The sequence below is a fragment of the Humulus lupulus genome, chromosome 9 (genome assembly GCF_963169125.1).
Source record: "Humulus lupulus chromosome 9, drHumLupu1.1, whole genome shotgun sequence".
Taxonomy (NCBI): Eukaryota; Viridiplantae; Streptophyta; class Magnoliopsida; order Rosales; family Cannabaceae; genus Humulus; species Humulus lupulus.
Window position 1 is genome coordinate 60,121,108 of NC_084801.1, and position 72,089 is coordinate 60,193,196.

The following is a 72,089-nucleotide window of genomic DNA, read 5'->3' on the forward strand; positions in this document are numbered from 1 at the left end:
CCTCTGCTCGTGGCACATGACGTCCTCTGGGGCCACAGTGGGGGTTTTAGGATTCTTCATGGACTCTTCATATTCCACCCATTACGCAGGCGCCAAATACGTGGAGCATCATGGACGGTGACGGTACGTCTTCCAAGAACCGCATTAAATGGCCTAGCCTATACTCGACCGTCGTTTCGCCTTTCGAGTACAGAGCCTCGGATCCCACATCAGGGCAATCCAATGGCCCTCCTCATATGGCCTTTCACGTATATAAAAGGGCAGGCCACCTTACACATGCGCCACCCGTTTATTTGAAAATTTTCCAAGTTCCCCATCTTCTTCTCTCTTCTCATCCTAAAAAAACCCTCTTTTTCTCCCGGTTACCGTTTCCAGCATTCTAGAAGTTCAGGTGCAAGGGCTCCTTTGAGGCTTGGGTACCAACTATCCCGATGAGGCTCCAACCCAGATGATCCCTTCTTCCCCTCCACAGCAAAACACTCCGTAAGTTTTCTGACTGTGCATGCTTTGAATTTCTTCTTCACTGTAGCCTAGGTAAATAGTTCCTGCAGCTACATGCAACATTCTGTTGGTTTTTTGTGGGTATTAAGGGTGTAGGTTTTTATTTTGGGGCATCGATTGTAGAAGAAAACCATTTAGGAGCATGGCTCATAGGGTACGCTTTCTGAGGAAATCTTCTGGGTAGGATTTTTTGGTATGCTTGTTTAAAATATCTAGCCTTTTGGGTGCAAAATCGGGTAGCTTAGGGGACATGCCTCACAGGCGGTTTTCCACTTCTTTCCTACTGAAACTTTCCTTCCAAGGAAAAATTTTATCCTGACCCTCCTAACACACGAATTCCGAGTAATCGGGGATCCGTTGGGAGCATAGGCGCGTGTTCGTAGAACCGCGTGGTCTCACTCTCCATCGGCTGAGATTACCTCAGCCCTTGCAAAGGAAACACTTCTCTTCAGATTCTTTCTTATGCTTAGGTCGCCCCTTTTAAAATTTGTTCTTTGTTCGCTAGGCGACCAAATGGGACCTAAGAAGAATGCCCCTAAGAAGACCGCAAGCAGCTCGTCCTCTCAACAATCCAAAGGAAAGGAGGTGGTGCCAGACTCCCCAATCCCCATCTTCGGGCCGGCCGTGGAGCGGGAGCTCAAGGTGGCGCCCAACGCTTTCTTCGAGGTCGAGAGGATCGTCTCGAAGATCACCGACCAGGGGAAAGTGAATAAAATATTCGTTTCCCACAATATCGAGCTGGGGAGGGGCGCCCTGATCGCCCGATCTCCCCTAGAAGGTGAGCGAAGCTGTGCGCCGCTTGATGAAGAATACGCGGCTTGGAGTGATGAGCACTTCAAGGCTGGGGCCTTCCTCCCGCTGGACCAATACTTCGCCGACTTCCTCAACTACGTGAAGTTGGCTCCTTTCCAGCTCCCCCCCAACTCCTACCGTTTGTTGGCGAGGTTGAGATATCTGTTCCCGAAACAGGAATGGGAGGTCCCCACCCCAACGGACATCTTATATTTTTTCTGCCTCAAGGCCAGCCCGGAGCACGGGAGCGAGGCGACGGGTTCTACTACCTGACCCGTTTTCCAAACACGGCTACGGTCATCGAGCTGCCCAGCCACCCCAACGACTTCAAAGACCAGTTCTTTATGTCCAAGGGGTTTCGCAATTGCGAACTTCATTACTTCAATCGTCCTCGTAAGTCTCTTTTACTCTTAGCTCATGAGTTGACTATTGAATAGCTCCCTCTATTTTTTCCTGACTTAGAAACAATCATGCAGCCATTTTCGTGAGGACGGCCAAGTCTGTGACCCTCGGGGGTCAATACGAGACACTGGCGGTTCTGCCCCCCAGTGAAAAGGACTATCGCCAGATCGTGACAGACGAGACGATGCTGGCATGCAAGCTGATCTCTCCGGGCCAGACTTTGGCCTTGAGGAGACTGGGGCCCTCCTCCAGCTCCCGAGATGGCACCCATCCCCGAGGAGGGGCCGCGGGGGAAGGAGAGGATGAGGACGAGGAGGATGAGGTGCCCCTCGTGAGGACGAGGAGGAAGCGGGCGCTGGAGGTCGCCCAAGAAACGGAAGAGGAGAGGGTTCGGTCCGGAGCAGCCGTAGGTCCCTCTGGGCAAGGTAATCCTTACATGTACAGGGACTTAGATAGGGCCACCGCCGATCCTTGGTTAGCTAGGTTTAATCCCAACCAGCCCGTTCAACGTCACCGAAGTGACCCAGACCGCGATACAACCCTACTCTAGTGCGTCAACCAGCTCGTGCTGGATTACAAAAGTAGCCGCCCTAGGGGAACTGTAGTTGTAGACAACACCATAGCTTTAAGGTCGGTCTTTTTTTAGGAGTATGGAACTAACCTTCAGTCGTGGCCCTATCTTCGGGAGGGTATAGTAGCTCCGGGACTTAGGAAATATGTAGAAGAGTCTAGTCCTGAGCCAGATTCGGAACCAGAACCTCTTCCGGCCTGTGAAGTCATTATCCTAAACTCACTTGCTGCAGCTTCGGCAATGGTGGTCGTGACCATAGATTCCTCTTCTAGCTCGGAGGGTAAGATCCCTTTCAATATAAATATTTGTTTTCCCTTTAACTTTTTCTGTCTTGCATAAATATTTCTATTTGTATACTAATACTTTGCCTTTGCTTTCTCAGAAGAGATGTCTCAGCCCAGGAGTACCAACATGCGACCTATGTTCCCTGGAGGGAACCCTTCTTCTGGGACCGCTGGGCCCTCGGTGAAAAAGCTCTGGCTGGCAAAGAAGGCCATCGGGAGCACCTCTAAGTCCCCTACAAAGGGGAAAAACCAGGCTCCGCCAGCTCCGGAGAAACTGCCTCCGCCCCTCCCGCAACGAAGATGCCTCCTCCCCCTCCGTGAGTTTCTGACTCAGCTCGGGATACGAAGGTGCCCCCCGGGACCTTGGCGGCCACAACCCCCGAGGAGCACGTCTCGATGAACCCTCAGGCTCTGGAGAAGATCCTCGATGTCTTTCGGGGAACGGTCTACGAGACGGCAAGCTACACCGTGGACCATTACTACAATACCGCCGAGAGGGACCTGAGGGCGATCAAGACGAGGAGACCGGAGAATGTGATGGAGTCTTCACTGGGGATGGCTCTCACGGTAAGTTGACCTCACCTTTTGTATTCCTTGCTCATTAGACGTCACATGTTTACTTGTTGTTGTTTTTTATCTAAGGCAGTTGCCTTACCATCTTTCGGCCTTGCAGGGTGCACTGGCTCTCCACCGGAGCATATCCCGATCCAGGGTGCGACTCGAGGAGATGAGGGGAAAGCACCAGATTGCTCTGGATGCCCTAGAGACTGCCAAGAAGGAGGTGTATGATGCCATGAAAGAGGCACAAAATGCCAAGGGGGCCCTGGAGACCGTGCAGGCCGAGCTGGACGCATCCCGCCCAAAGCTGCAGGAGGCCGAGGCTACCAAGGCCACCCTGATCACCACGAGAACTGAGCTCAAGGAGGCCAAAGATGCTCGGGCCGCGCTGGATGCCGCGAAAGCTGAGGTCGAGGAGGCCAAGGCCGCCCTGGCGACGGAGAGGGCAACCTCCAGCTCCTCCATGGAGGCTATGCTGTACCATTGCTGGGATTACAACCCAGATGGTGACTTCTCCTTCATGGGGGCGGATGTTTGGGAGAGCTTTGTGGAGAAGTTCAAGCTCGCCTTCAGCACGAGGCGCCATCCGAGACTGGAGAGAACTCCGCAGCCGCCGAGCAGGAGGGCGAGGTGGTGACCTCATCGGAGCAGCCTGGCGAGGCCTAAGACTTCTTTTCTTTTTATCCTTTGTATACACACATTTTTTTTTTTGTAACTTTGTATGAGGTTTTCTAACCTCAACACAATTGGTTTCACCAACTTTTTTGCTTTCAGTTGATTTGCATCACTTTACCTTTATGCATTTTGGCAAGTCTTGGTTTTTGTTGGTGCTGCGAATGACATTCTATGTTTCTCTAGGGAAAACATAACCAATTTTGAGTCAACTTCTAAGATAAGTCCTGGTTGCACCCCGGACATTGCCTTGAAAACTTAGTTCACGTTAATTCTTGATATAATATCCCGTGCTCTTTAAGAAAAACAACGATCAATCAAATTGAATTAACCTCTAAGTTTTATGACCTGGTTATCTCCAGGACGTTAGTTTGAAAACTTAGTTGGCATTAATTTTTATCAATATCTTGTGCTTTTTAAGAAAAACAACGATAAATTAATTTGAATTAACTTCTAAGTTTTAGGACCTGGTTATATACAGGACGTTAGTTTGAAAACATAGTTGGCGTTAATTTTTATCAATATCTCGTGCTTTTTAAGAAAAACAATGATCAATCAATTTGAATTAACTTCTAAGTTTTAGGACCTGGTTATATCCAGGACGTTAGTTTGAAAACTTAGTTGGCGTTAATTTTTATCAATATCTCGTGCTTTTTAAGAAAAACAGCGATCAATCAATTTGAATTAACTTCTAAGTTTTAGGACGACCTGGTTATATCCAGGATACGACTTAGTTCGTGTTAATTCTTATTAATGTCTCGTGCTTTTTAAGAAAAACAACGATCGATCAATTTGAATTAACTTCTAAGTCTTTTAGGGCGATCTGGTTGTATCAAGGCACCATATGCCCCCCAAGTAATTAGGAAAGGGTCTTTCGTGGTTACTTGAGATTACATCTGGAAATATAAACAATAATGAAAAAAGATTTGATTCTCATTGCTTAACAAAAAATGGCCTTTAAGCCTTACAAGGGTGTTACTGATAATATTTCTTCAAATGGATGGCGTTCCAAGTTCGTGGGACTGCTTCTCCATTGAGCCGGGCTAATTTGTAAGTTCCTTCCTTTATGACCTCGGTGATTTGATATGGCCCTTCCCAGTTTGGTCCCAATACTCCATCTTTGGGATCCTTAGCGGCTAAGAAGACTCTCCTGAGGACCAAGTCACCGATGTTAAAGGCGCGTTTTTTGACCTTTGAGTTGAAATAACGAGTGATTTTGCTGGTAATGCGCGAGCTGGAGCTGCAAATCTTCTCGTCTTTCATCAATTAGGTCGAGGGACGTGCAAAGTAGTTCGTGGTTGCGGTCCTGGTCATACGCCTGGACTCTATGTGAAGATACCTTAATCTCGACAGGGAGGACTGCCTCACTCCCAAAAGTAAGGGAGAAAGGAGTGTGACCCGTAGGAGTCCGATGCGAGGTCCGGTATGCCCACAGTACCTAGGGGAGCTGTTCTGGCCAGACCCCCTTGGCTTCGTCTAGCCTCTTCTTAAGGCTTGCCTTTAGCGTCTTATTGACAGCCTCGACCTAGCCATTTGCCTGGGGATAGGCCACGGAGGAGAAGCTTTTCACAATGCCACACCTTTAACAAAATTCGGTGAAGAGGTCGCTGTCGAACTGAGTCCCATTGTCGGATACGATTATCTTTGGTAGTCCGAACCGGCAGATAATGCTCTTGACCATGAAGTCGAGGACTTTCTTGGAAGTGATTGTTGCCAAAGGTTCTGCCTCAGCCCACTTTGTGAAGTAGTCGATAGCCGCCACAGCGTAGTGGACCCCGCCCTTTCCAGTAGGGAGGGCGCCAACCAAGTCGATTCCCCAGACTGCAAAGGGCTATGGGGACGAGATCATCTTCAGCTCGACTGGGGGAGCTCGGGCAACTGTTGCGAATTGCTGGCACTTGTCACATTTCTTGACGTACGAGATTGAGTCCTTTGATAGAGTGGGCCAGTAATACCCTTGCCTTAAGGCTTTTAGGGCCAAGCTTTGCCCCTCAGTGTGATCCCCGCAAAAACCCTCGTGCACTTTCTGCAAGATGGCCTTTGCCTCACCTGGCAGAACACATCGTAGGAGGGGTAGGGAATGCCCACGTCGGTACAACACCCCATCTACTATCGTATACCTTGGAGCCTGGTACAGTACCCGACGTGCATCATTACGCCCCTCAGGTAACTTTCCTTCGATGAGATACTCGAGGATGGGGGTCATCCAGGTCGGTCTGGCATCGATCATCTCAACCTCCACCCTGACCTCTTCTATACTTGGTTTCTCCAGGAACTCTACCGGTACTAACCCCAAAGCCTCTGTCTCTTCGGAGGTAGCGAGCTTGGCGAGGGCGTCTGCGTTAGCGTTCTGCTCGATTGAGCCTCGTTCAAATACGGACAGTTTGACTTTTACCTTGGCCAGGTAAGCAGCCATCTTGGCCCCCCGTGCTTGATATTCACCCAGCACCTGGTTTACCACGTGCTGGGAATCGATGAAGCATTGAACGGAGCTGGCCTTCAGCTCCTGGATTATCCTTAGCCCAGTCATCAAAGCTTCGTATTCGGCCTCGTTGTTGGAGGCCTTGAATCCGAATCTCAGTGCCGAGTGGAATCTATGCCCTTCTGGGGATATCAAAATGATTCCAGCCCCAAAGCCGCTCTCATTAGATGAGCCATCCACGAAGATCTTCCATGACGCCTGGGTCGAGGTGACCTGCGGTGACTCTTCCATAGGATCCTCCCTGAATCCTGTGCACTCTGCCACAAAATCGGCCAGGGCCTGACATTTTATTGCAGTTCGTGGGGTGTACAAAATCTCGAACTAACTGAGCTCAATAGCCCACTTTAACAGGCGTCCCGATGCTTCAGGTTTTTGCAAAACCTGCCTTAAAGGTTTATCGGTCATGACGTGTATTGAGTGGGACTGGAAATATGGCCTGAGCTTTCGGGAGGCCGTGATAAGACAGAACGCCAATTTTTCCATCAATGGGTACTAGGATTCGGCTCCGAGAAATCTCTTGCTGATGTAGTAGACTGGTTTTTGAACCCAGTCTTCTTCTCGGACCAATACGGCACTAGCTGCATTTTCTGTGACGGCTAGGTAAAGGAAAAGAGGCTCCCCTGCCTTTGGTTTGGACAATACGGGCAGCTCGGCCAGATGTGACTTCAAGTCGAGGAAAGCACTCTCACATTCCTCTGTCCATTCGAACTTCTTATTCCCTCGGAGCAGGTTGTAGAATGGCAGGCACTTGTCGGTGGATTTTAAAATAAACCAATTAAGGGCTGCCACCCTTCCTGTCAGGCCTTGAACGTCCTTACGCGACCTAGGTGAGGGAAGCTCGAGCAATGACCTGATCTTATCGGGGTTTGCCTCGATTCCTCGGGTATTGATGATGAAACCCGGGAATTTTCCAGACGCGACCCCAAAAGTGCACTTCTGTGGGTTAAGCCTCATGCCGTACTCCCTTAGTATCTTGAAGCATTCCTCCAGGTCGGAAACATGGTTATCGACAGTCTTTGACTTGACCAGCATGTCATCAACATACACTTCCATGTTCTTCCCGATTTGGTTGGCAAACATTCTATTCTCCAATCTCTGGTATGTAGCACCAGCGTTCTTCAGTCCGAACGGCATGACCTTGTAACAATAGACGTTAGTTGGGGTCATGAAGCTGGTGTGTTCCTGGTCCGCCGGACTCATGGCGATCTGATTATAGCCTGAGTACGCATCCATAAAGGACCTGAGCTCGTACCCCGCCATGGCGTCCACCTATTGGTCGATCCTTGGCAAGGGAAAACAATCTTTGGGGCATGCTTTATTTAGATCGGAGAAGTCGATGCAGGTCCGCCACTTCCCGTTGGGCTTCAGGACCAGCACAGGATTGGCGACCCAAACTGGAAACTTGGCTTCACGGATAAAGCTGCATTTCTTGAGCTGGGCTACTTCTTCTTCTAGGGCTTCAGCTCGAGTTGTTCCCAGGCACCTCTGTTTCTAGGACTTTCCAGGAACGCTCTTATCCAAATGAAGGGTGTGCATGATGACATTTGGACTGATTCCCACCATGTCCTTGTGTGACCATGCGAACGCACCCAGGTTCTCCTGCAGAAATTTGATCAGCTCTGCCTTCCTCTTGCCACAAAGGTTTTTCCCGAGCTTAACCATCCATGAGGGATTCTGTGGATCGATTTTTATTTCCTCGAGCACTTCAATAGCTTGGAGCTCAGACTTATCCTCGCCTATTCAGGGGTCAATATCCTCACTTAAGACGATACTTTCCCCTTCGGCGTTCTGAGATTTTTCAATCTCAGGATTAGGCAAAGGTTCCTGGGATTCCTCTTCTCCACCTTGGATGGCCATTGTTAACTGCTCGGGTTTCAATTTTCCCTTCATGGAAATGTTGTAGCATTCCCTGGCAGCAAGTTGATCACCACGGACCATGCATATCCCTGTGGAAGAAGGGAATTTCAGCGCGAGGTGGCGGACGGAGGTGATGGCTTCGAAAGCTATAAGTGTAGGTCGACCCAAAATGGCATTGTATGCGGCGGGGCAGTCGATGACCACGAACTCAAGGAGTTTTGAGACTGTCCGAGGTCCCTCTCCTAAGGTGTTCACCAGCTCGATTGTCCCTATAGCCGCTAATCCTTCTCCCGATAAACCATAAAGCATCATGGAGGTCGCCTTCAGCTTGACGACAGTCAAACCCATCTTCTCCAGCGTGGCCCGGAATAGAAGGTTTACCGAGTTCCCATTATCGATCAGCACTCTCCTAACCCTCTGATTAGCGAGCTGCACTGCTACGACCAGAGGGTCGTAATGAGGGAACTGAACGTGGCTGGCATCTTCTTCAGTAAAAATGATTGGTTGTCTTTCCAATCACTGCTGCTTTAGCAGATGCTGCTCGGGGATGAACTCTACTCCATTATGAGCCTTGAGTTCATTGACGTACCTCTTTTGGGAACCTCTGCTCGTGCCAACCAAATGAGGACCTCCAGAGATTGTGGAGATCTCTCCTCCTATCACTGGAGGAGGGACGTCTTGATCTACCCGAGACCCGGGCTGACTGACCGGGACTTTCGGAGCAGGTCGACTTGCTGGAACCCTATTCCGCGCATACTGAGCCAAGGGGCCGGCTCTGATGAGAGTTTTGATCTCATCTTTCAGGTGTCTATAATCATCGGTATTGTGGCCAACGTCGTTGTGGAAACGGCAAAACTTGGAGGGGTCTCGCTTCCGCTTCTGGTGCTTTAACAGCTCCGGCTTCTTCCATGGGAGGCGAGCAGAGTTTGCTAGGAAGATGTTCTCCCTAGAGTGGGTGAGATCTGTATAAGTCGCGTAGACCGGCTTAAATTTTTCTACGGACTTATTCTTCTTGGGGACGTGTTAGTTGCCCTCGCCGTTCCCATTTCTCTAGCCTCCACCAAACTGGTTATTCTGTGTAACGTTCTGGGTCGCTGTCACGACCTCCGTTCCCACTCCAGCGGGCTGCTCAGGGACCTGGCTGGTTCCTGCAGCTGAGGTTTGGGCCTCCTCCAAGTTGATCCACCCCTAGGCCCTATTTAGGAATTCGTTTACTGAGCTGACTCCCTTCCTTTGTATCTTATTCCAGAGTCCCCCTCCGACGAGGATTCCAGTCCTCAAAGCCATGAGCTTGGAGCTGTCATCTGCGTCTCTGGCCCAAGCAGCGACGTTTGCGAACCTGCTTAGGTAAGCCTTCAGAGGTTCGTCGGGCTGTTGCCTCACGTTAGCCAGGGAGTCGGCCTTGACACGGGCAGCCTGGGAGGTTCGGAATGCTCTCTTGAAGTCAGCAGAGAAAGTTATCCAGGAGCTGATTAACTGTTTCTTGCTTTGTTTGAACCACTACCTGGCTGGCCCAGTCAGTGTGGAGGGAAATATTAGACATCTCAGCTCGGGGCCAATGTTGTGGGCCATCATCAGGGTATTGAACATACCCAGGTGATCTGACGGATCTCCGTCTCCGTTGAATTTGAACAGGTGCAGCATACGGAAACAGGGTGGGTACACCGTTGCTGCTATGCTGGGGCTGAAAAGTTCAAGCTCGTCCCCCGAATCATACTCGTCCTTTTCTTTCTCTGACAGGAGCTTCCTCATTAATTCCTCCATCTGAGCCAGGCGCTCAAGGGTTTTGTCCTGATCTCCTTGGTTATTCCGGGGCTGTTCAACAGCTCTGGATCCATTGTATGCGTTTGGTGGGTTATTGCCCTCCTATCTTGAGATAGGTTATTTGGGACATTCCCGCCGTCACGTACCTCGGACAGGTCTCCCCTTGAGCGAGCACGGCTGCCACTTCTTACCGGGTCCCCCCTATGAGAGTTAAGGCAATCTCGGAGGTCGCCCCTCAGGGTGGCTTGAGGACTTTGCGCCGAGCTTAGGCGTTGGCGCAGGTCTTCGCCAGATAGGTCACTTCGGTGAATTCCGGTCCAGTAGCTCCCGTTAGAGAAGCTCGGAGCCCGCCTTTGGTGCTTAGGATCCGGGACTTCTCTGGGTGTCCTGCCATGATAGGAAGGTCCTACGGAAGGTGGGTTTCTCCTGCTGCTCCCATAAGCTGGAATGTCTCAGACAGGCCGAGGAGGAGATGGATATCTTATCGGTGAAGGAGGATGCCTGACCGGGGATGCAATCCTAGTTCCATCAGGGCGGATCAGGTTAGGTAGGGGCCTTTCGGCCCTGCCAACTTGCGGGTCTTGTGCCTGGCGATTCGAGCGGGGCGCAGGATGGCTGGCCGAGACGGGCTGTCGTTGTGAGCTCTCCCTGGTTCTCTTTCTAGAATTCCCTCAAGCCCTCCTGGGTGCGCTCGAGGCTGGGAGTTGAAGTTCGGACCAAGCGGCTATACTGTTGCTCGGCCCTGGGTAGTTCTTCGAAGGTTGCCTCTCGGCGGTGCGATAAGGGAGTAGAGTTGGATGCCGGGGGTCTGGTCGAGCGGCTAGGCCTGGACCGATTACCCCGGCGGGACTTATGAGTCTCGCCTTGCCTCTTTCTGACGTTAGCGTCGGTTGTAAGAGGGGGTAGTCGGGCCAACACCTCCTTAATTTGCTGATTAGCTTTCGCCAGCTGACTCCTCAGCTGAGCATTCTCCATCTCTACTGCCGTGTAAAATTCCGGGTTTGGATTAGGTGGCCGGGGCGTCGAGCTTCCAGTGTCATCCTGGCCTATTGGTTGCTTGCCCGGCCGCTGCTAAACTTCAAGGTTTTGCTCACCAGAGATGGCGGCATGGTGGGCCTCCTACTCATCATGTTGGTCCGCCTCGTTACCGTGTCTTCATCGAGTGATCACCATGGTTGGATATTTGCGATAGCACCAATCTAACAAGCTCTAAATGAAAGCACCAAACTGTTGACGCAGTTCTTCGGCAATAGGTAATTAAGAAAATAAGAGAAAGGGATTAGTGTTAAGTGATGAACCGAAACAGATGAATGATCTTAAAATGAACTGATGATACGACTACGTTTTTAGGTGGTTCGAAGGTTAAAATCCTTCTACTCCACCAGCCAATATTATTCCTATATTTCTGGTATTCTTTACAGGGTATTTCGTTATACAATAGAATCCAACCCTTTGCAACTCTCAGGGTCTCCATAGTTATAGGAGAGGGCACCTGGGAGTTGGTAAGGAGGGTCATCTCGTGACATTCTTACCCATCATGTCACTTCTGTGACATTCATGATTAATTCCTAAAACCTGACAAATGAAGTGTGGTCTAATCAATAGGTAAGGGGGATAATGGGCCGCACGGCCCAACCCAGTCGTGGGTGCCTGAACACGCACGTTCATGTTGCGTGTCCGATAATTCAGGGATATATCAGACACGTGATGTCTGATATATGCACGTTTACATTGCGTGGTTGACTTCATAAGGGGTCACAGCTTCCAACTCCAGCTTGTGCCTCGGGCTGGATGCCTTCTTGACCCGCAGTCTTCATATCTCTGACTGGGCCCTTAAATAATCTTGACAAACTTTTTGCTACCTCGAGCTAAAGGGGTTGGACCTGACAACAGCAGCTCCGGCCACGTGGTATCCACGTGGTTGATATAATTATGCCATATCTCAGCTCGCTAATAGCCCGTGGAAAATTTGGGCGTACACTTTTAATATATTAAAATATTATAATTAAGATATCAGATATTTAAGATATTTTCTTTTCAATTCTTGATATTTTATTAAATGTTTATTTGAAAATATAAATATCTGTTTATTCTATAGTTTTTAATATTCAAATTATTTGAAATTTGAAATTTGTTAGTTACATATTTTCATGGATATTTGAATTTGATTAACTGTTTTGAGATATTTTATGATTGTTATAACTATTAATATTTTTTTTAAATGGTTAAAATATTAGTTAATAGTTGTAACAACACAAGATATTGTTTTAAAAACAATTAAGATATTGATTTTAAAATTTTAAATTGGTTAAATATTGAAAAATATAATTTTTTTTCAACCAATTAATAAATATTTTTTTAATAAATGAGATTTAAATTAACTTTGGTTAATTTTTGATAAATCCTATTTAAATTAAATTAATATATTTTTTTTTCAAATTAACCTAAAACAAGTTGATTGTTGATAGAAATTTAAATTAACTATTGTTAATTGTTGATAAATTTCATTTAAATTGACTTATTTTTTGTAAAAATTTAATTAATTTCAATTTTTTTGATAAATTCTAGATAATTAATTGTGGTATTTTTGCAAATGAAATAAATTGTGATATTTTTGCATAAATTTATAGAATTGCTCATATAGTAACATGATTAGGCCCATCCAATTATAACATGTCTGTTTGTACTATATGTAGTATTTTTGCAATTGGGCTTAGATGCATATAGTGGCCCATATGTTCGTTAGATATATGGATTTTTCCAAATAAAATATTCATAAAATGATAGGTTATATTTGTGCCTATTAGAAAATGTAAAGTTTAAATTCCTCTCTTATGGGTGATTCTACTTGTATTTTTTAAATGATGTATTTTTTATTCTGGATTTTAGTAGAAATTTAATTTCAGTTTCCATGTTGCAATTAGAACGATTTGTTTTGACTTTCACAAGTTCTAATATATCTATTTCTTTCAATGGATCACAACTGTGTATTGCATGTTTGGAAAACAGGCTTTATATTTTGCGACCTAACGAACCCCTTGCTCTTAACAATGATTTATTCAAAGTATCTAAACCTAGGACCAATAAACGTCAAAAGACCGATAAAGATAATATGACTTATTTATGGCACTTGAGACTAGGTCACATTGGCTATGATAGGATTCAAAGACTTACAAAGGACGGGCCTTTGAGGGAACTCACCTTAGGTGAATTACCTGTCTGTGAATCTTGTCTAGAAGGCAACCTGACCAAGCGTCCATTCTCTACAAAGGGTGATAGGGCCAAAGAACCACTTGGACTTGTTCATTTAGATGTCTGTGGACCTTTGAATGTACAAGTCGGGGGTGGTTTTGAGTATTTCGTCACTTTCATTGACGATTACTCTAGATACTCATGTCTTTAACTAATGCATAGGAAATCAGAAACATTTTCAAAGTTTCAGGAATTCCTAGCAATGGCTCAAAACCAATTAGGTAAAACGTTAAAGATCATGCGATCTGATAGGGGTGGAGAATATTTGGATATGCAGTTCCAAGATCATTTTACTGAACTTGGGATTTTATCACAACTTACTGCCTTAGGTACTCCGTAACAAAATGGGGTAGCAGAACGCCGTAACAGAACTTTATTGGAAATGGTTAGATGCATGCTTAGTTACTCAACTCTACCAACTTCGTCCTGGGGACATGAAATTGAAACCGCGAATGACATTCTCAATGTCTTGCCGTCTAAATCAATCCCCAAAACACCATTAGAATGTTGGAATGGTCGTGAACCTAGTTTACGCCATTATAGAATCTGAGGTGTCCCGCTCACGTCCTAAGCAAAAGTAAGGAAAGCTAGAACCACAAATTGAAGTTTGCATGTTTGTTGGCTATCCTAAAGGTACTCAAGGTGGACTTTTCTATAGTCAAGAAAGTGTTTACTTCTACGAATGCTACTTTCCTGGAAAATGACTATGTCCAAAACTTCAAACCTAGCAAGAAAGACGTTTTAGAGGAGATGGTTAAAGACTTGACTCCAACCAATGTTCCATCGTCATCAATGCGAGTTGAAGATGAAATTCCCAATCTTCATGTCCAATCGACGCAAGTCGATTTAAATGAAGAAAGTACCATTGCTCCTGAGCAAACAGTCACGGATCCTCGTCATAGTGGGAGGGTTTCTAGGAACCCAGTTCACTATGGTTTGGATGGTGAAACCAATATTGTTGTTGTTGACACTAGTGATGATAATCCATTGTCTTTAAAACAGGCAATGGCTAGCCCTGAAAAGGAATATGGCTCAAAGCCATGAAATAGGAAATGGAGTCCATGTACTCAAATTCTATCTGGGATCTTGTGGAAGCACCTAGTGACTTTAGGGCCATTGGGTGAAAGTGGATCTACAAGAAGAAACGAGGTGTTGATGGAAATATCAAGACTTATAAAGCTCGATTAGTGGAAAAGGGTTATACCCAAAGAGAAGGCATGGACTATGAGGAAAATTTTAGTCCGGTAGCCATGCTCATGTCCATTTGCATCCTCCTATCCATAGCAGTCGCTCTCGACTATGAGATTTGGCAAATGGACGTCAAGACAACTTTTCTTAATGGAAAGCTTGAGAAAGTCCTTTATATGGATCGACCAAAAGGGTTTAAAGTAGCAGGACAAGAAGGAAAAGTTTGCAAGCTGAATAGGTCCATTTATGGACTTAAGCAAGCTTCTCGTTCCTGGAATCTTAGGTTTGATGAAATAATCAAAACCTATGGCTTTGAAAAAAATATTGATGAGCCCTGTGTTTACCAACTGAAGGCAAATCAAATAGTGGTATTCATGGTTCTTTATGTAGATGATATCTTACTCATTGGAAACAATGTTAAGGAATTATCATATGTGAAGAATTGGCTGAGCACTCAATTCCAAATGAAGGATTTTGGCGAAGCAAGTTATGTTCTAGGTATCCAGATCATTAGCGATAGAAAGAAAAAACTCTTAGCTCTATCTCAAGCAGCTTACATAGATAAAGTGCTTGAACGTTTCTCAATAACAAATTTCAATAAAGGACGTTTACCGTCCCGCCATGAAATTCATCTTTCAAAGAAGCAGTCTCCCCTAACTACTAACGAGAAAGATGCAATGAGAAAAGTTCCTTACACATCTGCAGTTGGAAGTCTGATGTATGCCATGTTGTGTACTAGACCAGATATCTGCTATGCAGTGGGAGTAGTGAGCAGGTATCAGTCAAACCCATGACCGGAACATTGGATAACAGTTAAGCATATCCTGAAATATTTAAGGCCAACTAGGGATTATATGTTAGTCTACAAGGGTGGTGTTCTGAACTCTGTAGGCTACACTGATTCAGATTTTCAGACTGATGTCGATGACAGGAAGTCTACTTCTGGAATGGTGTTTACTCTTCGGGGTGGAGCTATGATATGGAGAAGTGTAAAGCAGTCTGCAATCTCAGATTCCACCATGGAGGCTAAGTACATAGCCGCGTCAGAAGCAGCTAAGGAAATAGTCTGGCTAAATAATTTCTATTCGGATCTTGGTGTTATTCCAGAAATGGATAAACTGCTTGTGCTATTTTGTGACAATACAGGAGCGATAGCCAACTCGAAAGAACCTCGTAGTCACAAGAGGAGAAATCATATAGAAAGGAAGTATCACATTATTCGAGAATATGTGGCCAGGGGAGATGTGAAGGTTGTGAAGATTGCAACTGAAGACAATCTTGTGGATCCATTTACAAAAACACTACCAGAAGCTACATTTCATAAGCATATAAAGGAAATGAGATTAGTAGAATTAAGGCATTAGTTTTAATTAGTGCAAGTGAGAGTTTGATGGGGTTTTATGCCCTAATTAAAACCGAAATTCTTTGTAATCTCATTTTATTATCAATAAAATAATAGAAATCATTTTTTGCTTGGTCAATCACTTTGCTCACATGTTTTATTTTCATGATTATTTGTTTAATATAAACTTCTATTAAATCCCGAACATATAGCTCATCGTATTTATAGTGACGTAATCACAGTGGAATATAAATATGAGTATATGTTCCAAATAAGTTATTCCTATGATTAGTCAGTGCACATGATTTACACTGACTTGCCAATCTACGATATGATCTACTTACACATTGTGGTGTTATGTTCTTTCCAGGATATTAGCAAAGTAGATAAGATCGGATGTATTTGTTACATCAGACTGGACCGATATTGACAGTTGATACGATAAGTAAACATATCTTTATTATATATTCTAGTCATATCATATAGTTGACCATAGGTCAATTCAATCTCAATTCTCAGTGGTTGTTATTCTAACTGATTGTATTATTTGAGTTCTGGGACTTGTTCGTTACCAGCTTACCCTACAAACTAGCCCATATTTACATCTTGGGAACTCGGTAGTATAATTGAGTGGGAGTGATAATCATAGATATGAACATCTATAGCTTCTGATGAAGAAGTGAAATGATGGTTTCCTTTTAGTTTGGTGCAAGGTGCTAAATGATAGATATCTCATTTCAGTAATTAATATTAGTTTACTGAAATATCATTTACAAGGAACTAAGTGTTTTAAGGATAAAATACAATGAGGGGTAAAATGGTATTTTAGTCCCATCTCATTGTAGAAAGTCTATAGAGGATTGAGTGACAATTATGGTTGTAACAATGGATAATTAATAGCATATCTATATTTGTTATAGAGCGTTCTATGAATTCAAGAGTGCAACTCTGAGTCTTTAGTGGAGTCACGAGGAATTAATAAGTTAGTAAATTTATTTGTTAGATTTATGTTATCTTATTGGAGCTTGATTTCACAGGCCCATGGTCCCCACTGTACCTTGGATAAAATCATCTAGATAGTCTCAATTAATTGATTTAATTATCAATTAGAATTATCAAAGTTGACCAGGTCAATTTTGGATAATTTCATAGAGTTATATAATTTTGAGAAGAAAATAGTAATTAGGGCAGATTTATTAATTAAGATAAATTAGTTTCTAAATTAATAAATAAGCTTAAATGAAGGTTCAAATTATAAATAATTAATTTTATAAAGGATTTAAATAATTATTTAATTAATTAAATCAATAGAAAATAATACAGGCCTTGATTTTAAGTCCAATGAACTTGTAATCAAATGGAAAATTTCATGGGCCTAGTGCTTCTAATTGGCTATTATTTTATTGATTTTTTAATTAAATTAAATGGCCTAATTGATTCTATAAAAGGAGTGCTTAGAGAGAAGTCAAAACACAAGTTCAGAAGTCAGATTTTCTGATAGGTTTTAGATTCACTCTAAACACAAGTCATTTTCTAAGCCTCTTTGTTATTTTCTCTTATTCTCTCTGTATCTATCTCATGTGTTGAGAATTGCCCACTCTAGTCTAGATGATTCTAAGGATACTTTGGAAGACTGTGAAGATTATAGAAGATCGGTTCAGTTTCTTGATAATACTCTGCGACAGAAAGGATACAATGGTTAGAGAAACTGAAGGAATGACTCATTCATTACGCTATGTATACTGTAAGTATTCTTATCATTGTTTCTCTTTGAATTCAATTTTAGAAACATGTTCTAGGTTATCTCATATTAATTTTTTTAATATTAGATCTACATGAAAATAAATAAAGATCATGTATAAGTTTTCCCAATAGTATGATGATGCACAAGCTGTTAATAATGGACTGATTTTGGAAAAGAAAAGGCAAGTGAAATCGATCGCTGTAGTAAAGTCTCATTTCTTAACAAATGTTTGATCTTCTGAAGTCGGAGTGAAACAAAAAAGAAAGAGGACAATATTGGATAATATTTGTCCATTTTCCAATGAACTTGGTGATAATCACACTAAAGAATAACTATCTGAGTTTGACTCTTGGATTAAACATGATTTGAAGAAAATGAATAAGTATGTATAACCATTAATTGTTTTTAAGTTTTTTTATGCGTAATATGTTTGTTTAATTTGTTAACTTTTTTATTTTGTATTTTCATGTATTGTTTAGGTTCAAGAAATATGATGATAATTCCATGGACCCACCAATTAACTTCACTTTTGTCCTTATTTCTGAGAAGACATGGTTTCATAGCCTTTATTTCTCTAGGCAATTCGTTGATTCATCAGTGAGATTCTTCCTTTTATTTTATCTATTTTTTCATGTTGGACTTTTTTTTTTTTTTTAAATGTAATAAGCCTAGTTATCTATTTATGTTATATATTATGATGTTATTGGGTAACCGGTACCCTTACTATTTGCTTTGTTGTAGTTCATTGGGTAAATGGTTACCCAAGCTTTTGTAACTGTTTTGTGTTGAGGATGGTAACTAGTTACCCTTGTGTAAAAAAGTTTTCTTGTCTGTTATAGTTGATTGGTTTCTATATATATCATCTTATAAGCATGTATTTTTTTTATTATGCAGCATATTGATGTGGTGATGTATTACTTGAGGAGAAAGGTTAAATTGTCTAATGATTTGAAGATGAGAGTATCACACTTGTTTTGGGCAAAACATAGTGTTTATGTATGAAGATTTTAAGAGAAAAGGTAGTGGTGCATTTAAAGTAGATGAGAGTTGCGTTTCATTGAAGATAATGAAGGGGGAATCCATGTTTTGTGCAACTCATTGGAATTTTCTTGATGATGTTGTCATGCCTATTAATGTGAAGGCTCTTACGCACTAGATTGTGTTTCGCTTTAATATACAGCAGAGATCACTTACGGTGTATGATTCAATGTCTGGTGCAAAGCATGAAAATCAGACTTTCCCTGTCGTTGAGGTATTTGCTGGTTTGATTCCTCTTCTATTGGAGAAGATTGGTTTCTATGATCATCAAGATATTCATATCGATGTTAGTTCGTATGATGTGGCAGAGAATGAGGCTTTGAAGTTGAGCATTGCTAGAGGCATTCCTCAACAAATTGATTGGTTAGTTTGTTTTTTTTTTCTCTGTGTTCTTTTTGTTTATTTGTTCTTAGATGTTTTTTTTTACCTATTTCCATTATGCAGCGATTGTGGGGGTGTTTTCTACTTATTTTTCCGAGCAAATAATACTTGGAAAGGAGAATGAGATGCCTAAACATATTGATGTTCGTCTCCTTTGCGAAGACATTGCTGTCAACTTGTACTATCATGGAAAGAACAAAGAACTTGAGGGATACTTAACTAGCGATGAGTTCAAAGAAAGATTTTTGGAGAGGAGACAGAAGAGAATGAAAATTGCTTCATAGGATTTTAGTGATATTATGTTTCTTTGGCTTTTTTATTTTGCTATAAAAGTAATTAAATGATGGATCAATTTATAGTTTTACAATTAGTTATTTAAAATTTCTGCTTATGTAAAACGTTGGGATTCTTAAGGTCATTATATATATATATATCAGTATAGCCTTTTGTTAATTCATTTGTTCTTTTATTTTAATTTTTTTGTTCATTATTTCTTTAATTCAACTATTAATATATATTGTATATAACACTTTAAAGAAGGTAGTTAGTATTCCATTTTTTTTTCTTTGTTTTATGGAATTATTTGAGATTAACCAGTTCACAGATTGGATGTTTAGCTAATTTTCCAGGTGTAAGTGGTGGGAAGAATGATTTAGAAGATAACCAGGTACCCACGTTGTTTTATTGCTAACATACCGAGGGTAACTAGTTACATAAGTGTTTTTTTTTATTTTTTCCCCATTGGTTTGTTGTTTTTTTTATTTCAATTATTAAGATATATTTTATATAACACTTTAAAGTAGGTAGCTAGATTTCTATTTGTTTTCTTATTTTTTTACAATGTTTTATGGAATTATTTGAGGGTAACTAGTTCCCAGTTGGTTCGTTTAACTAATTTTCCTAGTGTTATTCGGGCAAGAATGATTTTGAGGGTAACTAGGTACTTAGGCTGTTTCTTTCGTAATATACCGAGGGTAACTGGTTACTTAAGTGTTTTTTAGATTTTTCCACTAAGTTTGTCTTATTATAGTAATGCAACCAATATATTAAGTTAATATTAAAGTAACTTTAATATTATATAAAGAGGAGTTATGATAGAACAAAGTAAAGGTTTTAATTTTTTTTCGCTTTTAGATTGTTATAGTGGGTAATTTATCTTGTATTGTAATATTAGGGTAACCAGTTACCTATATCGTTGTTTTGTTGTTACTTTTGGGAAACTGGTTACGTTCATGTTTGTTTCCTTGTGGTGTATTTATACTGATGGTAGCATTGATAAATAAGAAGTAAACAAATCCAAGAAATTAGTTTGAAAGGATTTTATAAGTTTGCATAATCAATCAATGTGTTTAAATTTGAAACAATTTTATTAAAATACTGTGTTGACCCTTGTTTTGGCCAATGACACGGAGTCAAGTATACGACAGGAAATTAGTACGATACTTGAGAATACAATCTAATGGAAAGTAAAGAACACCAAGAATTATAGTGGTTCGGCCCCAGTGATTGGTAATGACCTACGTCCACTTGATACTATTATTAATATTGAGCTTCAAAAGTGTGATCAAAGAACTAGGGTTCCTGAGTTTCATAGACCTTAGAAGGAGAAACAATACAGACGATGGACAATAGCAATACCATTCGGAAAAAGATCAAAAGATCCCCCCCTTGAGCTATTTCTTGTATATTTATAGGCTCAAGGAGGGTTACATGAGTCAATTAATCATATCTTTCTTTAATAAACGGATATTCAGGTTATAATGAAGAGATATTCTCAGATATCATTACAACTATACAAATTTATACATAAATAAACGGAGTATACGACCAGGCTGGTTGTATATAAAACTTGAATGCCGCATATGGAAGTATCTCTGGTCGATAGGCGAGCAGCATCTATGCCATGTGTCGGCCATGTCTTCCACAGCTGTTTTTTGGATAAACATTTTCCCCCAAGTTTATCTATTGTGACCAGTAATAAGTAAACTTAGGAAACTAACCTTTCGTATGCCCCATGAAATCTGTCAGAGACACTCGTGCTTCCTTGAAAAAGGTGACCTAATCACGTCCAATCACGCCTTTTCGGTTTCCAAGTAATCCTTCTAACAGCTATTACACTCCCCCATGCCTTGAAAAAAGTAACTCATGATTACCCCTTTTCATCATATCTCAGCCATTATAAATAATCCCCAAATTTACTTTTTCACTTTTTACTCGCCGTTTTCTTGCCAAGAACCCTCAAGAACTTCATCTCAGAGCTCAGAAACTTCGAGGATCCTCCGTCACTTTGTTCTAAAGATCCTCTATTCGCACGTCCAAAGTTGCTTCATTTCAGAACCTCCGATCTTCATCTAGGTAAATTTCTTCAACTTTCAAGCTCTTTGACATGCCATGCATACCGCTATACGCTGTTTTGAGTTCTGAAATTTTTCGTGTTCTTGGGTAGAAATGCATGAGGATTGTGTGTATACTGATTGATGCTTGATAGGGTAGTGTAGTTTTGCTCTGAGGAGTTAGGAGCCAGTTTGATAGTCAAGATCGTAAGTTTAGGGCGTAAAATCGAAGTAAAAATTTGACTTTTAGGCTAGTTGAAAAACTGGGGTTTTCCCGCCCGTTCGGAGTTGAAAAAGCTTTTTTTCCAAAAAACTTTTTATTTCTGCTTTTCAATCTGTTTTTCAAACTTCTCGCATAGAACTTAGTGTTTCTGTTAGAATGTTGCTAGTCGTAGACGCGAGCAACGTAATTCCAACTTTCAACATAAGCTCTCAGGTTGTGCGTCTTATCTCTTCCTTTCTCTATTCGCAGCTTACATGCAAGATCCATGGGGAGGAGAAAGACCTATCGACGACGACTTATTGGATCAACTGCTTGAGTACAAGGAGCAACCATCGTCACTGATACCTGACATTCCATTTTCCCATGTTAGTTCAAACACTTCACCTGCCCTTGCTCTAAATATGGCTTGTGCCAAAACCAAAGCCCAGAAAAAGAAAACCCCCAATCCTTCACATCAGCCTGCTCCTCGGGCTGAAACTCCCTTGACCAGTGGTCGAGCTGAAAATGTTCCTGATCCCAACATCCAAAGACACGCTCGGCCCCGACATGCCATTCAACCAGATGTTGAGTGGTATTTAGTTCCTGAGATCAGAGTGACGATCAGGATGATCGCCAACTACATCAGGAAGTATGGTTTCATGGGGGTGACCTTAGTCCAACCTAACCAAGACCAATGGGCGAACCTGCCTAGGGGCGCCTTTAGCGCCTGGTCGAGGTTCCACATCGAGGCAGGGGCTACCTTGCCTCTTCATTCATTTTTCCAAGGGGTGGCCAACTATTTCGGAGTTGCCCCTTTTCAAATAGCCCCAAATGGATATAGAATGCTCGCAGCACTCTATATCCTGTACAGCCACAAAAAATGGCCCGTGCCAACTCCTCATGAGGTTAGCTACTTGTTCGACCTCAAGTCTAACCCCAACATGGAAGGTACGGGGTTTTTTCATTTCTGTCATCAAGAAACTGGGCGCACCTTCCTGACTGACACCACCCATATATCGAATGTGGGGAGGTACTACCAGGAGTACTTCCTCACAACCGACATGATCGCGGACAATCTGACCTTTGCTCAAGGAGGTAAAACCTTTGTATTACTGGCTGTTATTCTTTATTTAGTGTTCTCCTCCACATTCTCTTAAACTTTTAATGCCTTCCGGCCCAAGGCTGCGACCAGACCCAACTCTAGACATGGAGTTCAGATCAGCCCTCTTAGCCAGCATGACTGACGTAGAAAAAAGCGTCAAACATCTAGTTACAGAGGCTAACCTTAAGCTGGTTGGCCTCTTGGCTCCTCATCAGGACATGAGGGAGTCAATAGTAGGGAGTGCCACAGTCGAGAAGGAACCTGAGCAGCAACCACCAGTGTCGCATCCACGAAGGAAACCAACCGGGGTCACGATCAGGGAACCTGTTGGCACACCTCCAGCAGAGAGGCCCTCTACCCCCTTGGGGAATGGGAAAAAGAAGGCCACCGAGCCTGTCGAACACTTGGACAAGTCTTCAGACGAGAATGGTACAGTTATTTCGCTTTTAGATAGCTTGCCAATTCCCTGTCACCTATTCGACGGGGACTGCAATTTTAAATATGCTCCAAATTTAGGTCCAGACTTCTTCATGTCAGAGAGTGAGTATAAGACCAGTAGAGTCTATAGTATAGCGACGAGTAATAATAGCTCGGGTATTTGACTTTGCAATCTTTCTTTATTTCTTTTCCTGATGTAATATACTTATTCATTTATGATATCTCATTGTTCGACATTTTGCTTCTTTTCCAGTCATGGACTCCGTGAACGTGTTCGACATTTACAGCACTCCCGAGACTCCCACAGCTCCCCCGAGCAAAAAGAAGGCAAGCAAGAGGCACCCTGGGGAAAGCAGCAAAGTGCCTCAGGCTAAGAAGCCTCGCAATGCAGGCCTCCCGGAGGACGGGCCCTCAGCTAATACAACTCCACCCTCTCCTCGTAAGCAGCAGACTCCCCCTGCTCCAGCCGGAACGACTCCACCTCCTGCGGCCCCAACCGACCAGGCTCACCAGGTCAGTCCTGCTTCGACTGGGGGAGACATAACTAGTCACGCCTTCATATCGGTCAAGGACAGGGTCGCGAAAAATGTAAAGCATGACCGCTGCCAAGAGGCGATGGACGTCGACCTGATCTTAAACCGTACCTTGAACGAGTTTACCAATGTAAGTCATCTTTTACTGCGGAGACAACCCTTCTATGCTTTAAAGTCAGTCTAACTTTTGCTCTGACCGCAGGCAATGCTGACCCTTACTGCCGGCCGTCTCTGCTCAGGTGCTATTACCGAGCAGGCCAAATCTTTGGAGCAACGACACGCTGATGAACTCAAAGCTGCCGCAGAGAAATATGTCAAACAACTTGCAGTGGAATTTAAGGAGAAGAATAAATTGGCCGAGGAGTTGAAGGAGAAGCAAAAGTCTCTAGATAAAGCCATCGATCAGAGGGACCAGTTCAAGGAGTCTAACCGCGTCAATTACCGCGCGGCTAAACAGCTCGAGGAGGACTTGGCTGCGAGCAGACAGGAGAATACTACCTTGGAGGGCTGGATCGAGGAGCTTGAGAAAGCCAATGCCAGCAACTTAGAAAGGTATAATAATGCCACTCTCCGATGCTTCTATGATTTATGGAAGCACAACCAGGGTGCCAACTTCAACTACCTTCCTGAGAATGCAAGAAACGCTGAGCTTGCTAGCTGTGCTGCTCGACTGGAAGAGGAAGAAAGAGCAAGGATTCCTGCTTCCCCTGAGATCTCGCTGGCCTGGGATGGACAGGGCAGACAATGAGGGCCCTCCTTAAGATCCTCCGGCTCCTTAGTCTTTTTTTGTTTTTATTTTCATCTTTTTAACTGCATGACCTACGAGTCGTGATGTAAAGACAATATATTTTTTATTGCTGCATGGGCAACTTTTACTTTTATTTGAACAATTACATCCAAGCAGCAACTTCTCGCGATGTAAAATGATACATTTTTATATTATAATATATTTGCATCTTATTATAACATCTGTTCGCATGACCGAACTTAGCATAGCACTTTGGTTTGATTTAACAAAATAACAAAATTTTGAAAAATACTCTAAGTACCCTAGCATGCTTTCACTTATTTTGCTCATGTATTTACATACCTTTTAACGATATGCTTTGCTTACTTGCACCTTATATGCCCCCCAAGTGATCAAGGAGCTTTAGGTCATTGGTCACTTGCCTTGACCAGAACCTGTTCGAGCATTACTGCTAGTAGCAATATGATTAGCATTATAATACAGCAAAACAACACACGTAATGAGCAAATACTTGTAATAAATACAATAATTGGCAAGAAATGACTGCCTGCGCACAGTCCCTTTTATTTCTCGTAATAAATGGACTAAACATGTCTGTACGAGTGATCAATAAGATCTTACACTTATAAGCGATCAGTCACATAAAATGACCAACCCTTTTTCAAAACTTGTAAAAAGTAAAATTAATACAAGCCAATTCTTTAAGAAGAATTTTTCATTGGTAATACTTGCGCAGGTGTTCTCCATTCCAATAGTGAGGAACGAGATCTCCGTTTAAGCGTGCAAGTTTATAAGTGCTTGGGTGAAGGACCTCATCGATCTGGTGTGGCCCTTCCCAATTAGGCTCGAGTACTCCAACAGCTTGGTCGCGGGTGTTTAGAAAAACTCTTCGGAGTACAAGATCTCCAACATTGAATTTTCTTTCTCGTACTTTAGAGTTGAAATACCGGGTGACCTTCTACTGGTACGCAGCTACTCGGAGTTGGGCTTGTTCAAGTTTCTCATCGATTGAGTCCAGGGATTCCATCAATAGCTGGATATTAGAGTCTTGGACATATGTTAATCTGCGATGCGAGGGTGAATCCAACTCGATAGGCCACATAGCTTCATATCCGTATGCCATGGAAAACGGGGTATTACCTGTTACTGTTCGGTGGGAAGTTCTATACGACCAGAGCACTTCAGGCAATTTTTCCGACCACGCTCCCTTAGCTTCTTCAAGCCTCTTCTTCAGTGTATCCTTCAGCATTTTATTAACTACTTTGACCTGCCCATTCTCTTGGGGATGAGCGACTGAAGAAAAGCTTTTGATAATACCATGTCGTTTGCAGAAGTCCGTGAATGGATCACTGTCAAATTGGGTGCCGCTATCCGAGACGATCTTCCTTGGCAATCCATGTCGGCAAACGATGCTCTTGAATACGAAGTCAAGCACTTTCTTGGTCGTTATGGTTGCCAGCGGTTCAGCTTTGACCCATTTGGTGAAGTAATAGACGGAAACCACTGCATACTTTACACCACCTTTCCCCGTAGGCAAAGATCTGATTAGATCTATTCCCTAAACTGCGAAGGGCCATGGACTCTGCATTTTCTTTAACTCATTGGGGGCTGCTCATGGGATTTTGGAAAATCTCTGACACTTGTCACATCTCCGCACGAACTCCATTGAGTCTTCATTCATGGTTGGCCAGAAATACCCTTGCCTTAGGATCTTTTTTGACAAACTTTTCCCCTCAGTGTGGTCCCCGCAAAAACCTTCGTGCACCTCTTTCATCAACTCTTTGGCTTTCTCCTTCGTAATACATCTGAGGAGTGGTAGTAAGTATCCCCTTTGGTACAAGATCCCATCAACCAGGATATACCTAGCAGCTTGCCGCTGAAGGGTCCTGGCTTTGTTCCTGTCCGCTGGTAGCACGCTGCTTGACAGATACTCTACATATGGTGCCATCCACGTATCCGCCATCTGGATTACCAGAGTGGTTTCTGCAGCTTGGATGCTCGGTACTGATAGTCGTTCGACTGGCATTATGTTCAGAGTATCAGCATCCTTCGCACTTGCCAACTTTGCCAAAGCGTCCGCGTTGGAATTCTGATTGCGAGGTACCTGCTGGAGACTGTATTTATCGAACTGGGCTAATAGATCCTTTGTTTTGTTCAGATAGGAAACCATTTTTAAGCCTCGCGCTTGGTACTCTCCTAGGACCTGATTCACCACCAGCTGAGAATCACTATAGATGTCAAGCACTTTTATGTTCATATCCTTGGCTAACCACAATCCAGCGAGTAGTGCTTCATATTTGGCCTCATTGTTAGAAGCAGCGAAGTCAAATCTGATTGCACAGTGAAATTGATGCCCTTCCGGCGTTATCAATATCACTCCTGCTCCTGCGTGGAATTCATTGGATGAACCGTTTGTGAATAACTTCCACGAGGGCACTTGTATTTGACACTCAGGCTCGTTAGGCTCTTCAGTCTGCTCACTGCCCGCGAGCTCTGTGAATTCAGCGATGAAGTCAGCCAAGGCTTGTCCTTTTATCGCTGCTCGCGGCAAGTAAGATATGTCTAACTGCCCGAGTTCGACTGCCCACTTTAGCAATCTAACTGCAGCCTCTGGCTTTTGTAGGACTTGTCAAAGAGGCTGGTCGGTCAAGACCGTAATTGGATGAGCTTGGAAGTAAGGCCGCAGCTTCTCAATGGGTGGATACTGCTGTTCTACTCCAATCAGCCTTTTGCTCACGTAGTAGACAACCTTCTGCACTCCTTCTTCTTCTCTTACTAGAACAACACTAGCAGCGTATTCCGTGATTGCCAGGTAGATGAACAAAGTTTCTTTATCGACCGACTTTGACAAGATGGGTGGTTGCGCCATATGTTTTTTTAGTGCTTGAAAGGCCTGTTCGCACTGATCTGTCCATTCAAATTTCTTATTGCCTCTTAGTAGATTGAAAAATGGGACGCACTTGTCTGTCGATTTCGAAATGAATCTACTAAGAGCAACAATCCTCCCGGTCAGGCTTTGAATATCTTTAATCTTTGTTGACCCTAATTTTGGCCAACTGACACGGAGTCAAATTTGCTTGATGTGGGCAAACATGTTGGAAAGAATGTAATGACGAAATAATAAAGAAGACAAGAGTTTATAGTGGTTCGGCCCCAGAATCTGGTAATAACCTACGTCCACTTGAATTATTATTGATATAGGATTCAAAGGAGTGATCAAAGAACTAGGGTTCAATGAGTTTCACCAACCTCTGAAGAACAATACAATATATCAAATAGGATAACTATAATCTCTCGTGATCAGAAAGCAAGAAAGAAGAAGAAGAAGATCCTTTTCCCTTGAGCCCTCCTTCTCTATTTATAGGCTCAAGGAGGATTTACATTAATTTGTTACAGATATTATTTCCTCAATAATCAGATACTCAGGAAATCATGGGAGATAATTTCGGATACTATTATAACTGCATAAGATCTTTTCCGCGTATATCATTCGTACGACCAGGCTGGTCGTATGAAGAGATCGAACGTCGTGACACTAGATGTCTTCCTGGTCGATAGTCGAGCACGAATCCTGCCAGATTTTAGCCACGTGTACTAAATGTTTGCCATGTCATCCATGCTTGTTTTTTGGATAACAATCTTTACTGGCGATTTCATCTCGATCAGGGCTTTTATTTTCTCGGGATTGGCTTCAATTCCTCTTGAGTTAACTATAAATCCTAAGAACTTCCCTGATCCTACTCCGAAGGATCATTTAAGGGGATTTAACTTCATCCGATATTTATTCAACACGTTGAAGCATTCCTGCAAATCCCTTACATGCCCTTTTGCTTTCTTCGACTTGACCAACATGTCATCGACATAGACCTCCATGTTTGTGCCGATCAGCTCCTTGAACATGTGGTTGACGAGTCTCTGGTAAGTCGCACCAGCATTCTTCAAACCGAAGGGCATCACCTTGTAACAGTAGAGCCCTGTATTAGTCTGAAGGCTAGTGTGATCCTCATAAGGGGGATGCATACTAATTTGATTATACCCGGAGTATGCATCCATGAATGAGAGGATCTCATGCCCTGTAATGGTATCGACCAGCTGGTCGATCCTCAGGAGTGGGAAACGGTCTTTGGGGCAGGCTTTATTTAGGTCTGTAAAATCCACGCACGTATGCCACTTGCCATTTAGCTTGGGCACTAGTACGGGATTAGAGACCCACGATGGATAAAACGCCACCTTGATGAACCCATTCTCCTTCAGCTTCTCGACTTCCTCTTTCAAGGCCTTTGGTCTATCTTTGTCGAGCAACCTTCTTTTTTGTTGCACTGGTTGAAAGCTTTTGTCAATGTTTAGGACATGGCTGATGACTACAGGATCTATCCCGACCATGTTTTTGTGCGACCAGGCAAAGACCTTCTGGTTCCTCCTTAAGAACTCCACCACTGCTTGAATTTGTTGTTGTTTCTAAGTTTTTACCGACTTTCACAACTCTGGTCGGATTTTCCTCATCGAGTTGGACCTCTTCAAGGTCCTTGATGGGTCCCACTTCTTCTTCAAAATCCCCAAAGCGAGGATCTAAGTCCTTATCCTCACTTTGGGCAACGCCCTATTTGGTGAGATTATCACCCGAGCAGGCCTGAACATCAGTTGCCATTTTTAACTCCTTTCTGGTGGCATCTCTTGATACACCCTTCTTTGCCTTGGTGATTGAGATGTTGTAGCACTCCCTCGCTTCCCTCTGGTTTCCCAACACGCATCCTACCCCTGCGTCGGTTGGGAATTTCATAGTGAGGTGCCATATAGAGGTAACAGCTCGTAGGTCGACCAAGATTGGTCTCCCTATCACAACGTTGTACATCGAAGGACAATCAACTACTATAAAAGTAGTGAGTAATTTCCTATTAGCAGGTGTAGTGCCTGCTGTGACTGGGAGTCTAATCGACCCTGTCGGGGCGAGCCCTTCTTCGGAAAAACCATAAATGGTTTGGTTGCATGGCTCCAGGTCTTTTACGGAAAACTTCATCCTTTCCAGCGAAGACTTGTATAGGATGTTGACCGAACTTCCTGTATCGACCAACACCATTTTCACCATCATATTCGCAATCTGTACGTCCACGACCAGTGGATCGGAGTGTGGGAATCGCACGTGTTGGGCGTCGTCGTTAGAGAAGGTGATCAGTTCCTCCTCTGTTCAAGCCTTTTTGGGTGCTCGATCCTCAACACTCATCATCTAGATGTCCTAGTCATGGTGCAGGGTTCGAGCATATCGTTCCCTTTCTTTTCCACTATCTCCTGCAAGTTGTGGGCCTCCGCAGATGATGAGTAGGGTACCTGCCACAGGAACTGGCTATAAATGTGGCGAGCGTTGGCGTGCAGACGCCGACTCATTGCCACCTTGAGCCTCTCGTTGAGAACCTCCCATGGCTCATACATATCTTCTTAAATGTCCCTTCCTTATCAGGAACTCAATTTCATCCTTCAACTAGTTACATTCATTAGTGTCATGCCCATAGTCATTGTGAAAACGACAGAACTTTGTTGCATCTCTCTTGGAGATATCTTTCCTTATAGGTGCGGGTCGTTTGTAGGGCACGCTGGAGCTCGTAGCTTGATACACTTCTGTTCGAGATTCGACGAGGGCAACGTAGTTGGTGAATCTCGGTTCGTAACGATTGCCCTTGGGGCACTTATTCTCGGAGGTCGAGGGCTCGTTGTTCGCCCGCTTTCCACCATTCTTACCATTGCCATTCCCATTGCCATTGGGCTTTGACCTGTTGGCGGCTTTGGCGGGTTCTTCCTTGGGCCCCTTGTCTTTTGTTGGCGATTTCCCTTCGTTGGCAATCGCTTCCTCGAGCTTGATGTACCGATCAGCTCGATCTAAGAACTCCTGGGTACTTTTAACCCCATGCTTTGTGAGGCTGCTCCAGAGGGGTGAATGGCGTCTAACCCCAGCAGTCAGGGCCATCATCTTGCCTTCATCGCCCACAGTCTTGGCTCCAGCTGCAGCTCGCATGAAGCGTTGAACATATTCCTTCAAGGGCTCCCCCTCTTTCTGGCGTATCTCAACCAGTTGGTTCGCCTCAGTGGGGTGCAAACGACCTGTATAGAACTATCCGTAAAACTCCTTCACGAACATCTCCCAGGATACTATACTCGTTGAGGGAACTTAAAGAACCACTCCTGGGCGGCATTAGAAAGTGTTGCTGGGAAGATCATGCAGCGAGCGTCTTTAGAGACTTTCTGAATATCCATTTGCATCTCAAACTTATTAACATGAGATACCAGGTCTTCATACCTGTCGAAATTTGGCAGCGTTGGCATCTTTAACTTACTAGGGGTTTCAGCCACAGCAATCCTCTGTATGATGGGGGTGCCTCTCCTCTGATTGTACTCAATGTGGGATGTTCGGCCCCCGACCAGCTACTGCACAACCTGGTTCAGGGCATCGATTTGAGCCTGAACAACTTCTGGGATTACTGGGGCCTCTGGTGCCGGGGGAATGTACTCATCGTGCCTTTCTCGGCCGTCGTTAAGTACATCCCTCAATTCATCGTCTCTTCGCCGCTGCTCGCTGGCTCCGAGACGTTATTCTGCCTGGGCTGCCCCCCCAGCGTTATGACCTGCAGGTCGATCTTCTCTAGGTGGGGGGCTCCTGCCTCCACCTCTCTCTTTGTTCCTCCAACCAGCATTTCCTCTGCCAGAGTCGGCTTCATTGTAGCCATGTCCATCTCTGAATCGTGGCTGGCTATGGTTCAACCGACTATTCCCTCTGTTGCCTCCTTGGGCTGGCATTTCCCGAGCGTTAGGGGGAGGCCTACGCTGGTCGGTGGGTCCCCGTGCATTGTTATGCTGTGGGGGGCCCCTGACCGCAGAGCCTGTCTCTGAGTTCCTCCTGTTGGCAGAAGGATGCTGCCCCCTGCTCGGTGGATGCAGATCTTCGTCCCCTAGGCATCTAGGGCTTCGGGCGCGGGGGATTGCCTCGACCAGCCTGAGATGGAGGCTGCTGCTCAGGATCCCTAGGTGGGATATCATCCTGAGCCATAGGTGGCTGCTCCGGCCTTTGAGGGCTTACTGGCTGGAGCGGAGGACTAGGATTAGGACCCCTTTGAGGTGGCCCATTTGGTGATCTTGCTGGGAGGCTGGCACAGTCTGATTCCTAGCCAGCTGGATGGCTGCTTCAAGGGCGGCCATGGCATCCCTCTAGCGACGGTCTATCTCTGCCTACTGCTCGCTCAGCTTCTGATGCTGGCATTCTATCTCCCTTTGTTGCGACGCCATTATCTCAGCAGCATTCTCTTGATTGGCCAACTCATCCTGCAACACCCCCAGTGTTTCCTTCAGGGTTTCAGAATCTAACTCCTCCTCATCAAACTCCAAATGCGGTTCATCTTCAGCCACATTTGGGGGAGGAGGGTGGGATGATGCAGTGGCAGCAACCTGTCCAGTCTTCTTGGAAGTTTTTTCCATCAAATTCTTTCACAAGTTCTCAATGAAAGCACCAGAATGTTGACCCTTGTTTTGGCCAACGACATGGAGTCAAGTATACGACAGGAAATTAGTACGATGCTTGAGAATACAATCTAATGGAAAGTAAAGAACACCAAGAATTATAGTGGTTCGGCCCCAGTGATTGGTAATGACCTATGTAACGACCCGAATTCACTAATAAGGCTTAAGGGCCTTGATTAGTGTGCCAGGAGGGCATGTTGGGATTTATGTGTGATTTTATGAGTTAAATGCATGGTTATAATTTAAAGCATGTTATTTGACTATTTGTTTATCTGAGATTCATGGCTATGTGTAATAGTATGCATGTAGGCCCTGATTGTGTTTGAAGGGCATAACTGTAATTTTGGCCATGATTGGGCATAGTTGTATTGATATGTGATAATTGTGTTATGAGAATTGTACCACGTGAGTGTGGTGTTCTTATTGTGATGCACGTGCCGAGACGGTCCTGGAAAGCTAGTTAACTTAAAAGTCACAACGGGATTTCTATACCCGGCTCGGGAAGAGCCTAGGGGTACCTCGGGAATTTTATGGCTAAGTTGAGATTTAGCGGGTAATGGTTATTGGTGATTGAGTAACCTGGGTAACCATTAGTTACTGCTGTGAGTAACAAGTTTAGTTGGAAAATGGTAGAATTGAAATATTAGTGAAAGGACTAGAGTGCCCTTGAGGACTTAGTTGGGAAAGGATTATTTGGAGGGGTAGCATGGTCATTTGGCAAGGGTAATATACAATTTTCAGCTGGGTTTTAGGGGTACACAGTTTGGGCATTTGGGGTCACTTGATGCTTTGATAGAAATTGAAGAGAAGAAAGAGGAGGAGAAAGAAGAGCTAGGGCAAGTAAAAAGAAAAGAAGAAGAAGGGTAGAAGGGCTTAATTGGGAGCTTAGGAGGAGATCAAGGAAGCTTGTTGGGAGGATTCTACACTTGAGGTTTGGATTTTATACACATTTAAGTTTGTTTTCTGTGTTGGTTTGAGGAATTTAAGCATGGTTTAATTTTGAGTTTTAGGTTTGAAATTTCAGAAAATTGGAATTGGGATTTTGGTGAGCGTTAGGTTGGATTTTTGGTGGAATTGTGTTGTTTAAACCATCCTAATGTTGTGATTATTAATTGGTTTTGAATTGGGAGCTTTGGGATGGCTTAAGGTGAGGTTTTAAGCTTGAAAATGGTGGGTTTTTCTGGGTTCGAAGGGTCGGGCCGCGGCATGGTTCTTGGAGGGCCGCGGCCCTTGAAGGCTAAGATGCGCTGAGGATGGAGGGCGGGCCGCGGCATGGTCCTCGTAGGGCCGCGGCCCTTACCTGTTTCTGGGCATTTTTGTGGCCCTGTTTGGGGGCCATGCCGCGGCGCTTAAGGAATTTTGGGATTTTGAGAATTTAGGCTTGGGAATTTAACCTAGGGTGCTCGGGGTTGAGTCTTTTACCATATTTGGTGATGTTCAACGTTCCGAGTACTAGAACTTGGTTTGGAAGCTCATTTAAGGATGTTTCATGTGTGTTGTGACTAGGATATTGGAGAGGCTCGTGCTAGAGGACCGTGCTCGCGGCTTGAGTGCATCAAGAGGCTCGGAATACAGGTAAGAAAACTATAACACCCGTAGGAGAGGGCATGGGCCCATAGTATGATTGCGGGGCGCGGCCCTATGTTGCATGTTGCATGATGAGATGATTGCAGGGCGCGGCCCTATATTGCATCACATGTTAGGATGCAGATTTAAATGAATTAATATTTGTTTGAATGTTGTTGTGTTATACTATATGTGTGATTATAATGAAATGTACGGCAAGGGCCGAGAGCGGCGTAGGCCGGGTACGGCAGCGGGGCCGGAAGTAACACTTAGCACATGGGATGCTATAGTCAGGGCAGGGCCCGGTGGATACATGTGTTATCCTTGCGGTGAGAACCGATACCCCAGGCTTCGGTAAGGCTTCTGGGGCGGCATGGCCGTGTTTGCTTAGTCTGATGGTTGACTTGTTTATCTGTGGACTATCTGATATGATTAACTGTATATTTGCATATCTTATGTTCTGCATGAGTTTTCTTGCTGGGCTTCGGCTCACGGGTGCTCTGTGTTGCAGGTAAGGGCAAAGATTGAGTCAACCAACCATGAGTACGGAGAGCGTGAAGCGACGCGTACATGTTTGGCCTGCCCGACTGCTTTGGTTGGGGGTTTATTCGAAAATGGCTGTAATAATCTATGATTTTATGATTTATCATCTGTAAACTTATTTCAAGATGTAAATAGTTTTCAAACCTTATTTTTGGATCCCAAATGTTTAATACTAGAAGTTTTAAATGAAACGGCACATTTTCAAAGATTACAGCCTTAAATTTTAATTAGTCACACTTTTGTTTCAAAACCTCGGTTAGCGAGTTCATTGCACCCTGTCTTGTCTTAAAACTCACTTAGTAACGGCTCTAAGGAAGTAGGGCGTTACAACCTACGTCCACTTGATACTATTATTAATATTGAGCTTCAAAGGTGTGATCAAAGAACTAGGGTTCATGAGTTTCACACACCTTAGAAGGAGAAACAATACAGACGATGGATAATAGTAATACCATTCGGAAAAAGATCAAAAGATCCCCCCTTGAGCTATTTCATGTATATTTATAGGCTCAGGGAGGGTTACATGAGTCAATTAATCATATCTTTCCTTAATAAACGGATATTCAGATTCTAATGAAGAGATATTCTCGGTTATCATTACAACTATACAAATTTATACATAAATAAATGGAGTATACGACCAGGCTGGTCGTATATAAAACTTGAACACCGCATATGGAAGTATCTCTGGTCGATAGGCGAGCAGCATCTCTACCACGTGTCGGCCACGTCATCCACAGCTGTTTTTTGGATAGACATACTGAATAATACTTGATGAATATGAAAGTCACTCTTTCAAAGAATAAAGCTATTAAAGGTTTGTTTTGCTGTAAAATATGAATCTATGTCTTTGGCTTTTTTTGTTTGTTTGGCTTCTCAATTGGAGGGTTCTTGCAAGTCTTCCTGTTATGTCATGGTTGCCCACATTTCCCACATGTGATTATTACTTTAGGTTCTCATCTTGATCTTATTCTTTTCTTTTGTTGTCTTCTTGCAGGGATTGTTGTCTTTGGAGGCAACACCATTATGCCCAAGTGTTGTGGGAGATTCCATTCATCTTTATGGGGCAAAGGATGAACATTTTCTTGATACAATGCTTTCAACGTTTCTGTTCTGTAGAACTTTGCAAAATAATCATACACACTCAAGTTTCTCTTTGCAATGACAGCTACTGCATGGCCACAAGGCATTTCATCTTCTTGAAACCTATTGCAAGTACATGTTCTATTATGTATAGTTATTGTGAAATTTATCCCCTTTTGATCACGAACTTGGTATTCTATTGTGTTAAAAGGGAAGACCTAAAAATAGTTTTGTCATGAATATAATCAGATAATAAACATTTTAACTAGAATTAACATTGAAAGTAACTAGTTATCCTTCTGTGTAATTTTTTTTTCTGTTGTTATGGAAGGTGACTGGTTACCGTCTATTGACAGAATAAAAAATAGTAAGAATAAGTTTAGTTGCAAACCTCATACTTTATTTTTGAAACAATGTCATGTCTCAACTCATTCTCTGTTGCTATAGAGACTTTTGTGAATGTTCCATTTTCATTATTTGAGTTGTTCCAAACCCACTTTTGAACCGAAATTTTAAGGCATTCAACCAAGATATCAATGGGGAGATTCTTGCAGATTTTAGTGCAGCGTTGAGTGATTCTGCGATATTGGATGTCATCATGGTGTATCTTTTTGTTGGCGAGTATGATCTTGCCCAAGTTTCATACTTAGCTTTCTCTAAATAGGGTCTAATGCATCTGTTAAGAATATCAAGGCCTCTTATGTATTGTTCACATTCTGTTTTTGTGTATGCTTTTGATGCTGCAATGAATTTCATTTGTATCTCTTCTGCATGGCTTCCATACTTGCTTTTCAAATTATTGAGCAAGTGAAACATGCAAACTCCATGGAAAGCATTTGGGTACACCATATGTACAGCATTGTCTATGCTCTTGTGTTTGTCAGAAACTATAGCCAATCCTGTGGAGTATAAATATTTTTAAATAAAAAACAAAAATTAGGTATTTTTCATTTTTTTTTAAATTTTCGTGAAGGTAAGCAGTTACTTTATTCAAATACTAAAAGAAATAGCATGTGTTTGTGTATTTGGTTTTGGTAACCAATTCCTTTTTATTTGTAAACAAGAATATATAATTGAGGCTATCATACCTTCGGGTTCTCCATAGGTGTCTATCAGTTTGGAGAAGAACCAAAGCCATGAGTTATCATTTTCAGAGTCTGCTATTCCAAAAGCCAACACGGAAAATGTTGTTGTTTGAATCTAACGTTGATGCTGAAAATAGGGTACCACCATGTGTATTTTTCAAGAAAGTTCCATCAACAACAACTATAGGCCTCAAGTATCTCCAACCCTTGATTGAGTTAGAGAAAGCTATGTATAGGTATTTGAATCTATCTTCCTTGTCTGTGAGTAGGTGTGTTATTGTTCCTGGATTTGCTTGCTTCAACATGTAAAGATACATTGGCAAGTTTTGAAATGAATCATCGGAGTTCCCTCTTACTAGACGCAAAGCTTTCTCTCTTGATCCCCATGCTTTTGTGTATCCCATAGTTACTCCGAAGTCATCATTCATATCATTCATGATGTCATTTGGAGTGTAATTTCTTTTGATTGACTTGTACTTATTCTATATTAATTCACCAATTACGATACTTTTTCCTTGCCTATGGTCTTCCATAACAATTTCAACAGAGCAAGTGTGATTTTGATTGCATTTCCATACCTTGAATAAATCTTGATTTTTGTACTTAGATGCTCTCACCAACCAATTGCATGTTTCATCTGCCCAGGTAACTAGGTACTCTCCAGGTTCTGATCTTTTTGTTTTGAACTAGAAGTTATGCAACATTGCATAGTAGCGAAGAGTTGATTTGATTGTGTTCTTATCCTTGTAACTTTGCCCTTGCTCTATTGTGTTGACTCTGTAATAAGATATTACTATTTGGATTTCCTCCAACTTCTTTTTTATTTTTGTATTGTCTTCAATTATGAAATCAGCTACTTCTTCAGCAAAATGAGGAATGTATGACACATTTATGCCCTCATTTGTTGTGCTTGACATTCCTTCTTCAAGTAACATTTGTTCATTGATGGAAGCTTGGTTTGCTTGCATTAATAATGTCCCCACCTCCATTTCTTCTGCTGTAGCTTTTTGATTTGCTAGTAGAAGAAGGTCATTTTCATTGTTTGATTCTTGAACTATAGTGATACACAATGGTAAATCTGTTATTTTTGCAACAACTTTTTTCTTTATTTCCATGTAGAACAACACTGAATTGTCTGTTTCAACCTTCATTGGTGGTGTTCCTTTTTCTACTTGATAAGAAACTTCAATAGTTGTGGTTGTTTCCCTTATCTCCCTTTTTATCAAATTCACCGAGTTATCAAGAGAAAAATTTGGTGGTATTAATATCCTAGTCATTGTGTACCCCTAGTACTCGTTGTTTTCATTCCACTTGCCTCCATATTAAACCAAAGAAGTAGTATTGTCCATACCTGCCAAAGTTGGCAATTTTTAAGAAGTTAGTTGGTTCTAAATGGGCTAGGGAACTCGTTACCTTAATCTTTAATCACATATTCTTCTGAAACATTTAGTTTTATATATTGACTGATTTTCAGGGTAACAAGTTACCCTATTGTTACTGTTTATTTTTGCAGTAAAAATTCACACAAACATCAAATAATTTTTTTATTGAAAAGATAATAAATTAGGATCTAAAATTTTCATATTTTTTGTTTTCTGTCTATTTTTAGTCAATCAATGTACACAACCAATTATGCCAAGAAAAATATGAAGCAAATAGTAAAACTTTTATTAATTACTCTGAAATCACTCAGAGAAAGTGTATAGAACAATCATTTACTCAGTTCAAGATATGGCATTGAATTGCTCAATAAAGGAAAGAAGAAAAAAGAAGTACTATATATATGGACATATTGCTAATTAACAAGACATGGTAGTTTAATATCACTAGTGTAACTAAGTAGTGAACCTCCTAGATATATTTATTCGTTAATCGTAAAGAATTTCTTTTGCAAACCCTGTTGTGGTATTTTCCTTTCATTGTCTCAGACAAAGTCTCTAATTCATGGCCTCATCACAATCAATTAACTACATAAAGAGACCAAATATTTTGATTTCCATCTTTTTTTTTATATTAATATTATCTTCCAATATTGTAGGTGTTTACCGAGTTTTTCGGAAACGAATAACTAACAGAATAATAAAAAGATAAGAACTGTAGAAATACTGAAATGTAACTAAACAAACAGTGTTTTTACGTGGTTCAGGCGTTAACAAGCCCTAGTCCACGAGTCGATGTTATTATACTTGGAAAAGATTACAGTAAGATGGCTGGTGCATAAGAACTTCACACGCTCACAATGTTTCTCTCGGGTTCTCTTGGAGAAGATGAAGCTAGAGAGATCTTAGTAGAGTTTTTTGCTATATCATTTGTTCGTCCCTCCTCTTGTAAAATGAAGGGGTCTTTATAGCTAGGGTTTTGGATTAGGGTTTTTCTCTACGTACATGAGTTTTAATTACACCAGCCATAAATAGGGATACAATTACTATAGTAGCATGGCTACAAGACTCTATGTGGGTATATTTACGTGAAAGTATGGGGAACACACAAAGTCAGCCGTCTTTTCCAAGTTGTCAGCGGAACAGTAGGCGAAAAGGTACCCTTAGGCGTGCTGGGATGTGTGCGGCTTTGACCTGACGGGCGTGTCAGGCGGGATCCTGTGTCAGGCGGATATCATTCCAAATATGCCTCCTCCAGGACTCGACCGTTTGGCTTTGTTCCGTGCGAGGCACGGAACTGCTTCCGCGGAGACCACTCGAAGAGCTTCTCCTGGAAGGAGCTTCCCCGATGGATACTCCTTCGGGAGCTCCGGGAGAGTTGACGAGTTTCCGCATGGTGTTTGCTTGGAAGAGTAATCCGGACACCAAGCGGGAGAGGTGAAGCCTTTCTGTATATCCGCGAGCTCTGGTCACCTATCGTGAAGGACATCGATAATTCTGTTTCCCCGAGGCCATCAATCTAAACGCTATCCGGAAATCTGGATAACATTTACCCCCCAAGGTCACGGAGCTTTGAGGGATCCGGGAGCTTGTACAATCGGTTTCTTAGATTAGGCGAGGGGGCACCTTCTGTGTTCCCGGAAGGGTTCCTTTTTCCCGCCTGAGTGTTAGTATGGAAAAGAAAGAGAATTTCTTCTGTTTGAGATCAAGTACTCAAGTGCGGCAAGGACCACGTGTCATTCTGGGAATGGTTCTGCGACCAAGACGTGTGCGTGAGGCGACTGGTTGAGTATGCGTGCGTCAGTCATCTAACTAATGATTTGACGGTTTTTAATGGTACTCCGGGCCCGAGGTGGTGTAATGATGGGAAATAAATACTTTATTCCCATCCGAGGAGTCATAAATAGGATCGTCGCTTCCTCTCCAGCCGTTGGATCTGATGCACACGGAATGGGAAGATCGGGACCGTCCACTTGAGGAATTCGAAACGGCCTCTTCCCTGCTATAAAAACGAGGGAAAGGACCTTTCTTCCTCTTTACGCTTTTAGATTCTCCATCTTTAGGATTTTCAGATTTCCAAACCTTCGAACTCTCAGGCTTCCCAGCTTACGTTCCCCCGAACTTGCCATTTCTTTTGGTAAGTATCTGGAAACTTTTCTTTTTGATTTGGCAGTGGGTTTACTCCGAAGTTCCTGGTTTGAATCGCCGTTCGTCTTTGCAGCTTTTACTTCTCGCGATCGTGCTGTGCAGTGATCCAGTTACTCCCTCAACCTCCAACTACCCGAACATCAGTAAGTATTTCTACTTTGCTCTTTCCTCCCAAACCTTAGGTTGTTGGTAGTTGTTAGAGTAGAGGTTTCTGCCATTATTGCTTATGTGCATTTGTGAATAGGGCTTTGGTAGGCATGTGATTGATTGTGAGTCGATAAGTAGCCTTTTCTGCATGTTTTGGCGATTTGCGTTTGGAAAGTCGTCCCGTGTTTTGCTGTTTTAGGGCATAAGCATGAACGCCTTTAGGGTGTCTTTCTCTGGAAAAACACTTCTTTTGGTGGGCTTAGGCTCGGGGTCTGAGTCTGGTTCCTTGCTGTCCTTCGGGTGGCATGGTGCCAACCCCTCGGTAAGCTCGGTGGGAGCCTCTCCAAGCAGTTTTCGAGGAGGGTCTCCCCGACGCCTTTGATACCACTAGGGTATGACAAGGGTGCTGACTGCTTAGAGTGTTTTCTTCTTTCTTTTCTTTTGTCCAGTGACGAACATCTCGAAGGAACAACTCCTTGCTGCGGGGGAGGCTGATTCTGCCCAAGAGAAAGGCTCTCCTGTCGCGGGTGGAAAGGGGAAAGGAAAAGCGAAAGCGGTCGCGGCTAGCCCACCAACCTCCAATAGTTCCATCTGGGAGATGGACCAAAAACCGAACCTTTTCAGGAATTATGGCATGCTAGAGCTGTATTCCTCTGAGGCAGGCCTGAAGAACATCCCAGGTCTGATGTGGCACCGTCTGTCGGTGCTGGGCGAGTCAGCTAGCCAGAGCCACGAAGGCTTTGGTGCCTGGAGTTGGGCACACATAGTGTGCGGAGCGCACTTGCCCCTAAGGAGTTACTTCGCCAATTTCTGTGTGAAGGCGGGGATTGCCCCCTTCCAGTTAATTCCTCCCAGTTACAAGCTCTTAGCGGGGTGGTTCATCTTTTGCAAGTCCCGGAGGCTGGAAGCTCCTACCCCGGAGGAGGTGCTGTACTTTTATGGGTTGAAGTCTCAGCCTATGAGGGGTCATTCAGACAAGGTGGGGTTTTATAGGCTAGAAAGGCACCCGGATGTGATGTGCCCCACTTGTCATACCGCGAGGGTTCCAGACCTCCGGGAATACTGGTTCCTGACGACTGGCTTCCCGCTGAAGAGGGTGCCAGCTCTATCTTTGGATTTCAAAATCCCTGGTAAGTGTTTCCTCTTTTCCTTTTCAACTTTGTTTCTTTGTGTTTGATTTGCCTTTTGGGAGGATCTCTAACGCTTGTATTTGATTTTTGCAGAAGTCGTTCTGCGGACACCTCGCTGCGCGGAGATGATAAGGAGGTCCAAGTTCTACGAAGGGCTTTCCGAGGAAGAGTTGAGAGTGGAGGGACTTGTGACCTCCGAATCGTTGAGGGAGTATGGGTTACTCGCCTCCTTCCAGAATATTGAGCCAGTAAGTGGTAGGGGGCAGACTCAGGTGTCGGCTGACATCCGGGAGCAGATTGCCCTGGAGCTGTCTAAGGTGATCACCCAAGCCGCTCGGGACGAAAATACTCTATCTCCTAGTTGGGAGGAGAGGTTCCCCGACCCCCAGCCGGAGGGAGAGGAGATCGAGGCTCGCCACGCCGCGGCTTACCCTAACGAAGGGGCTCCGGGGGCTAGTTCCTCCGGGAGAGGTAAGACTAGTTTTCGATTGATCCACACCCCCAGCCTGTCTGAAGTTTCCCAAACCTCTCAGATGGGGTTTGATCCTCGTTTCCTTAGGCTAGATCCGCGTAGGATACCTTTCGACAGGTACTGTGATAGGGTAGATGAGCTCCTCTGGTGTCTGAGTGATGGTAGTCTGCCAGAAGGTGTCATCATGGTTGACCCTTCTTCTCTCAGCATGTTCTTCCCGGACTTCAAGGAGTACGGGAGCTTCCTGGAGCAGGAAACGATGTTTTGTTTTGCTCGGGGAAGGCCATCCACGTTTCTCGTGCATGGTCGTCCCTTTCAAACTTTTCTTTTTCTTGTTTCTTGTTCCCTGCTGGCGGGCTTGCTTGTACTTTTGTGTTGCTGATTGTCTTGTCTTCCGCTTATCTTCTTTCTCATTTCTTGTTGGTTCGCTAACCTTGCTTTGTACGTTTCTTGCAGAGTATCCCGAAGCCAAGATGTTGGGGAGGGTTACTTTGCTTATTAAGAAGGCTGCCACCAGCCAGGACCCGCCCACGGGGAAAGGACGGAAGCCCAAGGCTGGTAGGGGAGGTAAGGCTGCCTCCCCCAAGAAGACAAGTGGCGAGGCGCAAGCGTCCCCGAGGGTAGAGAAGTCCCCTGCTGAAGGGCCTTCCGAGACTATGATGGTCTCGAGTAGCAGTAGCGACGGGGAAGGGCTTGTGTTCCCCGTGAGGACAACTGGGGTGAGCAAGCGTCCCGGAGGAGATGCTGAGGGTGCTAAGAACAAACGCCTTAGACACTCTTCTCCCGGTCGAAGGCCACAACAACAGCAACGACAGCAATCACAACTACAACAACAGCAGCAACAGGAACAAGAGAGACAATCACCAACGCCGCAGCAGCAGCAACAGCAACATCCAAACCAGCAGCAGCAACAAGGGCAATTACTTCTGCTACCGCAGCAGCAAAAGCAACAGACCGGGGCCTTAATATCCCGGCTGCCTCCTCCTCCAGTCCAAAGGGGGTCCACCCTTCCGGGGTCTCCGTCTTCTCAGACAACCAATCTTCCCCTGCCTGGCCTGAAGTTCCACTCTCCGCGGAAGCCGACCAGTTTTCCCGCTGCCCTCCTGGAGGGTGTAAGACGGGCCGATGGTTTTTTGAAGAGGCGGCTAGAGGCGGAGAAGGCCGTTACTCAGGGAAGGGCAGATAACTTGTCTGCCGTGAAGAGGGCTGAGCTGGCCGAGGGGGTGAGATCTCCTCACCCGGCCGGAGCGGTTCTGGATGGTCCAGCCTTGGAGAAGAGGCTGGTGCCTAGGCTTGGACGTGCATTGGCGCCGTTCGGAGCTGAGATGATGGAGGACATGGCCTTGAGCTTATGCGAGCTCAATTCTGAGAAATGGGCCATCAGTAGCAGCAAGGATCCGCTGTTGCTGACACACGCTGTGAAGCAGCAACTGTCCGGGGTAAGCCGTCGGTTGTTATATTTTTTTTTTTTTTTTTTTTTTTTTTGGATCACCTCTCTTTTGGTCCGGCTTTAGCTCATTCGGTTGTCTTTCCTTGCAGGCCTCTATGATCGCGGAACGCTCGTTCCGGGAGGTTGGTGCAGCTCTGGTTCAGCTGGAGGAGAGCCAGCTGGCTCGCCAGGCCTTGGAGGCGGAGAAACAGAAGCTGACCCAACAGGCCTTGGGGGCTTCGGAGAAGATTGATCAGGCCCGGCGCACGGCTGAAGAAGAGGCGGAGAAGAAATATCTTGCCAAATATCAAGAGTACCGGGCCAAGGCAGAGAATGAGTTTAGACAGCGGTCGGATGGGATTAAGACCGAAAACTCCAAGCTCCGGGAAGAGCTGTCCCAAGCCAAGGTGGAGAAAGATACCCTGGAAGCCCGCTTGCAATCAAAGAACGATCTCCTCCTTAAGCGGCAAGAGGAATATTCCACTCTTCAGAGTAAGCTGCACGACGAGGAGCAACTCCATAAGAGGAGCAGGGATCTCGTGTCTATGCTTCAGTTGGGGCTCGCCGAGAAGGATAAAGAGATCGGGGCTTTGCAATTCACTGCCAGGGGGCATGTGACCGAGAAGCAATCCGTGCTGAACCAAAATAGGGAGCAGCGCAAGGCGATAGATTCTCTTAAGGGGGAGCGGGATGCCTCCAAGGCCGAAATGGAAAAATTGAGGGCCCAACTAACTGCCGCGGAAGCACAGCTGGCAACCTCCGAGGCGGAGCGGTTGAAGGAGAAGGAGGATGCTGAGGTGATACTGAACAGGACTATTAATATATCGCATGTGGTCCTCATGCATCAACTCTGGAAAGTGAACCCGGAGGTGTTAGGCTATCTGGGAGATGATGCCGAAGCCATGAGGGAGAAGCTACTCGTGTGGGATCAGGGCCCAGAGGCGTATGTCCAAACTTATAACATTGACGATCGTGCTGAAGCTCCTGAGGCGGGATATCCCGGAGAGGCGGGGACTTCTGAACCTTCTCATGACCAAATTCCTCCTTCCAATGAGCCGACTCCGCCAGCCTCAGCTGAAACAGATGCCCCCGAAGCTGCGGTCGTGGACGCTGTAGTTACCCCCAATGTTTGAAGGGGTTTTATCTTTACTTATTTTTCATTTTGAGTTTTTCATTGCGGACATTTTTACCATAATCATAGCATTCTCCTTTCTTTTCTGCCGAGTTCTTTATTTATCCTTGCGCTTAGGGTAGACATTTATACGGTAGAAACTGTTGTAGGGGCGTATGGGGTTTTGGTTCCAACGGCCAAAACCTATGCACCTCCCACTTGAAGCTTTAACGGATGATGTCTTGTTCCCATGTAGTTTCTAGGTTACGAAGGTTTCCTGGTTCCAACGGCCAGGCTCCTTTCACCGCACTTTATCTTTCCTGAGGCAAATAGTCAATCCAGGGACTTGTAGTTATACTGTTCGCTGGGATTGCTAAGGTGAGTCGTTTCATTGTTTGGAACGGGAGTTCTTTTGGTGAGCGTCGCTAGACTTAAGGTTAGATCTTTGCGAAGCAAAACTAACTGTTGTTGCGAACCTCATTGTGGCTGACTTCAGGGACCTGGCATGGAGCCCTGCGAGGCAAGGCTTATTGCTGTTGGGGAAATCGCCACGCCCACCAGGTGTGATCCTGGAGCAGGGGCTTTGCGAAGCAAAGCCGGCTGTGAGTGGGGGGATCAAGTATGTCTGCTTCTGGAGCTGAAACTTGCAATGGCCATGGAGCTTGCCATGCATTATTTTGTGAGATCCGGAGTTGGAGCCTGCGAAGCAAGGCTTACAACCGTCGCGGATCTTGCCATCTTTCGCCTCGCTGGACCCGGAGCTGGAGCTTGCGAAGCAACGCTCTACAGCGCTCGCGGATCTTGCCATCTTTCGCCTTGCGGGATCCGGAGCTGGAGCTTGCGAAGCAAAGCTCTACAGCGCTCGCGGATCTTGCCATCTTTCGCCTTGCGGGACCCGGAGCTGGAGCTTGCGAAGCAAAGCTCTACAGCGATCGCGGAGAATTCTGCAAAGGACTTGTCAGGGAGTTGGGGGTGTTTTGGCGTAGCTCTATGAACGTGCCTCGACCCCCAGTCCCGTCCATCGCTGGGCTACACAGGAGATAATACTTATGATACATAATGGCAGGCATTTCCATGGCAATTTTCACATAAGCACATATGACACGTAATGCAAGCATGTTCATGGCAACAAATAAACCTAAGCTCAACAATTTAAACATTTCAAACAATTTAAAAATTTCAAACACAATGCTAGCACATAAGTGGTGTTCTGTGTACGTTTTGTTCAAGGGGCGTATGGTTATGCCTTAGCCATGTATACCCCCCAAGTGAGCGTGGGGTCCAGACGTCTCCGGACCGCGTGGTCACTTGTTAAAACGCAGCTTTGAACACAGGGATAAAAAGTGCAGTAAAAGCGGAGTGAATCTCTCCGTGTTTCATTGAATTAGCCTGCTAGGCGTGAGTTTTACAACAGGGAGGATTATTTCCACATTTTTCGCTTTTGTTATTTTCACCAAGGACTTCCGACTGGATGGTCCGGGGCCTACTGGTAGTAACGGCGGAGGTGCTCCGCGTTCCAGGCGCGCGGGACGTTAGATCCGTCGAGTCTCTTTAAGTGATACGTCCCATGGCCCACTTTTTGTTGGACTTCGTAGGGGCCTTCCCAGTTGGGTCCGAGGACTCCTACTCCCGGGTCCTGCGTAGCAGGAAATACTCTCCGTAGGACAAGATCTCCAACTTCGAATGTACGGCTCTGGACTCTCATGTTAAAGTGTCGGGCTATCTTGCCTTGGTACATTTTTAGTTGGACCTGCGACTGCTCCCGGAGCTCCTCGATCATGTCCAAGGACTCCTGGAGGAGGGCATGGTTCCGGGTAGGATCGTAGGTGTCTTGCCTGTGAGAGGGGATCATAGCTTCTACTGGGATGACGGCCTCGCAACCGAAGGTCATGGAATAAGGCGTGTGCCCCGTCGAAGTTCTCTCTGTTGTGCGATAAGCCCAAAGTACTCGCGGAAGTTCTTCCGGCCAGTGAGCCTTGCAGGCTTGGAGTTTTTTCTTCAACGTGGTCTTTAATATTTTGTTTACAGCTTCCACTTGTCCATTAGCCTGTGGTCTGGCGACTGCGGAAAAGCTTTTGATAATTCCATGCGAAGCACAGAAGTTCGTGAAGTGTTCACTGTCAAACTGCTTTCCGTTGTCGGACACAATTTTCCGTGGAAGCCCAAAACGACACACTATATTCCTGATGACAAAATCCAGTGCTTTTTTAGATGTGACCGTGTTCATAGGTTCAGCTTCAGCCCATTTGGTGAAGTAGTCTACCGCGACTATGGCGTACTTCACTCCACCCTTTCCAGTGGGGAGGGAACCTACTAGGTCAATGCCCCAAACGGCGAACGGCCAGGGGCTGGTCATTAGGGTAATTTCCGTAGGCGGCGCTCGCGGAACCTTGGCGTACCTCTGGCACTGCTCACACTTCCTGACATAATCCACACAATCCTTCTTCATGGTGGGCCAGAAGTATCCTTGTCGAAGGATTTTTTTGGAGAGGCTCAGCCCGGAGGTATGATCGCCACAGAAGCCTCCGTGAATCTCATGGATGATGGTGCTGACTTCGGTTCCGGCAACACACCTAAGGAAGGGTATGGACAACCCCCTGCGGTAAAGCTTTCCATCCATAACCACGTATCGGGGAGCTTGATACTGGAGCTTCCTTGCGTCCGCTTTATCGGTGGGGAGTTCTCCGGTGGTGAGAAATCTGAGGATGGGTCCTATCCAGGAGTGGGAATGGTCGATGATGGCGTTTATCCTTCGCGTCTCAGTACTGGGGGCTTCTAAGTGCCCGATGGGGACTAAGCCATACTGTTCAATCTCCGGGTCCGTTGCAAGCTTGGCCAGCGTGTCCGCAAGTGAGTTCTGGTCCCGGGGGACCTGGCGGATTTTGTAGCCTTTGAAATGCTGCAGTAGGCCGCGGGAGAGAGACACGTAGGCAGCCATCCTTTCGCCTTTCGTCTGGTATTCCCCGGATATTTGGTTTACCACAAGCAGGGAGTCGCTGTACACTTCGATTTTTTGGGCTCCGACTTCTCTGGCCAGTCGTAACCCAGCTAACATGGCTTCGTGTTCTGCCTCGTTGTTGGATGCTGGGAATGCGAAACGGAGGGCGCTCTGGAGCTGATGCCCTTGGGGAGATATTAGGATAACCCCCGCTCCAGCTCCTTTTTCATTTGAGGCTCCGTCTACGTAGACCTTCCAGGTGGGAAGTTCTGGGACAGGATCTTCTGGGAGGTCATTCATTCCCGAGCACTCCACAATAAAGTCCGCGAGAGCTTGACCTTTTATGGAAACACGCGGTTGGTAGTGGACGTCGAACTGGCTTAGTTCCATGGCCCACTTAAGCAATCTGCCAGAAGACTCGGGCTTCTGCAGGACTTGTCGGAGAGGGTGGTTGGTGAGTACTTTGATGGTGTGCGCCTGGAAATATGGCCTCAGCTTCCGTGAAGCGATCAGCAAGCAGAGGGAGAGTTTCTCGATCATCGAATATCTGGACTCAGCGTCCAATAACCTCTTGCTTACGTAATACACAGGGAGCTGGATGCGGCCATCTTCCCGGACGAGAGCGGCACTTACTGCGTGCTCAGTCACAGCTAGGTACAAGAACAACGCCTCTCCTTCGACCGGTTTGGACAAAATGGGGGCTCGGGTTAAATGTTCTTTGAGGTGTTGGAAGGCCGCTTCGCATTCGGGGGTCCACTCGAACTTCTTGTTCCCTCGCAGAACATTGAAGAAGGGGATACACTTGTCGGTGGCCTTGGATACGAAGCGACTGAGAGCAGCTATCCTTCCGGTAACGCTCTGGACATCCTTATGCTTCCGGGGGGAAGGCATATCTATGAACGCCTTTATTTTTTCAGGGTTGGCTTCCACGCCGCGGGAGCTGACAATAAAACCGAGGAACTTTCCAGACGAGACCCCGAAAGTACATTTCTTTGGATTTAGCTTCATCCCGTACTTTCGGATCACGGCGAAAGCTTCCTCAAGGTCGTTACTGTGGTCCCCGGAGGTCTTGGACTTTACCAACATGTCGTCCACGTACACCTCCATGTTCCTCCCCAGTTGGTCCTTGAACATTCTGTTTACCAGACGCTGGTAAGTCGCCCCAGCATTCTTCAAACCGAAAGGCATGACCACGTAACAGTAGACACCCTTATCCGTGAGGAAGCTGGTGTGTTCCTGGTCCGCGACATGCATCTTGATCTGATTGTATCCGGAATACGCATCCATGAAGGATAAGAGTTCGTACCCGGAAGTAGCGTCCACCATCTGATCGATTCGCGGGAGAGGGAAACAATCTTTCGGGCAGGCCCTGTTCAGGTCCGTGAAGTCAATGCACATTCTCCAGGACCCATCGGGTTTCGGGACCAGAACTGGGTTGGCCAACCAGACGGGATAGTGCGACTCCTGGAGAAAGCCTATGGACATCAATTTGTCCACTTCATCTTTGACGGCTTCGGCTCTCACTGGGTCCAGTGGCCTCCTCTTTTGGCGAATTGGAGTTGCAGCTGGGTCTATGTTGAGTGCGTGGCACGCAACATTGGGATTAATCCCTGTCATATCAGCGTGGCACCATGCTAGGATATCCTGATTATCCTTCACAGTGGCCACGATCTTATCTCGAACGGCCGACGGCAGGTTTTTCCCCACCTGAATGACCTTGGTGGGTTCCTCCGGATTGAGGATCACCTCTTCGACTTCCTCCATCGGCTCTATTGCTTTCTCGATTCCCACTCTTGGGTCTAGTTCATCAAAGTATGCCTCCTGAGCATCCCTAGTTCCTGGCAATACTTCCGCCAAAGGAATGGCAGCAAACGTCTCTCGGACCGTGTAGACGGCTCGGACGGAGACGTTATAACAGCTCCGTGCACTTCTCTGGTCTCCTCGGAGGGTGCCAATACGCCCATCGTCGCAGGGAAACTTCAAGCATAAGTGACGTATCGAGGTTATGGCCCCACAATCGATCAGGACCGGTCGGCCTAAGATGGCATTATACGCCGTGGGGCAGTCGACCACCACGAATGTGCTATGCTTGAAGGCACAAGCGTCGCTTTCTCCTCTGAGGGTGACCGGAAGTTGAATTTTGCCTAATGGCATGAGTGCGTCCCCATTGAAACCTTGAAGCTGGATGGGGCATGGGGCCAGGTCCGTCTCGGTCAATCCGATCGCGTGGAAGGCCGCTTTGAAGAGGATGTTCACGGAGCTTCCGTTATCGATCAAGATCCGTGAGACCTTCTTATTGGCAATCTGGGCTTCCACTACGAGGGGATCGTTGTGGGGGAAGTGCACATGTCGAGCATCGTCCTCCGTGAAGGTGATGGGAAGATCCATCATTCGGGGACGTTGAGCAGGTGATTGGACCAAAGCGCACATCTCCTCGGCGTGCTCTAACTCCTTCAAGTACCTCTTCTGGGAGTTGCGGGTACTTCCGGCAAGGTGTGGTCCTCCGGAAATGGTGGCGACGTGTCCGTCAACGGGTGGCGGAGCAAGGCCGGGTGGATATGGGTTGCCTGGTCCTGGAGCCAACAAGGCAATGGGCGCCGGAGCGGGTGGAGCAGGAAGTGCTGGGAACTGAGACCCGGGAGCTTGGGGGTGACCGGCTCCAGGTGCGCTAGCGGCCCCCCTCTGTCCCGGGGAATATGCAGCTCCGTGAACCACCCCCTGTCCGGGATAGATTATGGGTATTCTCACCCACTGACCGAGGTGTCCCGCTCTTGCCAGGGACTCGATCTCATCCTTCAGCTGAAGGCACTCATTCGTGGTGTGCCCCACGTCTCCGTGGAACTCACACCTCTTATTGGAGTCTCGCGGACGCCTTCCTCCGTGAGACACTTTCGGGGGCTTCCTGTAGTTGACCATATTACAGGTCGCCCGATAGACATTCTCTCGCGAGTCTATCAAACTGGTATATTCCGTGAACTTGGGCTCATAATCCTTTCGGGGTTTCTTTGAATGGTCTCCCCGGTTGGAGTTTTTTCCGCTTCGTTTGCTCCGCGATTGGCTCAAACTTCGTTCCGGGGCTTCCGCTTGTGGCTGCGGCATGCTAGGAGCGATACTACATCCGGTTTGTACCGCTCCATACCCAGAGAAATGTGTTTGACCCGGCGTCTGAACAGACGCGGAAGGCCCATACACACTCGGAGTGAATCGGGCTCCTGGAAGCGTGAGGACTGGTGCGGGAGCTTGCGAAGCAAAGCTCGGCGCAGTCACGGAAGGGGTTGGAGCCGGGGGAACTCCAAAGGCTTGCTGGTAGGCATCCTCAAGGTTGATGATTCCCTGAGCTTTTGACATGAATTCGGACAGGGTTTCTGCCCGTCTCCTTTGCATTTCTCCCCATAGCAGGGAGCCGACAGTAAGGCCCGATTGAAGGGCGATCAGCTTCATGTCATCGCTGACCTTGGTTTTTGCAGCAGCTTCCATCATTCTCTGAATGAAAGCGTTGAGGTTCTCAGTGGGTTGCTGTTTGATGTTGGTTAAGGAACCAACCTCCATGTCGTGGTCGCGGGCAGCAATAAACTGCCTCCTAAACGCGGACTGTAGCTCCTTCCAACTGTGGATTGATCCGGGAGCTAATCTTTTCCACCAGTCCTCCGCAGACTTGGTAAGGGTGAGTGAGAAGCACATGCATTTGGCGTCCTCACTGACGCGCGCCACTTGCATCATTTTATTGTATTTAGCTAGGTGGGTACGCGGGTCTGTCCTCCCATCATATAATTCTATGTGAGGCATTTTGAAGTTATCCGGGAGGGACGTTTCCGCGATCCTCCTAATACATGGTTCCGGGTCTTCCTCCTCAGAATCTGACAGGGCCCCACTTTGCTTCCGGACCAGCTTGGTCAAGGCAGCGATCTGTTCCTCGAGCCTCTTCGTATCACTTTCCGGGAGGTCACGTCCCCGGAGCTTGTCATTAATATGATTTCGGAGGTCATCTCCGCGAGGCCGGGCTTTTTCCCCTTTGGCCTTCTCATACTTGGCCTCCAACCTTCTTCTTAGGTCCACCGTGGACCAGCTATCTTCGGAGTGCGAGTTCGCAGCCCGACCGTCCTGATTGACGGAATCACTGGGGCGGTTGTTCCTTCCCCTAGGCCTGGGTGCCTTAGCACCGGGCCCTTTAGGCACAGAGTGCCCCCTTGGGGCTGAAGGGCGTCTGGGCTTAGGAGCGCCAGAGACCTTCTGCGCGCGGGGGGGGCAGTCGGCCTGGTGATTCACGCCTTTAGGAGGTGCAGGGGCGTCAGCGCGCACAGGCTCTCCCACTTTTTCTTTGCCCTTGTTAGGGGCGGCTTTGGATGGTCCAGCAGCGGCTGGATCCGGCATGGGGGCATCAGCACCACCTCGAACAGAGGTATCCTCGTCCGAGTCGCCTAGATCTCCGAACCTACTTTGGAGGCGTTCCATCATGCGTTGCATTCTTTCGGAGACGCGCTCCTGCTCAGCAAGCTTGGCCTTAGTGGCCACCAGTTCTTCGGCTACTTGGACCAGTTCTGGGTCCTTCTCATAGTAGCAGCCGTCCTTGTAATAACCGTCTTGGACATACTCTTCTTCGTCTTCTAAGTATGTTGTATCTTCGGTACTGACCTGATCCTGGCGGGATGTCGGGTCTTCACCTTGGTAGTCTAAGGGTTCACTTTGCACCACATCTTCCATCACGGTATCGGGGTTGACCGTAGCATTTTTGTCAACAGCGGATTTTCTCGTAGTCACCATCTCTTTAGCACGAAGTGAATACAAAAACGTACACAGAAAAAGAGCTGACTAACAACTTCCTACAGCTCTCAATGAAAGCACCAAAATGTTTACCGAGTTTTTCGGAAACGAATAACTAACAGAATAATAAAAAGATAAGAACTGTAGAAATACTGAAATGTAACTAAACAAACAGTGTTTTTACGTGGTTCAGGCGTTAACAAGCCCTAGTCCACGAGTCGATGTTATTATACTTGGAAAAGATTACAGTAAGATGGCTGGTGCATAAGAACTTCACACGCTCACAATGTTTCTCTCGGGTTCTCTTGGAGAAGATGAAGCTAGAGAGATCTTAGTAGAGTTTTTTGCTATATCATTTGTTCGTCCCTCCTCTTGTAAAATGAAGGGGTCTTTATAGCTAGGGTTTTGGATTAGGGTTTTTCTCTACGTACATGAGTTTTAATTACACCAGCCATAAATAGGGATACAATTACTATAGTAGCATGGCTACAAGACTCTATGTGGGTATATTTACGTGAAAGTATGGGGAACACACAAAGTCAGCCGTCTTTTCCAAGTTGTCAGCGGAACAGTAGGCGAAAAGGTACCCTTAGGCGTGCTGGGATGTGTGCGGCTTTGACCTGACGGGCGTGTCAGGCGGGATCCTGTGTCAGGCGGATATCATTCCAAATATGCCTCCTCCAGGACTCGACCGTTTGGCTTTGTTCCGTGCGAGGCACGGAACTGCTTCCGCGGAGACCACTCGAAGAGCTTCTCCTGGAAGGAGCTTCCCCGATGGATACTCCTTCGGGAGCTCCGGGAGAGTTGACGAGTTTCCGCATGGTGTTTGCTTGGAAGAGTAATCCGGACACCAAGCGGGAGAGGTGAAGCCTTTCTGTATATCCGCGAGCTCTGGTCACCTATCGTGAAGGACATCGATAATTCTGTTTCCCCGAGGCCATCAATCTAAACGCTATCCGGAAATCTGGATAACAGTAGGTATATATAAGTAATCTTTGCATTACATGATTATGCATGAAATAATTTTCTCAAATTTTACATATCTTTTTTTATTTAAAATGTGCTTATATTTCTTCCTCACTTTTAGGGGTTGATCATCATCAGTCATTGCTGGCTAAAGATCATATTGATGGGAAGGTAACTGGTTACCTTAATCTGTAATCACATACCGTACTAAAACATTTAGTTGAATATATTTATTGTTTTTCAAGGTAACTGGTTATTCTAATGTTACTGAATGTTTTGGCAGTTAAAATTCACACTAATATCAAATTATTCTTTTTATTGTAAAGACAAATGAGAATGTAAAATTTTCAGAGTTCTTGTCTCTTGTCTATTTTTGGTTAATCGATGTACACAAACCAGTAGGTTTAGATAATTTTTTTTTATTTTTTTAGTTTATAAATTGTTTGTGTTTTTCATAAAGCACATCATGATCGTGATCATTATCATTATAATCAATAAAATAGTTCGTCTATAAATCTGATTTTGTATGCAAATAATATAGTTTTATGTAGAAGATTTAAGATAGTTTTCAAATAAAAGAAAATGTCAATAGAATAGAATTGACAGAGGAGACGATTTTTTGCAAACCTTGTTTCTTGATCGTGTATCGGTGATGCAGGTCGCCTTAATTTTCAAAGATTGCAACTCGTATGATTGGAAGATTGTTGGAATTTATTTGATATCTGCATAAAAGGATCAGTAATTTAGTTGTCAAAGTGAACAGATTTTTGTTAAATATTTTTGCAGAAGATGAGGTCGAACCTTAGCTAGTATTGATTGAATGTTGTGGAAATCATCGGAGATAGGAGTTGTCGCCGGAGAAGAAAGCTATCGCCAAAGAAGGGAGCGCTGGAGATGGAAGCAATTGCAGAGAGTTACGTGGTTTTGGAGAAGGCTTTGATCATGTTTCATGCTTAAGCAGAGGACTATTGTATTGTTAATTACATTTGTGCCCCTGATTTTGTTGTTGTGTTTTTGTTTAAATTTCAATTGGCCTATGTAGTTAGTTTTCCCATAAACTAAGTTCTTCTTAATTAAATTTTTCCATACATATTACAAGAACATTAATTCTCATATTTGTGCACAAGGATAGCTAAAAAGCCATATTTTTTAAAAATCCCCCTATTTAATTTGTCTAATGGATTTGTACATGTAGAGACTTGTAGCTTCTACACGAGGCCATTCATATAGACACTTAAATATGCATGAATTCATCGCCATGTGAGGAAATTTTGTATGTAAGTGACAGTTAAATTTCATGTTGTTAGGTTTTATTTTAACATTTTTATTTATGGTTGTAATGTATCATGAGTTACATTAAACATTGAATACAAATTAATTTCTTGTCACGTGCACGCCAAAAGAATACTAGACCTGTAATATTGAGTTGAAAAGAAGCTCCTAATCTATCTCAATTTGGGAACATAATAATCAATTAAGAAACCCCAGACCTTATCTCATACCATTAAAATTAACAGAGGTATCACAATCAACAACAAAGTTTCCACGGGAGGGGGAATCCATCCACTAGTTATTATCTTCATGTTTACAAAAATTAGCAGCTTTGCAAGCATTTAAGTTGGAGTTTTTGTTCATGCAAGATAAAACCCATTCAATCAAATCAGTACCTTACCTTGTGGCGCATATTTCCAAGAAGACACTTTTTTCTACGATTATAAATAGCCTAGATATCAGTATGAAATGCAAAAACTATTAGGGCATGTTTGATACTATTCAATATAAATTAGGGCATGTTTGATATTTTTTTTTTCTGTTTTTTGTTTTCAGAAATTGTGTTTTCAGTATTTTAGTTTTATTTAAAAAAAAATCTTAAATAAAAAATTAATAAATATATTTATAAAGAGAAAAAATATTTTAAATGTTTGTAATAAATAATAAGATAAAGTAATGTGAAAGAAAAAATGATGAAAAATAAGGAGAGAAATTTTGAGGAAGAAAAATTGATGCAAGAAAAAAATGAGAGAGAAAATGGCGAGATAGAAAAAATAAGGAGAGAGAAAATGAGAATATAGAAAGTGATGAGAGAGAAAATAATGAGATAATAAGTGATGAAAAAGGAAATAAGGAGATCAAAAGTGATGAGAAAGAAAGTGATGAGAGAAAAAGTGAGGAAAATAATGTTAGGAAAATATATGTTGTATCAATGGAAATGGTAAGAATAGTTACAACTCTAGACAAAATAATACAAATAAACAAGATGATTAAATAGTGTTACAAGTGTATGACTGAAAATACAAATAAACAAGAAAAGAATTAGAAAAAGAGAATGGAGAAGTACAACTCTAAACAAAAGAATACAAATAATGTAAAAGTGTTTGTAACAAAAAAAAAAGAAAAGATTACAACTTTAAACAAGAAATACAAGTAAATTGAGAAGAAGAATATTAAGATGAAAAGCAATAGAATAAAAGAAAAGAACAAGAATCAAATAACAAACAACTCTCACTCACACTACCAAAGTGAAGAGTGTTGTGGATCACCAACTTAAACAAGGTTTGAAACATTTGTCCAAAAACTTATTTCCCCTAACTCAAGAACTACGGGATCTCTCACAGATTTGGAAATTATTTTATCAAATTATCAAGTCTCTAGGTATTTTCTAGCCAAGTGCTCTAATGAATAGAAAAATTGTGTCAAACAAGTGAGCAATAGGCTCCTATTTATAGAGTTTCGAGACACCCTTTAAATTTCAAATTTCACCAACCCCAAGGCTGTTACCAATGATTAATAAAATGTTTATGGAATTAAAAATAAGATTTGAGACTTATTTGTGTTTTTGGAGCTGTTAAAAAAGGTTGGAAAAAAACTGAAAAAATTGGTCAATTAGCCTCTGTGGCCGCGACCAGGAGTATCAGTGGCCGTGGCCACTAGTCTCTGTTCCCCAGGCCGCGGTCACCAACATCTCTGGCCGCGGCCACTAACCAATTTCAGTAGACAAAAATGTGCTGTTTTTCCAAACGATTCCAATTCACTCCCAATTGATTTTGTAACCCCCAAAACACAATATTGAGGTTAAAATAATATCTCTAACAACCATTTCACATATGGCTTTAAGAAATTCATCTCAATATTGTGTAACAACAAATCTACACAATAATGAGCAATATTTGGAAGTTATAAATTTGTAACACCAAATATGTTATATATTTTTATATTCACATATATCTAAATATTGTAACTTTCTTTTATAGGTTCCAATATGTGACTCTTTATCACATTTATTTAATCTAAAATATTATATTATAAAATAATATAGCAGATAAATTAATGAGAGATAATAATAATTAAAAAAATTATGTAAGAAGAAAAATTGACAATTTTTTTTTTGAGAACAATAAAAACAACTATTTGTTGTTCTTAAAATTTTCTATTTTTTGTAACTTTGTTTTTAAAAATTATTTTTGAAAAACAATGTCAAACATCCCTACTTGTTTTTAGAAAATAGTTTTTAGGTTTTAAAAACAAAAAACAGTTTTTTAGTTAATAAGTCAAACACCCTCAGTTTTTCACCCTCATAAGATAGTCCACGAAATCACACTACATTAACGCGTTTTTACATGAATGTGGTTTTACATGTTAATAATGTGTATATATATATATATATATACACATATGAAGAAATTCTTATAAGTAGAGGCGTCACTTTTGTCTATACCAATAGGGGCAAATCTGTTTTCGGCATGCAAAGAAATTATAACTCAAATTTTTTTTATATGACAGTGTATATTGTAGTTATGACAAATATTCCACTAATTTAGTGAGGTAAATATTAAGGAGTAAAATATTAATTAAATAACTATGTTTTTTGTTCATTTAATTTTTGTCAATTTTTATTATTTTTTAAGTTAGATTATATTTTTTATGGGTTTTAAAGCTAGACTCTCTTATTAATTTGACTATTATTTCTATTTTTTTTTATTAAATCCAAATACTTATGAAAAAATTTCACATATTGATATGTTCAATTGTAATTTTCTATTAATATTTTAGGTATTAATTTTACTTTTTAAGTTGTGGATTGAATAGGAGCATTGGAAAATTAATTTTAGTTTTTTAGGTATCTCTTATTTTTGTTTTGATATTATGCTAATGTTAAAGGAGTTTGAATATCTTAAATATTCATTAATGGTAAAGTAGGTTCTTAGATTATACTTGTATGATTTGATAATAACAGAAGGTTGAGAACTTGTGTGTCTTAGTAAAGTGAGATCAAATAAATTTGTGTGTTGCGATGATATAAGGAAGGAAACTATTGTGTGTTGCCTGAATTGATTGAATTAATATTGACAGATTGTTAGGCAGTTAATATAAGGGAAGTGTTGTATGATTTTATATAGAATTATCCATTAAATTATCTTATAATTGAATTGTTCTTGTTTGATTTGTTTGACAATTTGTAGATTAATTAGCTTAAAAACATACACTTGTTTCATGTTCATTTGGTTCCATGTTCTTGGCATTGAGGTACTATGTGTTTATGTCTAGCCATTTAATGTACTACATCTGTATGTCTCCTCATTTGGTTTCATATTTTTGAGGTTAATCACTTCATAAAAAATTATATTATTTAAAAATATAAATTAATGAATTTACTATCTTTTATAGGACGCAATTGGCATTCCATATAAACAAGTATAAATAGATGAAGTGCGACAATAATTGGCACGGGATATGCTACCGACCATTTAAAATCATCAACCAATATTCTATTAGTTTGTCTTAGATTAATTTACTATTCAACTTAACATTACTACAATATTGGTTAGTTTTGATTATATTAAACAAATATTGTAAAATATATTTTTATTGATGAATATTCTCAATTTAGAAGGATGGTTATAATTTTATTTAATATATTTTAATTTTATTATTTAATTAAATAATATATTAAATATAATTATAAATATGAAAATAAAAATAAAAATAAAAAAACCAACATTTAATGTCTCCGAGGATTGACATCATATAGATAAATAATGCCTCCCATTGAAAGACTTTATAAACTTATAATATCTCTTTTGGGGAGATGTTTTATGCACACTTTTAACGTCACCAAATTCAACTTCACCCACCAAGGTGACGTTATAAACTTTTAATGTCACCCTAGGAGAGACCTTAATATCCATTTTGTGGTAGCGAATGATATTATTCAATATTTCATATCAAATTATTAATAGTAGATTACAATGAAGCTAGGCGACTCCAATCTCTCTTGTACAAATTTATCAAAGGTAATCGTTATTGGCTAACTCTTTTATTTAAAAAAACCAAAGCAAAAGCACCAAAAAGTTCAACCTAGTGAAATTTTTAAATATATATTGATCTAATAAGCAACAAAAACAAGCATGATTCATTTAGCTTATAATATAATTTTCATCACAATAATATAGAACTTTGACCTAATGTCTAATCATAACTTACCTCAAGCATATTTAATCCTAGACTATTAGCCGAATAGAAATCCTAAGATGGCAATTGATAAATGTCAAACCCTATTTAGTAGCTATCTAAACAAGATAAAAACAATAATCATAGAAAAAAAAAAGCAAATTGACTTTAGATAAAATAGTAAACAATAATCATTAATAATTGAAAATACATCATGTCTAGGGCTTTGAAATCACCCTTCACCTAATTAGAGTTTAGCTAGACATAATTAAATAATAAACACAAGAACTCATAGAGTGATTTAAGAAAGAGAAGAAGATGAAGAAGAATAGAATTGAAGCACTAACAATCTTTGAAATTCTCTATAAAAATCACTTTGTAGCCATTAAAAAACGTTCTGGGTTTATGCCACGAGTTTCCTTGTGTTAACCAGCATTTTGGTCAATGACACTGATTCAATTTGAACTATATGAGATAATTTAAAGAGCTAAATTCAAATAAAATTACACAAAAAATTTATAGTGGTTCGGCCCCAAGAGTTTGTAATGACCTACGTCCACTTGCACTTTTATTAAACAAGAAGGTCTCAAACTCAAAATCAAGAAGAAAAATATTCGACTGAGTTCCCTAAGCCTGAGAGAGAATACAATTCCATATGGATTTTGTATGTAAAATGCGTATAAGAAAATTATGATTGTGAGAGATCTCTATTTATAGAGTCCCTTAGTGGGCCATGGGCCTTACAAACATGTTCTAGGACCTACTCGTGTAGTGTGGGATTGTTACAAATGATTACATATTTAAAATATTACAAAAGATATATTTAAATATCGGTTACATAAATATCCCTTGAAATTAGGATCAATCTTGTTATCTGACACGTCCTACGAGCAGGATCCATCTTCGGGCAACCTTAAGTGGCCAGCATACATTCGAGCAAGCTATTATGTTCAACAAACAATGTTTATATAGTTTCAATATGCTCAAGGTTGATAGCTCCCTTCGTGTTGATAGAGCACACTCGAGAAACTCATGTACTTCGACCAGTCTTTGCCAATTCTATATTGCCACATGTCCTCTATATACGCCTCGTCTTCATGTCCAATTTTTGGTTAAACATTTGCCCTCCAAGTTTATCTTAGTTCAACCAGCACTGGATAAACTTGCATTCTTCGACAAGTGCTGGTACATTTTCAGATTCTGACATACCAAAAAAATGAAATACTTGTTTTACAAACAATGACGATGCTTTTTGATGAAGTAAGTGGCAGTTTTAGGTTTCCAAGGTAGACTGACACCTCGTTTTAGGAAATAATTATGGTATTTTCATTTCCCCACATTGCTGACATCACATCATTTCAAAAACTATGATGATTTTATTCTCGATGACGTCAGTTGCTCACATGCGGGCAGGGGCTATATATAGCCTTGCCTTTTTCCATTCCTTTTCACATTCTTTAGATTTTTTTAAGCTTACTCTCTCTCTCTTCAAAAACTTTCTCAAACCCAAAGCTTTTGTCTTCCAATCTCCGATTCTTCAATCTGATTTTGCATAAAGTATTTCTTCAAGATCATCATACAAGTGAGTTTTTCAATCATTCTCTTGCGATTTTTTCGCTGTAATTTTGCATAATCGTGGTTGTTTTCAATTTTTCATCTTCAAATTCTTGGTGTTCTTGAGTAAACCATGAGAACTTTGGGAAAAACAAGTGTTTAGGGAGTAGAAAAATGAACTCTAGGTTTCAGGCGTGTTTGATTGTGAATTGGATGCTAGGAAAATTTGTAGAATTGAAGAAAATCTTGATTTTACACTTCTGAAAAAACAGTGGGAATTTTCCATTCAAGAATTCCCATTCAATTGTTTTTTTATGTTCAGGATAATGAGGATCGAATAAATAGAATCGAGGAGTAACTTTCTTAGCAAAAGGAGAAATACTCCTCGGATATGTCTAGATTCAAGAATGTCGCATTCAATTGTTTCTTCATGTTCTGGAAAAACAATAAGGAGGCAGATTTTGAATACCTGCCTGCTGGTATCCAAGAGAAGGAGATTTCCAGGTGCCATGCTCGTGAGGCTGCTGAATTTGCTGAGGTTGTTACTCATGGCGACTAGTCTCGTGAAGAGGCCGAGAAGGATAGGTCGACCAATGATGTTGCCTATTTTATTTTTCTTTCTTTTTTACTTTAGACCATCCGAGCAATAATATTAGTGGTGTAAAAACATTGGATGTTCGAGTAGCTTTTAATCTCGGGTATTTTGTGTAATATTTTATTTGCATTACATATACTATGTCGCTAGTTAATTTTTACTAGATATAACAATTAATTGTTATATAAGATTTCTACCTTTCTTGCTCGTGTGAAGAATCAAAGTTTTTAATTTCTATGTTCTTTTAGAACAAAACACAATAACTTATAAATCTTAAAATATTTCTAAGTATTACGAACTTGTGCTTTTTACTATTTTTCTTACGAGTGATTATGTATACCCTATATGCCCCTGAAGTGATTGAGGAGGTAAGTCCTTGGTCACTTGCCAAATAACCAGGCATGTTCGAGCTAATCCAACTGCTTGCAATAATATTCATAAAGCAATATACTTTTTAGGAGAAATCACACATGTTAAGCAATACTTGTTAAAGTAACAAAAATTGGCAAAATTTGAATGTGTCAAGCACACTCCCTTGTAAATAACTCATAATAAAATGGACAAAATTGTGTCTATTGAAACACAAAAATTCATACGAGCAATGAATGTTTTTTGCATGAAAACATTTTAAATTGAATCTGATTAAATGATTGGTCGTTTAAAAAGGGCATAATCGTGCCTTACGACCTGGTAAGCATAATTAGTCTAGGAAATAATTTGTTATTACAAAAATGAGGAAAAATGTGCCTTTACAACCAAAATAAAAATAAATAAAAAATACATTGGTCGTGAAAAATGGGCAAATACGTGCCTTGCGACCAGTGTTATCGATCATAGTTATCATTGATAATATTTTCTAAGATGTTCACCATTACAATATCTGTCGACCAGTTCACTGTTTAGTCGATAAGTTTGTATGTGCCTAGTTGTAAAACTTCTACAATCTGGTACAGTCCTTCCCAATTTGGCCCCAAAACTCCTGCTTCTGGATCCTTAGTGTTTTGGAACACTTTTCACAAGACTAGATCTCTTGTTACAAACTATCTTTCTTTAACTCGGGAGTTAAGATATCGAGCAACTTTTTGCTGGTAAGCAGCTACCTGCAACTGTGATTGCTCTCGTCGTTCATTGATCAAGTCAAGAGTTTTAGCTAACAATTGATGATTATGAACTTGGTCATATGTACTTCGTCAATGCGATGGCGGAGTCAACTTGACTAGTATCGTTGTTTCATACCCATATGCTAAGGAAAATGGTGTGTGACCAGTGGATGTGCGAGCAATAGTACGATATGACCATAGAACTTCTGGCAAAATATCTTACTAATTGCCTTAGGCTTGCTCGAGTCGCTTCTTCATTATATCTTTCAAAGTTTTGTTGACAGCTTCAACTTGTCCATTCACCTTAGGATGACCAATTGCAGATAAACTTTTTGTAATACCATGCCTTGATTGGTGTGCCATATTGTAACATCCAAAATTTGCTAATAAGGCTTAGTGCCTTGATTAATGTCCTGGGAGGCATAATTGGATTTATATATGTGGAGTCAAATGAATAAATGTGTGACTACGTGCCATACATGATTTATATTGTAATATGAGTATATGTGCATGTTTATGTGTATTAAATATGCATGTGGGCCAGTTCTTGTTAATCGAGGCATATTTGTAATTTTGACCCGTTGAAGGTAAAAATGTAATTATATGTGTTAAATGATTGAGACCACATTATTATGTGGATATATTAGCAATATTCGGCTCGAGGTGATCCTAGTGAACATATTAGCAGATTAACAGGGTTAAATACCTGACTCGGGGTGAGCCTAGAAGTATTTTGGGAAACTTAGCATGTATTCAGGATGTACCGGGTAACAGGTAGTTATTTGATAATAAATTGGGCATGTCGGGATTAATTAGGAATTTATAGGCCTACTTCAGGATTAGCAGGGAATGTGTCAAATGATGGATTTGCCTTAGGGGCATTTGATGAGTAAGGGTCTAGCAAGGGGTACCTTGTTCATTTACCCAGCTGGAGTGACCTAGTCACTTGGAACCTTTCAAAACAAATGAGAAAACACCAAAACACTCTCAGTTACTCTCTCACACTCTCTCTCTCTGTCTCTTGATCATCTCTCTCTCTCTCTATTGATGTTTTGGGGAAGCATTAGGATTTTGAGGAGGAAGGCTTGACAATTGAGGTTGTGAATTAGGGATCAAAGCTAGGATTGAATTGGAATAGCCCAGGTGGTCAAAATTCTCAGTTGATGTAAGGTGTTTGCCCTGGTTTTAGTGGATTTTGGCTGTGATTTTAGTATAGGTTAAGTGTTAACAAATGGTTTGGTTTTGATATGGGTTAAGGTTTTGGCTTGAATTGTTGGGTTGGGTGTGTTGTTTGTGATATGTTATTGAGAGTCCTAAACTCAATTCTTGTTGTAAGGCATGTTTAGGGCGAATTTTGCTGAATTTGGCTCGGGGAAAACATAGGAAAAGCCCCAGAATTTCTGGGTTTCGGGCTCAAGCTGTGGCGCTGATCTTCAAGTGTCGCGACCCGTGTACATGAAATGGCTCTGGTGGTTCACTGAAATTGCCTAAGCCCCACAACGTTGGTTGGGGAGCGTCGCGGCCTGTGTCTTCTAGGATAGATCCCTGAGCTCCCTGATTTGTAGCGTGCTACGACCCTTGGGTTTGAGCCGCGGCTCTAATTGAGAAAAATAGACAAAACAATTTTTTTAGCACGAGAACTCTAACTTAAGGGTTCGGGAAGGATTCCATTATCTAGTTTAGTGGAATTCAAGGTCTCGAGGGCTAGTATATTATTTTGAAGTTTTAATTGGTTTAGGTTTTGATGGTTATCCACTATTGCATCATGACTAGGTTTTATCGCTAAGTCTCGAGATTAGGGTTCGTGCGCGGGACCGCCTTATACCTTCTGCTCGGGACTTGAGGCAAGAAAACTGCACTCGGGTTGTGATCAAGGCTTGGACCCCTATTTACGAATATAATTATGACTGTGGTTATACGTGAAAGTATGATTATATATGTGTTTGAGAATATTTGGTTAGTCATGCTTGTTTATGCTACGGCCGATTCCGTGTTCTACAATCTATACGTTTGTTTATGCTTGATCTGAATGTCCAGCCTAAGGGAGTCGAGCCTGACGATAAGTGTGCAGAATGCAGCCCAACCTAAGCATGCTGGGGTCAGATATATGACCAGAGGACTCTGCGTAAAGGCCCCGGGCCCGAATGTCACTAAAGTAAACAGAAGTGTCATTTGCACTTAACTAACTGTATTGATGCTGGGATCGAATTATGTGTTGGATTTAGTAGATTATTAATGCCTAGCTCAATGCTTATGTCTTGTTATTATTTGAGTTGAAAGATTTGAGTCTACTATTTATATACTGTTGTTCATTTGTGTTTGTGATTTAAGTTTTCTTGCTAAGCCTTGAGTCACGGATGCTATATGGTGTAGGTAAGGGAAAGGAAAATCTGGACCAGCCGTGAGTTGGAGAACTTTAGGGGAGGCGTGTACATTTGTGGTTGCTCAACCGCCACGGCGGAGGGATCAACAGGGACTTGAGCCAACTTTATTTTTCCTCTTAGGCTGACTTACCTTGTAATTATTTTTAAGTTATACATGCCTTGTAACACTCATTTTTGAGATCCCATGTACAGACTCAAACTTTTTAATGAAAAAAACTATTTCTACGATCAAAATATTTTAACCCTAATTTGTTAATTAACCTTAGTAATACGTTTATATCCAAATGACATGATTAGAAAGCCTAGTACTATTTAAAATACACAGGGTAATGGTCTTGGCTATCTATGGCATTACAATAATCTGAAACAATATTTTTTGGTAGTCCATATCTACAGATTATATTTTCACCACAAAGTCAAGTAATGTTTTTGAAGTTATAGTTGCTAGTGGTTTTGCCTCAATCCACTTGCTAAAGTAATCCACTACGACAACTACAAACTTGACTCCTCCTTTTCCCAAATGTAGTTCCCCAATTAGTTCTATCCCTCATACAACAAAGGGCCATGAACTTTGCATTTGCTTAAGCTCATTAAGAGTTTCTCGAGGTATTGTAGAGAATCTTTGGTGCTTGTTGTAACATGCCGGCCTTGAGGGCATGTTACAAGCTAGGATGGTGCTCGGTTAGATGCGCACGCGAGGGTGCAGGCTGGTGAGCATGATGATGCCTAGTTTGTACAGCGGTGGCATTTTCGTAAATATCTTCAATATTGCCCAGAAATGGATGGGACTTTGTAGGTTCCATATTGAAGGGTCAATGAACGCAATGGTGCAATCAGATTTGGGAGATTGGAGATTTGGCGAGCTGGGAGCCAAATATATCTCGCAAGAAAAAATCATATATGTTCCTGGTAGAAGGCTAAAAGCTTAGAAGGCTCTTTGTAGGGGGAACACCTGATGTCAGCTCTCCACCACCCCCTGGTGCAGGTGCGTCAAGTGAGATACTACTAGTTAGGAGGACTAGTAGGGCGGGCATATGAGGACCACAAGGGGACTCATATGTCTCCATGAGTAGGAGTACTAATGGACATTACCGGGCCACCTCGGTAGTGCGTCGAAGTGTGCTGCCAGAGGTTTAAGGGTACGGTTCCCTTGGCTTGCCAGGATGCCGCTTGCATGAAACATGGCCCAAACCTTTCAGAGATGTCGTGGTGTGCCATGGCCATGAATCTCGACACGAGATGGCACGGGAAGTCATTCATGGGACTTGTTAGCATGTAAGCATTGGAGGGCGCACTATGCTTGAGTAGGACAGAGGTCCAGTGTGTGCTACTAGTCTGGCAGCCAGTCTTGAGGGCCTGCCAACACACATGATAGTATGGTGCCTTGAGGATTGGACCATGGACGTATGGGAGTCCTTGGTCTGTGACGTGAGCTAATCGGATAGTATCAAATGGGACATGATGGGAGGTGTTGGCACGTCAGCTTGGTGTTGGCTCTTAGCCACACATGCTACCTTGACTTGCGAATGTTTGGGTGACCATTGATGTTGGGATTTTCCTTGCCATAGTGAGAACCTATGGACAGTGTGAGTGTCTTGGCTAGAAATCCTTGATGCATGATTGCACTCATAGATGCTTGAAAGCATGACTCAGCGAGAGTTGTTCGAGTGATGGAAGTGTGCAAAGGCACACGGTCACGCGAAAAATGTGCCCATTGTTATTCGAATGGTTGGAAGGCTGACCTTGGCTCAGAGGAGTTGAGGTGCTGCACAGGCATTTTCGATGTCAAAATTTCAGCTCGTGACACTTGTCACATTTTTACACGTACTCCAATGCATCTTCATTCATGGTTGGCAAAAAATACCATTGCCTTAATATCTTCTTTGCTAGCCTCTTCCCCCTGCATGATTGCCACAAAACCTTCATGTACTTCTATCATAAACAATTCATCTTCTGTTCTAGTGACATATCGAAGTAAAGGCATCAAGTATCCCAGTCTGCACAACAATCCATCAATAATTACGTATCTAGTAGCCTGGCTCGATGTCTAGAGAATTTTCTAGCAGCAACATTGTCTCTGATTCATTATTACTCGGTTGATCAAGGTACTCAACTGGTATTATGTTCAGAGTGTCTATATACTTAGCGGTTGTTGGCTTGGCTAAAACATCAACATTTGAATTCCTGTCACGTGGTACCTACTGTATGGTGTACTTTTTAAACTGTGCATAGCCTTGCTTAGGAAGGCAGACATTTTCATCCTCGAGCTTGCCAGGGTTTGGTTTACAGCTAACTATGAATCACTGTATATATCTATTGATAAATCTTTTACGTCTCTAGCAAGTCAAAGTCTAATGAGTAATGCCTCATATTCCGCTTCATATTTTGAGCATTGAGTCTAAATCTTAAAACACAATGAACATGATCCCCTTCAGGTGTAGTTAAAATTATACCAGTTGTAGAGTTGTGCTCATTTGACGAACCATCTACGTACAATTTCCATGATGGCCATGTCTCCTCATTTACATCTGAGGCAACTACTTGCTCGTTTTCATTTGATACACCTGTGCATTCAGCAATAAAATTCACTAATGCCTGCCCTTTATAGCGGTTTGTGGCTGGTAGGTGATTTTGTATTTCCCAAGCTCTATTGTCTATTTGAGCAATCGTCCTGATGCTTTAGGTTTTTGCAGAACCTGCCTGAGGGGTTTCTCTATAGGAATGTAATCAGATGAGCTTGGAAGTACAACCTCAGTTTTCTTTCTGGAAGTAGTAGGAAATATGCCAACTTTTCAATATGGGGTATCTTGTTTCATCTCCTACCGGCCTCTTGCAGATATAATAAACTGGATGCAGGATTTTGGCCTCTTCCCTTATAGTGTTGCACTAACAACATGCTCAGTGAGTGCTAGAAATAAAAGAAGGTTTTCACCATCAACTAGTTTTGACAAAATTGGTGGTAGTGCTAAATGCTCCTTGAGAGCTTGGGAATCCTTTTCACACTCTTTCATCCACTCAAACTTGCGATTTACCCTTAGCAGATTGAAGAATGGAACACACTTGTCTGTCGACTTTGAGACAAACCTGCTAAGAGCTTAAATACAACCTGCTAGTGGGAGACTTCATTTTGATTAGGGCTTTTATTTTTTTGGGTTTACTTCTATGCCTCGTGAATTGACAATGAACCCAAGAAATTTTCCCCATAAAGATAGATAGTAGTAGCTTGTGTTGTAGTATTTTAGTTTTCATGGTTATTGGTTCAAGCTGGAATTTAGTTGGAAACTCATAAAGATAGTTATGGATTTTGTAAGTTTAGCGAATAGTTTAGAAAAATAAATTTTATCATAAGGTTTGATGAATATAGTTGTACCTAGAAATAATATTTATTATAACCTAAGGTTTAGATAGAATAATTAAAGTTGTGACAGTTGTCACACGTATGTTTATTAAGGATTTAAGGATTGTAGATGAATAAATTAATTCAGCATAAACCTATGAAGTCTAGAACCTTCCCTCAGATGTTAGGATCACGTATTAATCAGTCAAAGTGGTTAAAACAACTTCAAGTGTGCTGAAAGTGTGCAAAAACGTGTTTAATATATTAGCGTAAGCCTTTATATCGTAGCTATATAGGCCAATATATTGCCTATGGTTGATATGGAACACACATCGACTTCACATGAACGAAACCATTGAGGCTCAGGAATATGAGGCAACCGATATATCACCTATAGGGGGCGATATATCGGGTCCCTCAGCCATTTTTGAAAATCTGTGGGATCTAAGCTAGAAACAGCCCTCAATAGCTTGAACTTGCTCTTAAACAATTTTGACCGAGTTCCGAGCATCTGTGGAGCAGAAAATTCAATTTTATTCATTTTAAATGGAGATAGTTTCACTCCTTGAACTCTATAAATAGGACCCTTCATTCAGCCATTTTCATCATCATTCTAACACTTTTCAGAGCCTCTAAGCTGCTAATTTCATTCTAGAGAGAAACACTAGGGGGTTGGGGGTTAAAAGCTTTCAAATCTAATCTTTTCTTAACACTTGGGATGTAATGTAGAGTGTGATTTCGGTACTCTCAATCCTCAAGTTTAGTTCATCACAGTTCCTCTTATTCTTGTCCTTTACTTCAAATCCTAACTTGTTATAATGGCTTTTGGTTAGGTGTTTGATTTTCTTGAAACTTAAGGTTTTTGGTAAGTTCTTATCTTGATGGTTTAGATCTTCTTTTCATCTTCTTTTCATTAGGAAACTTATGATTTTACTGTTTGGTTTAGGAGTTTCCAATCCCGCACATGTCTCCAATACCCCAATTTTTTGTAAGGAAAATATGTTAGATTTTACGTGCTATGTTTATATGCTATGTTCTTTATGTATGTATGTACATTGTTTTTATGTTTGTAGTCGCTTGGGAAATATGGTTGCTTAGATAGCAAATAAGCAAATCCTGAGATTTGTATCATTATCGTAGACTATAGTTGTGTTTAAACCTACCTCTAAATAGTAGCGAGAGGACCTAGATGGTTTTTATCACATACTACGGTAATGAGTTAATGTCCATTAATTTGTAGTCTTATGTTTTCACGTCTTATGTTTTATGTTATGCTTTTGTAATTTTTCCTTACTAGCCATTAGACTCATTATTTTTTATTTAGATGGTGCAGGAAAATGAACATGGAAGGCGGGATAGATTCTAGGTGGCTTTGACATGTGTATTGGGAGATGACTAAAGGAATGGACCGATGGAATCGATCGAGGATGACGTTCATGTTTCGAGTCTTTTTATTTATGTATTTATGATTTATGCATTTAGTATTTGAACATTTAATTAAAGATTTTATTTTTCTTTATGATTTTATGTAATAACAATGAGATCCCGTATTTTGGATTTTCTATAATAAAGTTTTATTATTTTATGTATGTATTCTAAAATAATAGTTGTCTTAGTAGTTTTAATGGTCCGAGGTCTTTAAGTTAGTTGGGTCCTTACAGTTGGTACTAGAGACACGATTCATATGCATGAAGTTCTCCTTGATACACACACAAAAGCTCCGGATCTAACCGCCAATGTAAGTGTTTATGTTATCAATATTATGTTTTATGTTAAAATCTAACGTTCTAGTCATTATGTTTTAAGTCAAAATGAATGGATCCATGACTTATCAAGATATCCAAGCCATTAAGGTATGGAAAAGGATTAGAGAGCAAAGGGATACAATAGGAGTGCTAGAAAGAATCAATCAAAGATTGGTCATATTGCACAAGGAGATAGTTCACCTTCAAATCACTTGGCAAATCATGATGAGAGCCATGGAACAATATGTCCTAGTAATTATACTTTTTAAAGATGTTCCTTTTGTGGTTTCAAAATTGGAAGAATTATGGGAAACTATGGATAATGAAGATGATTTACTGGTAGCCATGAGATATTATTTTCTTATACTTAGGTTTACCTATAGGTTTGAGTTTCAATTCACCAATGAACAAAAGAATAATATCCTGATGAATATTCCTCGTGGTAGTTTCGAGATTTATGATATTGATTATTATGAGGAAATAACTGATGATATGCTAGATGAAGGGTCAAATGTAGAAGATCCCGATTTTTAGAAATTTTATCCTAGTTATTATTAATATAGTTTCTTTATTTATTTTGAATTATTATTGTAATAAGTGAAAATCTTTTTCCAAATGATTAAAGTTGTTATTTTTTAATGGCATGTTTAAATTTGATTTTTTGGTGTTTGAAATCATAATTAACTTAGAATAAATTCAACAATTAATAACTGAGTTTGATGAGGGTGGATACAAATCAATGAACCAGGTTCTGTATTGAGAGTTTAGGGGGCCATAGTAGTGCGACGATTTTAATGATCTCAGCCCTCCCTTAATATGGTTAACTTTCGAACAGCAGTAAGTTTCGAGCCTGAGAATTAAGTCATATAGGGTGGTTAGAAAAAGACTTAGAAAATAATAAAGGTTGCTTAATAGTCTAAGTATAGAAACACACCATAATTTATAAAGATGACTGACATAAATTTTCATAAGAAATCATAACTGATAGGTCCGAGTTACATTTGCTTAGACTATGTTTTGCCTTCGAAACTATTATGGTAAGTTCTAACGTGTTTTTCTTTACTGTTAGAACTTTGTTGAAGATGTCACTACAAAGGTCTTCACGCACAAACGACAATGCCCCCAGCACCACCAATGAGACTCAAGAGGCCCCTCGAGTTTGAAGAAGGGGAAAACGTATTGCCACTGCTGCTACTAATAGAAATGCACCACCTCCAGTTGACAACAATGATGAAATTATCCGGTTATGACAACAAGTAGAAGAAATACTGCAGCAACAATGACAACAGCCTCCGCCTCAGCCGCAGCCTCAACTGCAACCTTAGTTGCAGCCTCAACTGCAACCTCAGCCGCAGCCTCAGCCAGCAGCTCAAGCACCCTAGCAGGAGCGGAATGTAGGATATCCGTATGGGGGATGGCCGATGGAGAACTATGCACCCTATCTAGCTCAGTACATAGAGCCAGTCTACGAGCGTTTCCAGAAGTAGCACGCTCCAAATTTTGAAGGGAAAATCGACCCCTTTGAGGCTGAAGAATGGCTCAGGAATGTAGAGCCGATTCTGGAACACATGAACCTCGGCAATGTGGATCATATATTCTATGTTTGTTCTCTATTGAAAAAGGATGCCAGAATCAGCTGGGATTTTGTACAGCAGACTCATGATATCACCGCCATGACTTGGGCAAGATTTGTGGAGTTATTTAACAAAAAGTACTACAACTCGGTAGTCATTGCTACGAGGGTGGAAGAGTTTGCCAGTCTAAAACAGGGCAATTTGATGGTAGTCGAGTACTCTCAAAAATTTGATCGGCTAGCCAAGTTTGCGCAAGAGTTGGTCCCGAATGACTACTTGAGGGTTACCAAGTTCATCAGGGGACTCATACCCAAGAATGAATTGGGGGTCAAGCTTGCAAACCCTGGAAACACTTCTTACATCGATGTCATAGAAATGACTATAAAAGTGGAAAGACCCCAAGAAAATGTTAGTAAGGAGGATGCAAGCAAGTTTAAACCTAAGCAATAGAATCAGACTCAGAATGGTCAACACCACAACAAAAAATAGCATAACAATAATGGGCAGAAAAGAAAGTATCCTAATAATAAGCAGATTGACGCTGACAAAAGAGCACGGACCAATAACAGTAATAATAGGTCGGGTTATGTGAAATAAACTCAGTGCTCCAAGTGCAATAAAAGACATCCTGGGGAGTGTCATGAAAATAGTAAGGGTTATTACAATTATGGCCAGAAAGGTCATCGAAAAAGAGATTGTCCACAACTCAAAACAAAAGAAAAGAAGGACAACAAGATGGTTCCAGCCAGAGTCTTCGCCTTGACCTAGGGAGAAGCTGAAACCAATAATAATGTGGTCATAGTTGTAACGACCCCAAATTCACTATTAAGGCTTAAGGGCCTTGAGTAGTGTGCCTGGAGGGCATAATGGGATTCTGTGTGTGACTTTAATGATTTTAATGCATGATTTTGGTTTAATGCACGTTATTTGACTATTTGATTATTTGTGATGCATGACTATGTGAATTAGTATGCATGTAGACCTGATTGAGCATAATTGTAATCTGGCCATTTTGGGCATGTTTTGTGTTGATATCGGTGATCCATGACTCGAGACGATCCTAGAGTGAGCGGGTTAGCGGAAAAGTCAAAGCGGGAATCTATACCCAGCTTGGGTTAACCCTGGGGAGTTTACATGAGAATTTGGAAATATATTGAGGTTAATCTTGATGATGAGGAATGTATATTTGATGATTAATCAGGTATTGGGTAGCGAGCGGGAATTATTAGGAACACTTGAGGAATTAGTGGGAATTTGGGTAATATGACTAAAATGCCCCTTTATGGGCATAAAGGTTTAGAATTATTAAGGGAGGTCATTTTGGTCTTTAGGATTGTAAGAGATGAATTAAAGGGGGCTTTATACTTAGTGGATTTTGTAGAGATAAAGTTATAGGCTGAAAAGAAAGAAAGAAGGAAGAAAAAGGAAAAGAGAGAAAAGCTGAAGGGTTTTGTCCAAAGAATCGGTTTGTGGCTCTCCCACTCAATTTCCTTCATTTTTCTTGGAGACAAGCTCAGTGGAGAGCTAGGGTAGGCTGAGCATCAAGGATCCTAAGCTAGACTTGAGGATTTACAAGGGATTAGCAAGATCACATCAGAAATTGAGGTAAGTTCTTGGGGATTTTCTGTTTTAGGGCTTGACTGGTTTGGACTGTGTTTTTGAGCTAAATGGATGGGATTTATGGGGAAAACAGGTCAAGGTTGTGAAGGTGCAAGCCAAGGAGGTCTAGGGTTCAATTCAAGGTCGAAATTCCACCCACGGTATGATTTCTAAGACCCTATCCTTGTTGTTTGAGTGAATTTCTGGTTTTTGGGTTCATTGTGTTAGATTTTGAGTTTTGGGTTGCTTGAGCTTGGGATTGAGTTCTTGGGATGCTTGGGATGAGTGTGAGGTGTGGATATGTGTGT

The 72,089-nt window shown here is 42.5% G+C and overlaps 1 protein-coding gene across 1 annotated transcript; it reads left to right on the forward strand.

The window, feature by feature from the left end:
- Positions 1-23,158: 23,158 nt before the first annotated feature.
- On the forward strand, positions 23,159-24,184 carry LOC133799763 (uncharacterized). The gene is made up of 2 exons (XM_062237762.1): positions 23,159-23,566; positions 23,639-24,184. Exons 1-2 carry the CDS (start codon positions 23,159-23,161, stop codon positions 24,182-24,184), a joined length of 954 nt encoding a protein of 317 aa, XP_062093746.1.
- Positions 24,185-72,089: the final 47,905 nt, after the last annotated feature.

Excerpts from the sequence above, each read along its gene's own strand:
- LOC133799763 (XM_062237762.1), top strand. The coding sequence starts at position 23,159 with ATGGACTCCGTGAACGTGTTCGACATTTACAGCACTCCCGAGACTCCC. Across the intron at positions 23,567-23,638 it reads CCTTGAACGAGTTTACCAAT|GCAATGCTGACCCTTACTGC; the intron begins GTAAGTCATCTT and ends CTCTGACCGCAG.